This window comes from Phodopus roborovskii, unplaced genomic scaffold, assembly GCF_943737965.1.
Source record: "Phodopus roborovskii unplaced genomic scaffold, PHOROB, whole genome shotgun sequence".
Taxonomy (NCBI): domain Eukaryota; kingdom Metazoa; phylum Chordata; class Mammalia; order Rodentia; family Cricetidae; genus Phodopus; species Phodopus roborovskii.
In genome coordinates, this window is record NW_026126434.1 from 3,003,864 (window position 1) to 3,075,614 (window position 71,751).

Consider the following 71,751-nt stretch of genomic DNA (forward strand, 5'->3'; position numbering starts at 1 on the left):
AAGCTCAAGTCGCGGGGGAAGTGAAAATCAAAACCACGGGATGCTAATACACCCTGATTAGAACATCCATGTGGAAACCAGCAGCCAGTGACACTGAGGCCGGCACAGAGAAGCCACATCTCTTAAAGCCAGTGACTTGGCCTCAGTCTACACCCTTCCCTCCTACCCCACCCAGGAAAGCAGTTTTTCACATACAGCACTCGGGAAAAACAACTCTATCTCAAAAAAGAAAATGTCTCTCAGCAGTGAGTATGAGAAATCCACTTAAGAGGCATCTTAACAGAGGAAGTTTTAGACCCTCAGTCGATCTACCCTGTCGGCTGTGGGCACCTTTGTCACAGAAAGTAATGCTGTGGATGTAGCCCAACACACTTGTAGATGACATCATTGTGCAATGTCAGAAGGCTGGATGTCCTTGTGGGAGACAAAAGACAAAAAGACAAAGCAGTGTGAGGGCCTGTGAGGGCGGAAACCCTCCAAGGAGGACCCTAATGAAGGCAGACGTCTGCTGCAGCTGTCTCTGGCGTCGTGGTGTCTCGTCTGGCTTATCAGTTCAGCTACACCTGGAGTCAACTAAAACCCAAGCAGCCCTGCACACCCGTGAGGGCTTTTCTTAATTAGATTATTTGAAGTAGGAAGACCCACCCTAATCTGGCCCACTGGTGCAGCTCAGATAAAAGGACATGGAAGGAGGATTTGCTTTGTGTCTGCTTGCCCTTGCTCTCATCTGTCCTGTGCTGTGGCCAGTAATAAACCCAATTTCTTCAGGATTCCGGTACAAACCAGCAGCTCTTCAAGGTCCTTCAGGACTCCAGCTCCAGACACCCAACCCAGTCTTGGGGACTGAACAGCTACCAGGCTCTCACTACTAGGCTCTCAGACTTTCTGTCATGCCATAGCCATTGTTGGACTATCCAAACCATATCATCTGAGACAGGCTTGTAAACCCCATATGGATGCTCTTTGAGCTAGTAACCCCATCCCTATGAAGGGAGGGAGGTTTACACCTGCCTTGAAGCAGAAATAGACAAGGGTAGATGTTTGGCTAAACAGTCTTCAATATGTACAGACCAAACAGTCACACCTACCAGACAGCCCAACTATTGCACACTGAGGGGTTTGTCCCAGGGAAGTGAAGCCCATGGCCATTCAAAGACTCAGACATAGAGAGGCTTTATCCAGTATGGCACCAAACACCAACAGCCTGCGTGTCCACCTTCATTGAGTGGATAAACTACGGCCTGCTAACACAGTGGGATAATATGCAGACAAACATTGCCTGGCTGAGTATCAGAATAATCATGCCAGCCCCCTCCCCCACAAAAAAGCACTGTCCTGTATCGCTGCTTAGGTGCGGCACTCTATAGGATGGATGAATCTCCAGTATCAAAAGGCAGATCAGTGGCCTGAGGTTATGAGTCAGGGCTGAGGAGGAGGAAGGGATCACAGAGAGGTCCGTGGAGGGAGGAGTGCAGATTCTCTATCATGTGCCAGCTTCAAGTGTTCAGAGGTCAAGACTCGTCAAAGCATGCATCTTAAATACATGCTGCTTATCTTGTATCGGCCACACCTCAACAGAGTCACAAAAGGAGAAGCTAAAATGAAATTGAAGGCTCCAGTGTTCCCAGCATTGGTGTGGTGGCCCTACACACTGGTAGAGGTGGGTGGACCTGGGACCAATATGCTTCTGGTCCACAATCCCAGCCAGTTCTAGAACCCCCATCTGCACCAACTCTAGAACCCCCATCTCTGCCCAGCTCTAGAACCTCCATCTGCACCCAGCTCTAGAACCCCTATCTGTGCACCCACCCTGAGGCCTAAATGGATCCACAGCCTCCCTCCCATCCCCTCCTATAGCTTCTGCTTCTTCCTGGGGATTGCTGGCTGCACTGGGCCACAAGGGTGGAGGGAGCAGAGGCAGGGAACAGGGTTTGGGCAGCTATGGTTACAGCAGAGACAGCCCTCCAGGGAGATGGCTTTGATGAATCTACTCAGCTTTATTCCAGGGTATAGGAAATATATAGGACTAGGGAACCTGGGGACAATCCCTAATTTGCATTAAGTGGCAAGGTCCTAGTACAAGGCTTTGTATGTGACATCAGAGTCCTACCTAGCACAAGTTTGAGTTACCCGCAGCAAGGATGGCTTCCAGCAGGAATCTGTGCCAAGAGTCACCCTAGATATAAATCAGGCTCCAGGCTTAGACACAGCTTCCAGAAAAGGCCAGTCCTTAGGACCCAGGGACATTGTCCAGATAAGAGTGGGTAGAGAGCAGGAAGTTTCGGTAGGAGGGAAGGAGTCCCATGTCATCAAGCTTTGGAAAAAGCTGCCAAGCCATGATAGACTACAACCCCTGACCAACCAGTAAGGCCTCTCAACATACACCTGCTCTCTGCCCTTTGGTGTGTTGGCCTTGGCTCTTCACCCTCTGCAGAAAGCTCTGGGCTTGCCTTCCAGGCGCCTGTGAAGGGATTGTTGGGGTCATGACTGCAGAGTCTCTTAAGAAAAAACCCCAGATTCTCAGTACAAACGGCAGAGAGCATAAGGTTCAGTGGATCTGAGACACCCTGGGGACAGTTTCCTTCCCTTGTGTCTTAGGGTTTCTATTGCTGTGATAAAATACCACAACTAAAAGCAATTTGGGGAGGAGAGGGTTTATCTCAGCTCACACAAGTCACGAACCATCTCGGGGTGGGAGGGGGAGTCAGGGCAAAAACAGGGCATGAGACTGAAGGGATGGCCTTGGAGCAGGGCTGCTCACTGGCTTGCTCTTGTCACTTGCTCAGTTTGCTTTCTTATACAACTCAGGATACCTAAGCAGGGTGGCACCATCCACAGTGATCTGGGCCCTACCACATCAATCATTAATTAAGGCAGTGGTCCACAGACTAGCCTATGGGCCTGTCCCACAGACACATTACTCAAGAGTCTTAGACATCTAAGGTCTCTTAAAATTCCAAAGTCTCTGAATTTAGGCTCCTCACTATCACAAATAAGTTACCTACTTCTGACTCTGAGAGGGAAGAACCAGGACTCGGATACTTTTAGGTCAGAGCAAAACCAAAGCCCAGAGAGCTTGCCATGCCACTCACAGCAGGTCTTCAGGCTCAGGCCAACTCCACTCCACAGCTGCAGCTGGGGTCTACACAGCAGTTGGGTTGTATCTTTACCAGCAGCCACTCCCAGGGACTCTAATGCTCCCACAAGTGACAAGCCTCAGCTGCTCTTCATGACCGTTGGTGTGCTGTCACCGAGGTGACACACAAGAACAAATCCCTAAAGCATATCATGATTGCACCCCTTTCTGATCTCAACATGAGACACATAAATGGCATGTTCTTGTATGTCATCTGATCCACTGAACCTTTGCTGCATTCCTGCAGGGAGACTTTAATGACTTCTGTTTTATAAATGAGTAATAAAGAGGGTGTTGGGAGAATGGGATTCCTGATCTCACATCTCACACACACTAGGTAGGTACTCCAGCATTGTGAGAGTGGGGTTCCTGGTCTCACATCTCACACACACTAGGCAGGTGGTCCACTATCGAGCTACAGTCAGTCTTTAAAAAAAAAGAAAAAAAGGTTTGCTTGTGAAAAAAATAAACACAATGCACAACAACTCTTGATTAGAGTGGACAGTGTCATTGTGTCCACTTTATTGTGGATCCTACATGCCTATATGCAACCCTTTTTCATCTTCCAATATGGAAACTCTTCCCACTGTGTTTTCCATTCAAACTGTCTTTTATATTGCATTTATTTAACTCTGCGAAACTGTGCTACTTTGCCTGCCTAGAACATCTGATTGGTCTAATACAGAGCTGAATGGCCAATATCCAGGCAGGAAAAGGGATAGGTGGGGCTTGCAGGCAGAGAGACTAAATAAGAAGAATGAGAAGAGGGAGGATCCGGAGAGGAGGATGCCAGAGGCCAGCCATCCAACCGCACAGCCAGCTACAGAGTAAGAAGGAAAGAAAGGCTAGGCAGTGGTGGTGCAGGCCTTTAATCCCAGCAGAGGCAGAGGCAGAGGCAGAGGCAGAGGCAGAGGGAGGTGGATCTCTGTGAGTTCGAGGTCAGCCTGATCTACAGAACTAGTTCCAGGATAGTCTCCAAAGCTACACGGAGAAATCCTGTCTCGAAATACAAACAAACAAACAAAAAGGAAAGAAAGATATATAGAATAAAGAAAGCTTAAAAAGCTCAAGGCAACCCTTTACAATAGCCACAAACAACATAAAGTATCTTGGGCTAATGCTTACCAAACAAGTGAAAGACCTATATAGCAAGAACTTTGCGTCTTTAAAGAAAGAAATTAAGGAAGATACTGGAAAATGGAAAGATCTCCCATACTCTTGGATAGGTAGGATAAACATAGTAAAAATGGCAGTCTTACTAAAAGCAATCTATAGATTCAATGCAATCCCCATCAAAATCCCAGCACAATTCTTCACTGACCTTGAAAGAATAATAATCAACTTTATATAGAAAAACAAAAGATCCAGGATAGCCAAAACAACCCTGTACAATAAAGAAACTTCAGTAGGCATCACCATCCCCTACTTCAAACTCTAATACAGAGCTATAGTCCTGAAAACAGTTTGATATTGGCACAAAAATAGACAGGAATAGAATGGAATGGAATCGAAAATCCTGATATTAACCCACACACCTAAAGACACCCGATTTTTGACAAAACAGCTAAAAGTATACAATAGGAGGAGGAAAGCATCTTCAACGAATGGTGCTGGCACAACTGGATGATGGTGTGTAGAAGACTGCAGATAGATCCATGTCTGTCGCCATGCACAAAACTCAAGTAAAATGGATCAAAGACCTCAACATCAATCCAGCCACACTGAACCTCTTAGACAAGAAAGTAGGAGGTACCCTTGAACAAATTGGTACAGGAGACTGCTTCCTAAACATAACTCCAGTAGCACAGACACTGAGATCAACAATTAATAAATGAGACCTTGTTGTCTAGACAATTGGCCAGAACCTGGTTGTACTTGCCATCCTTCACGTCCTTCTGTCTGTTCAAGAACCAGTCTGGGATCTTGTACTGCCTTGGGTTCTGCATGATGGTGACCACGCGCTCCACTTCATCCTCTGTGAGCTCTCCAGCCCTCTTGGTGAGGTCAATGTCCACTTTCCTCAGCACCACATGAGCATATCTCCGCCCCACACCCTTAATGGCGGTGATGGCAAAGGCTATTTTCCGCCACCCATCGATGTTGGTGTTGAGTACTGGCAGGATGTGCTGGAACTTCTCAGGGATCACTAGAGACATGGCGGCAGCACAATCGGCAGCGTGTAGGCCTCCCGTGGAAGAGCACAAGGAGGATTCTAAGAGATTCATATAAGGTCCCTTACAGAAGGGGAAAGGGACAAGATCTCCTGAGCATATTGGGAGTGGGAGGGCAGTGAGTAGACAGGGAGCTAAGAGAGAGAGAAGGGGAGGAGAGGAAAGCATGTGGGACTAGGAAGATTGAGTCGGAAAGGAATAGATGAGAGAAAAAAAAAAGAGAGAGAGAGAGAGATATCATAAAAGAGGGAGCCATTATAGGTTTGAAGAGAAAACTGACTCTAGAGAAATGTCCAGGACCTACAAGACTGACCTCAACTGACAATTTGAGCAACAGTGGAAAAGCTATCATAAATGTCTTTCCCTGATAATGAGATTGATGACTAACTTATCCACCGTCATAGAGCCCTCATCTAGTAGCTGATGGAAACAGAAGCAGACACCCACAGCTAAACACAGCCGAACTGGAATCCAGATGCAGAGAGGGAGGACAAGACCAGGCTACAGAAACCCACAGAGACAGCTGACCTAAACAAGGGGGAGCTAATGGCCCCCAGACCAATAGCTGGAAATCCAGCATTGGACTGACTCAGACCCCCTGAACATGGGTCTCAGTTAGAAGGCCTGGGCAGTCTAAGGGACCTCTGACAGTGGAACCAGGATGTATCTATCCCTGCTGCACAAAAGGAATTTGGGAGGACATTCCCCATAGAGGGATACTCCCTTAACCTAGAGGCAGGAGGCAGGTGTAGTCCCTACTCCTAATGACTTGACAGATTTAGATGACCCCTCCTAGAAGGTATCACCCTTCCTGTGGAGTGGGGGGGGAATACAGGAGGGAGGGAAAGAGAGGGAAGGAGAGGGTACTGGGATCCATACGTAAAATAAGAAAAAATTAAATTAAATTAAAAAAAAAAAGCTCAAAGGTAAAACATAGTTAAGAGAAATGGGATAATTTAAGTGAGGAAAAACTGGCTAGAAACAAGGCAAGCTAAGGCTGTACATTCATAAGGAAGAATAAGTCTCCATGTATTTATTTGGGAACTGGGTGCAGGCACTGAAAGAGTGGAAAAAACCCAACTACATCCATTACTCTGATGTGATGGGCTGTCCATACCCAAAGATTCAGTCAGTCCTACACAGACACTCTATTTTATACCTCTTAATCTTGATATGCACTGCATGTTTACACCTAGGCCAGCTTCTTTCTTATGATTACTCCCTGGACATTAACAGAGATTTACACTTTACAGGCTTTGTATGTAGTCTAGGGGAGGTTAGCATATGCAGGGAGTGTGTAGGTAACCTCGAAAATTTATGTGAGGAACTGCGGGCTTGGTGGCAGAACCCATTCCCTGAGGATAATAAGGAATTTGCTCCCTGGCAAGGCTGAGCAGAAGTTAGGGAGCTGCAGAGGCCACCAGTCCATCATGACATCCCACAGGGGGTCAGCATGGTTGCAATTGTATTTGCAGCCCATATATGCCTGGTTTTCCACGGGAGAGAAGGATACATGCTGAGGGATACTTGTGGGAAGGAAGCAAGGGAGGAAGAGGAAGCCACAGTGAAGCAGGGAGGCTGGGTGCTTAGAAGCCTGGGGGCAACTGAGGGGCAAGGGACAAGGTCCTGCGGAAGATGTCAGAAGCTATGTGAGGTGGAGCAACAGAGCCCATGACCGAGAGGGCCTGACTGGGCTGCTAAGAGGAGGATACACATATCCTTTCCCTCTGAGGCACAGGAAGAAAAGAGCTGTCTCCAGGTGGCACCTGACCCTCTTCCAAACAGGTCCAGCAGGTGTTTCTGGAGCTGCACATACAGACTGACACATGGCCAACACCCTAACTTCCCATGAGTCTTAGCTGTGACTGGGCCCTGGCACGTGGGTTGATTTCCTCTACACAGTCGCGGTTCACACCCAAAGTCCATTCTTCAAAACACAGGCTGGACTACCATTCAGGAAGTCTGCCTTCTTCCTAAGAGCTTTAGCTGGATTCAGGAATCCAGACAGTGATGTAGAACCAGTCAGAGTAACTAAATGAAATTTCCCGAGAATGGGAGCTATCCTTCCCCTCCAATTGGCACACCTTTTGTGGGGATGCTGGCTTTCTCACTCATGTGGGGAGCCATAGTGGGGAGGTCAGATGAGCACCCGTGGGAATATACTGGAGCCCACTGCACAGGGCAGCCTGTCTAAACCCACCCAGGAAAGTATTCTGGGGATGCACTTTGGCCCTGGACCTGAGAAGACCACTCCATCCCTTCCCGCCCAGGGCCTTATCCTACAATGCAGAGTCCACACTGGCCTGTGTAGATATGACACATGGGCCAGTGACTCAGCTACCTCTGCCTGGGGGAATTCTTGGAAGAAGGTGAGGAAGTCCAGCTTGTATATCCTCTGTGAAGGTTGTGCGTGGTCCCTGTGTAGGAGGAGATTGCCGACTGACTGGACTGACTGCTGGTGCAAACTGCCCTCCCACTCCCACCCCTGGAAGTCTTAATGACAGGGGAGGTTCCTTCCAGTACCACCCCCTGAAAGTTTACTGGCAGAGGAGTTGGTGAGGACACACATTCTGGAAATGAGCTCACTGGGTCTGCAAATCTCCCTTGGCCTGTCTGACCTGCTGGGGCAGTGTCTGCAGCAGTGGCCAAGCTGATTCAAGCTCCAAAGGCTTTGTTGCTGTTTAAAGCAATCTTTTATTTGGACTGACAAGTTGGGATGCTTAAGGGGACTGAGATAGCAGGAAGCATTTCAGAGGACATTCACGTTATTCACGCCTCTCCTTCACAGGCACCTGTCTATCACCTCACCCTTAGAGATCCTCCTCCCACCTTGCCCACCCACACTCTTCCTTCTTCAGAGAAGGCAGGAACAACGATTGTAGCTTAACTCTCAGGCTACTGCTCCTAGACCAAGCTGAAGTCCAGATTCCTGACAATCTTTGCCCCATAAAACCCTCATGTCCAGAATGCAAGGAATCAGGGAGAATTTAGCCTGACAAATTATGCTCCATGTGTAAAGTACCGTTTCCCCAGAAGCCATGAGCTCTGATGCTGTAGTTCACTCATTAAAAAAACAAAAACAAAAAACAAAAAACCTGTCAGTGTTTGTGGTTCGTGCTCCAAAGCCACAGCATCATCCCCACAATTTTTAGAGGGTCATTACTGAGATTCTGGGCTATTTTTACGCTGTTATTAAAGAGAACCAAGTCTCAAGCCAGAGGCTAATTCCCAAACATGTCTTTTTGTCTCCAGCTGGTGCTTCTGACTGCTAATGTCCTCAGCCTCCAGGACCACCTTCCTCCCCAGGAGGGGGTGAGGGGTGCAGAAACCGAACACTGGACTGGATTGCAGAGCTCCTGCTCCCGATTCAGTAGGTCTGGATGTGGTCAGAGCCTGCAGCTTCAGGGCCCAGCCTCTGTGACACTCTGTGTCACTTCTTGGTCTTAATCTAGGAAACTAAGTTAGTACAGGCAGGGATGATTCTAGAGGAGGCTGACACTGATTCCCGAAGTCGCACTCAATAAACTGCTTCCAGGACAACACATGCTTAACAGCATGTAAAGTCACTCTGGGCTTAACGTGAGCCAAGCTGGCCTCACTGGGCACAGCTTCCAAGTACACTAGGGTCAGGGCTCAACAGGAAATAAGACAGATGGTTTTGTGCCTTTACCCAGCATGGCAGCTTTTGTGACTGCATGGTTTCTATGGTGTCAGCTATGGTAGTGACTAGATGGCCCCCATCCCACCCCTACACCAGACTCTTTCTTGTCTGTTTCAGTCCCCACTGTGTCTTAACACTGTGAATAGTGTCCAGCGTGTGTGATGGGGACAGGAAAGCAATCAGGCAGAGGGAGGGACAGATAAAGAAGAGATGAGTGGCACTTGGGAGACAGAGATAGGCAGATCTCTCTGAGTTCCAGGACAGCCTGTGTGATGCACAGAGAAACTCAAACCCTATCTCAAAAAATCAAAGAAGAGGAGGGGAGGAAGGAGAGGAAGGGGAGGAGGAAGAGAAAAGGAAGAGGGGGAAGAGGAGGAGGGGAGGAAGGGGAGGAGGAAGAGGAAAGGAAGAGGAAGGGGAGGAGGAGGGGAGGAAGGGGAGGAGGAAGAGAAAAGGAAGAGGGGGAAGAGGAGGAGGGGAGGAAGGGGAGGAGGAAGAGGAAAAGAAGAGGAAGGGGAGGAGGAGGGGAAGAGGAGGGAGAGAAGGGGGAAGGGGAGAAGGAGGAGGAGATGACTAGACAGACAAGAGGGATACTGGTTGACTAGAGCTGGGATGACTTGGTGGTTCCTGGGAAACCCTGCCTCCCTCCCTTGCGTTCTAAAATCCACCCCCTCAACAAGTATGGCCGGTGGGTTCCAACCTCAAGTTCAACTAGCCAGAGCAGCGTTCAGCTGTTTGCTGGGGTTACTCTAACAGCATTGCAGATATGGGTGGGGTAGGGCGGTTTACATGGCAGAAGTGAGGCTTCAAAGTCAGAGGCCTGCAGGGTTGACAAGGACAGTGAAGGAGAACCTTAGACTTGTCCCTAGCCTTCAGCACTCGGCTGCATCTCTGTTTTGGTGGCAAATATTGACTATCAACTTGGTAGAATCTTGAATCACGCAGGAGTTCCTAGACTGGCTCGGTGGCGGTGGGAGGCTGAGCCTGAATGTGGGCAGCATTCCGTGGGCAGAGGTGAAGGCGAGCCAAGCTCCTGCATTCATCTCTCTCTTTGGTCCCTGACTGCAGACACAATGCAGCAGCTGCCTCACTCACTCTCCTGCTGTCATGCATCCCCTGCCACGACCGACTGAACTCTCAAACCGTGAGTCAAACAAACCCTTCCAGACTTACAAAGTCAACTCATCAGGCTTTTTGACAGCAATGAAATATTTCATCACCTGGTCCATGGCTACATCATCCCCATCTCGTCTTCTTCACATGTGTTCTTTCTCCGTGTCCGTTCCTGAAAGGCAGCAGTCATTGGATGAGAGCCCATCACGCCACTTCATCTGACTAAATGACCTGCAGTCACCCGGATCTGAGTCAGGTCACATGTTGTCCTGGGGTCAGGACAAGACTTTTACATGTAGGAGGAAGATGTGTTGGAAGCCAGTGAGGGGAGGGCCTGGGGAGATCTCCAGAGACCATAATCCCTTGGACTGGGGAAGACAGAAGTCAGGTGTCGCTGGCAGTGAGTGGGCTTCCACACCCTGGTACCCCTGAGACCGGGAGAGGAAAGTTTAGGGCCAACAGGACTAGAGTGAAGGCTCCAGGCAGGTGCTACAGGTGACTGCATTGATGGCCCCCAAATGCTGCACCCCTGGCAAGCGCAAAGCATCCAGGGAAAGAAGTCATGCTCAAATATCAGACTTCCTTTTCTGCATCCATTGTGGGTAAGATTACAACACTCTTGCCACCTCCTTCCTGAAGCATAGGAAGAAAGAAGGTCATTCTGGGGGGGGGGTGTCTCCCTGGGCCAGGCTGGGCAATTGTCACCACTCTGGCATCAGGTGAGCTCTTTTCCTTTGTTTTCTTTCATCTTTATTTCTTTCCATTTAACAAAAGGATTTATTTATTTTTTAATATGTATGAGTGCCTTACCTAAATATGTTTACCGTGTGTCTGCAATGCCCACAGAGGCCATAAGAGGGTGTTAGATCTACTGAAACCTAAGTTACAGATGGTCATGAGCAGCTTCTGGGTCTGGGACCTGAGCCTGGGTCTTCTATAGGAGCAGCCAGTGCTCTTAACTGCTGAGTCATTTCTCTGGTTTTTAAGAATGCTTGTGGGTTTGTATTTTGGTTTTGTTTTGAAACAAGGTCTATGGAGGCTAGCTGGCCTCCAATTCACTATTTGACCTGGAATAGCTTATTCTTCACCTGTACCTCCCAAGTGCTGGGATTTCAGGCCAATGCCACCATGCCTGGTGTGTGTTGCTAGAGAGCAAACCCAGGGCTCTGTGCATGCCTGGCAAGCACTCTACCAGCTGAGCCAGTAACTCTCATTTGAAATTCTTTCTCAATACATCCTTCCTTCCCTGGGGGAGGGCTGTCTCTAACCTCCATCTAAACCTTTCAGACCCACACAGTGACCTCCAAGAAGGGATCAGAAATCTCTGTAAATAGGGGAAACACCAGAGCCTGCCACCTGCATGCCTGAGCCTGCCTCGTTTGGGGTCTGAACACAGGAGCAGGGTGCAGTGTCCACAGGGGACAAGGAAGTTCTGGTCTACCTCTCTTGCACCTGTGTGATTACACCCTTGATAGGGACTCAGAGAGCCTGGGTCAGTCCCCTGAGATCTGTGAACTGCCCTAGCCGCCCACGGAGGGAAGCCACATCTTCAGCTGGCTGTCAGACACTAGACCTGAACTTTTCACAGCATCAGAAGGATGCCTTGTACATGAGGCTTGAAGAAACCTGCCACCCCTGGGATTTTGAAAACTTTCCAACCTCTACCGAAGTTCCTGAGCCCCAAGGTCACAAGATGGGAAATGGATTTATCTCCCACCTGCTTTTTATACATACATACATACATACATACATACATATCTCATAGTCAGGTCCTCCCCACTTTCCACTCCCCACTGCAAAAACTGATTCTCAGAATCAGCATTCTCTTCCTGTGCCCCCTCAGACACTCAGCCACAGGGTCTGGGGAACTAGCTTCTCAGACCAATGAAGCCTGTTCTTGCCATTTTGAGATCAAACTGGGTCTATTCCTGCATTTTCCTCCCCTGACTTATTTCTTACAACTCCTTCAAAACTTGACCTTCAAAACCCAACTGAAGGTTCACTTCCCAGGATGCCTTCCCTGACTGCTAAGGCAGGTAGGAGTTGCTTACTGCTCCCGTAACTCTATCCAAGTACTTAAGATAGTAAGATAGGGTCTCACACTGGGTCCCAGGCTGGAATTCATGGTGATCCTCCTGCGTCAGCCTCTTGAGTGCTGAGATCTGTTAAGTCTCAGTGGAAAAATAATAGGTGTTTTGTGAGCTGATGTTAAAGCTAAAACCACAGAGGAGATGGAGTGTAACACACTGAGCAGCATGGGTTATCACTACTGCATGCATCAGTCCCAAATGAGATGATCTATGTCTTTCCTGACTCCTGAACCTGCTGGCCCCCTGTCACAGGGTCTAAAGCAGAAAAGTCCTGACCAAATGTGGCCCCTGACCTTGTACCTCCTAGTCTTCAGAACTGTGAGCCAAAGGAACTTTGTTGTTACTAATTTTGGTTTTTTGTTTTTTGAGACAGGATTTCTCTGTGTAGTTTTGTAGACCAGGCTGGCCTCAAACTCAGAGAACCGCCTGCCTCTCTCTGCCTCTGCCTCTGGAGTGCTGGGATAAAAGTGTGTGCCACCATCAACAGATTCTGTTGCTAGTGATTTAAAATGCTAGTGGCATTCTGTTACAGCCTCAGAAAGTGGACTAAGGCAAACCACTACTTGAGCATGAGATCTGGTAGACTTAATTAAATACTTGTGTGTAAATGTATGTGTGTGTGTGTGGGGGGGGGGTGAGTGCAGAGCTTATTCCACAGTGCATGTGAGGAAGTCAGAGGAGAACTAGCCTGTATGCATCTCTCTCTCTCCACCATGTGGTTCCTGGGAACTGAACTCGGGTCCTCAGGCTTGGCCACAATGCCTATTCTCACTGAACCATCTCACAGACTGGGATCTGGTACATTTGATAATTGAAGGCACCATCAAAATTTCTGCTAAAAAAAGAAACGAACTATTTCTTCACAGGATGAGTCATGTAAGGCCTGGGATGTGGCAGCCTCATTCCCTATGGTTGGGCCCATTGCTTTTTTTTTTGGGGGGGGGGGGATACCTGGCTCCTCCATCAGGGGAGAAGGCAAAGGGCCTTTCCCAACTTTGGCCTGGCTCAGGCCCCTGGTAAGAGTAGCCTGTGTGGGTTTTCTGTCAGGGTATGTGGTGTGCAGTGACACATACTCCTCAGAAAGCTGTGGCTTTGTGAGCTGGGGAGCATTGCAGAGGCTGGCTGGGCCAACTCACGGCACAGGGAAAGAACTGAGGTCATGACCGCCTGGCTTGGGAGGAGGGGCTCATGGCTCGTCCCCACTGTGACCTCCCTGAGCTGTCCACCTTCTCTAGGAGAACCTCCTTCCATCTGAAGTGGCGTGGGGTCACTGCTAGTCCTTCTCTAAGCCTGGTAAACCCCTAAGGGCATATTGAGGACGGGGGCACTATGTCTGAGGAAACTGCAGCGTGCCTGGGGGGCCTTCAAGCAAGAGAGTCCCATGGCCCTGGGCTCCAGCTTTGCCTTTATGGGCTCACCTCAAAGTCATGGTGGGTGAGTGGAAGAGGCAAGGTCTCCTCCAAGCTAATCTATCGTAGGAATCCCAAAGCCCCTTCCGGGATATCTCTGTTCACTAACAGCAGTGTTCACTGACTGCTCCACAAATGGGGTCAGCCTTCTATATTCAGACGCTGAACAGCCTCCAAGCCTCTTGAGGGCTTTTCCCTCTGCAGGGTTTCATAATCCATAATCTCTCTCCTCACATCCCTACACAAGCATGCATGCTCTCTCTCTCTCTCTCTCTCTCTCTCTCTCTCTCTCTCACTCACACACACACACACACACAGTCAGCCCACTGAAAAATCTTTGAACTATTTCTAGTCTCCTCCTCTGATGCCTGAAAGAGGCAGGCACCCCTATGTGATCACACAGAAAGTCAGTTGGGCTGACCAGGGTCACAAGGTCCTCTTCTCTACTGATGGTCTTGTCCCTGGATGTTAATCAGACCCACCCAAGGGGGCCTTTCCAAGTTACAGAATCCCAGATATCACCATCAGCCTGACATAGCCCAGGCTCCCCTCACCCCCTGCCCTGAAATCTAAGCTCGGGGTTATCACTAGAGTGGGGGTGAGCTGTTGGGGGGTGGGGTTCAAGAGGGTCTCTCTCTCTGTAGCCCTGGCTGTCCTGGAACTCACCCTGTAGACCAGGCTGGTCTCAAACTCAGAAATCTTTCCTACCTCTGCCTCCTGAGAGCTGGGATTAAAGGCATGTGCCACATTGCACTACAAAAAATAACTTTAGGTAATAATGTGCATCCGGGACCTGCCACCCATTTTTCTCTTTAACATGCAGCTCTGAGCAGGTTTAAGGTGTGCCTAGTGTTCTTGTCTACGACCCTCTCCTGGTACTCTCGGTGAGGAAGAACTGTGTGGCAGCATTGCCCGGTGCTCTTCAAACCCACTGCCCTCAGAGGCATCCCTACAACCAAGGCTGGCATCTGCCCACAGCCGGGACAGCTTCCAACTAGCCTTCCCAAACACCAAATGTTAAAGAGGGGTGAGTTTGAAAGAATGGAGGTTTGTTTTGGCTCACAGTTTTGGGCCAAGCTGAAGGAGCTGCATGTGGCAACAGCCTTCTGGCTGGCAGAGTCCCAAGGCAGACTGGGCATTACAAGGCCAAGTTGAAGGAGAACTCTCTTAGAAGTGTGTCTCAGGAGAAGATGGTGTCCACATTGGGTACCTTGGCAGGAAGCCACCCCTCCAGAGTGGCTGGCTGGCAGGGGATTCCCCGGGACCATGCTGAGGGCCAGACAGCATGGAGGACAGCCAGGGCAGGCCTGAGCTGCATTTCTGACTGACAGGGGCCCAGAATACTGTCACTGCTGAAGGAGTGAAGCACAGTCTGCTCTCAGACGTGCCAGCTTGAGATGCTGGCCATGTCAGGTTGAAGCATTTGGGCAGCTCCACTCACAGAAAGGTCTGACTGGGCTGTTCTTTCTCCATGTAGCAGGCCATGATTGTCCCTGTGGAAGCTCTCGTTGCCCAAGCCAGCAGGGGACATAGCTCCCCTCTCACCCAGGCACACCCTCCACTGAGCTCCCAGGATTCCTGCTACAAGTGCTGTCCCTAGCCTGGAGTCTGTTGTCCTGTAGTTTCTTCTTTGTTGTTGTTAAGATTTATTTTTATTTGTGAGTGTGTGTGTGTGTGTGTGTGTGTGTGTGTGTGTGTGTGTGAGAGAGAGAGAGAGAGAGAGAGAGAGAGAGAGAGAGAGAGAGAGAGAGAGAGAGAACCTATGTAGGCTGGAAGAGGATACCAGATCCCTTGGAACTAGAGTTACAGATACAGGCGGGGTTTTTTTGTTTGTTTGTTTGTTTGTTTTTGGTTTTGTTTCTTTTGTTTTGGTTTTCCTTTTTTTTTAATTTATTTTTCTTATTTTACATATTGATCCCAGTTTCTTCTCCTTCCACCTCTTCCTCCCTCCCTTTCCCCTCCCCTCCCCACTCAACCTGGAGGGTGATGCCTTCCAGGAGGTCATCTAAATCTGTTAAGTCATTTGGAGTAGGGACTAGGCCTTCCCTCCTGCCTCTAGGTTAAGGGAGTATCCCTCCATGGGGAATGTCCTCCCAAATTCCTTTTGTGCAGCAGGGATACATCCTGCCTGGTTCCACAGTCAGAAGTCCCTTAGACTGCCCAGGCCTTCTGAGACCCATGTTCAGGGGGCCTGAGTCAGTCCCATGCTGGATTCCCAGCTATCAGTCTGGGGGCCATTAGCTCCCCCTTGTTCAGGTCAGCTGTCTCTGTGGGTTTCTGTAGCCTGGTCTTGTCCTCCCTCTCTGCATCTGGATTCCAGTTTGGCTCAGTGTTTAGTTGTGGGTGTCTGCTTCTGTTTCCATCAGCTACTAGATGAGAGCTCTATGATGGTGTATAAGTTAGTCATCAATCTCATTATCAGGGAAAGACATTTATGGTAGCCTTTCCACTGTTGCTCAAATTGTCAGTTGAGGTCAGTCTTGTAGGTCCTGGACATTTCTCTAGAGTCAGTTTTCTCTTCAAACCTAAAATGGCTCCCTGTTTTATGGTATTTCTCTTTCTCTCTCTCTCTCTCTCTCTCTCTCTCTCTCTCTCTCTCTCTCTCTCTCTCTCTCTCTCTCGTCTATTCCTTCCCTGACTCAATCTTCCTAGTCCCACATGCTTTCCTCTCCTCCCCTTCTCTTTCTCCTAACTCCTGCTCCATTCACTGCCCCCCAACTCCCAATATGCTCAGGAGATCTTGTCCCTTTCCCCTTCTGTGAGGGACCTTATATGAATCTCTTAGAATCCTCCTTGTATCCTAGTTTCTCTGGCAGTGTGAATTGTAGGCTGGTGATCCTTTGCTCTATGTCTAAAAACCATATACGAGCGAGTACAGTACATACCATGTTCCTCTTTTTGTGACTGGGTTACCTCATTCAGGATGGTTTCTTCAAGTTCCAGCCATTCAAGATTCCATTGGTTTTTTTCCCCCCCACAGAGTAGTATTCCATTGTGTAAATGTGTCACATCTTCTTTATCCATTCTTCAGTTAAGGGGCATCTAGGTTGCTTCCAGGTTCTTGCTATTACAAATAATGCTGCTATGAACATAGTTGAACAGATGTCTTTGTTGCATGGATGTGGATCATTTGGGTATATGCCTAAAAGTGGGATTGCCAGGTCCTGTGGTAGACTGATTCCCATTTTCCTGAGGAACCACCATACTAATCTCCAAAATGGCTGTACAAGTTTGCACTCCCACCAGCAGTGAAGGAGTGTTCCCCTTTCTCCACATCCTCTCCAGGATGAGTTGTCATTGGTGTTTCTAATTTTAGCCATTCTGGCAGGAGTAAGATGGTATCTTAGAGTTGTTTTGATTTGCATTTCCCTGATAGCTAAAGATGTTGAGCACTTAAGTGTCTTTCAGCCTTTTTGATTTCCTCTATTGAGAATTCTCTCTTCAGTTCTGTATCCCATTTTTTTTTAAATAGGGTTATTATTTTGGAGAAGATCAGCCCTCTGTCAGATGTAGGATTGGTGAAGATCTCTTCCCAGTCTGTGAGCTGCTGTTTGGTCTTGTCAATTGTGTCCTTTGCCTTACAGAAGCTTCTCAGTTTGAGGAGGTCCCATTTATTAATTGTGGATCTCAGTTGTCTGTGCCCCTGGAGTTATTTTCAGGGGTACCTCCCACTTTCTCATCTAAGAGGTTCAGCGCTGAGTGCCAGCCCAGTGCTTCCATTTCATAGCAATCTTATCTCAACTGTTGGGTATCCTTGTTGCAGATGCTGAACTTGTACTAGCCCAGGAGTCATGTCAGCTTTTCTTCCTGCCCAGCCTTCAGGAGGAAGGTGGCCTGGCAGAAGCCCTGTATGCTTTTCTGTATGGAACTAGTTGTCAAAAACTCATTGCTAGCCATTGGAGGCTCCCAGGACAACTACTACCTGAAAAGATGTGTCAGAGAGCTATTCAGTCTTCAAAGCTTGTTCAGAGATTGTGGGTAGACTCTCTGCACTTCCCTTGTCCCTATGTATTTGTTTAATTTGGGTGCTCATCATTGAAGCCAGAGCCTCAGGCATGCTGTTGGCACTGAGCTCCATCCTTAGTCTCGTGTGTGTGTGTGTGTGTGTGTGTGTGTGTGTGTGTGTGTGTGTGTAAGGTTGAGTGCATGCCACAGTTCCTGTGTGGAGATTAGAGTATAAATCTGTGTAATTCGGTTCTCTTTCCATGGGTTCTGGGTTGGGGGATCAAACCTGGGCTGCCAGGCTTTAGAGGTAAGGCTTTATCATCTGGCAAGCACTCACAAGCTTTGTTTTTGAGTTCTACATTTATAGAAAAGTTGTGAAGAGAGTTTCTGTTTCTCTGGTTGAGTCCTGCCTGGCTTCCTGAGGGGTGGGGCCTGTACCATCCATCAGTTTCTTTTTTGCCTAGCTTCCCTTTTTCAGTGGTAAACAGTCAAGCTAGAGCCGGCTATGAGGTTACAGCTTTTGTCCAAATGACCCTGGTGCTCACCCGCACCCCCACCCCACCCCCTGCCTGGTGCCCACTCAAAGGCCCATCTGTAGCCTCTGGGAGGAGCTCACCCACTGAGCAGGGCTTCCTCGGAGCTGATGGAGCCAAACCTTGGGAACACTTGGCATTGGTGTCACCTGTGTGGTTTCTCTGCTTCGTCAAGAGGTAATATGGTCTGAAGCATGGGGGTAACCACTTCAAGCCTTGGTTTTCTTTCCTGGAAAATGGGAACAAGCAATACCTCAACCATGGCCCTGATAAGTGGTGGGGACTGTGAGTGGGCATCATGTGCTGATCTTGCTGTCCAGCTCTGCGGGTCACACCACCGTGTCACTAGTGCCAGTGGACTCAAGTTCTCTGCGCTACTCAGCCCTCTGCTGCCCAGGGCAGTTGAGAAGAAACTCCTTGTGCCACAGTCTAGAGAGGCCTGAATAGTTATGTTTGATCCCAAACAACAACAAACAAAGGTGCAAGAGCTTAAAATATTTTACATTTTATTACTTAAACTTTACTTTTATGTTTATTTGTGAGCATCTCTGTGTATGTGACTGTGTGTTTATGCCATGTGCAATGGGTGCCACAGAGTTCAGAAGTTAACAGATCCCTTGGAGCTGGAATCACAAGGGATTGTGAGCTCCTTGATGTAGGTAGGTTTTAGGAGTCAAACTTGGATTCTCATGAAGAACAGCAAACTCTCTTAACTCTTCAGCCCCTAAGAACATGTGTTTAGCCTAGTGTAGTGTTACACATCTGTAAATGCGAAGCTTGGAAGGCTGACACAGTAGGATCATAAGAAAGAAGCCAGCTTGAACTAAGTAGTGAGTTCAAGGCCAGCCTGGGCTCCATAGAAAGACAGTGAAATTTTAAATGAGCATTTGAAGATTGGCATTGAATGGTTGTGCCACAGATAGGACTCCTTCCCAGTTATTTTCTGTGCTCCATTCTGGTTTCTTTGTGCTGTGAATTTTAGAAGAGGGGGAGGGAGAGAGGAAGAGGGATGGAGACACACACACACATACACACACACACACACACACACACACACACACAGAGAGAGAGAGAGAGAGATAGAGATAGAGAGAGAGAGAGATCTTGCTACCTTTTCTCATCCTTTGTAGCACATGAAGCTTTTTTGGGGTATGCAGATCTCCAAGGGAATTCTAGATCTTTCCAGGAAAAGAGAGAAAAGGGCAAATTCTGTTTGCTTGAGGCCACTACTGAGTCCTGAGCACAGAGAAGAAAAGAACCAGGCCTTTAGGCAGGTAGAGAAGCTTCCTTGCTCTCTAGCTCCCCTCCATAGCCTCTGACCTACAAACAGCTGAGAGGTGGGGGCTGGGGAGATGGAGAGGAGAGAGGAAGTGAGAGGACGTGAAGAGAGATTTGTCCACATGACATGACACTGTGGAGTTGGTGACACCTGTTCCTCAGTGGGGAGGCAGACCCATGCCTCGCTTCACTCTTCTGGTTTTGTTGAGATGAGGATGACAGACAGTCTCAGGAGCCCACCAAGCTCAAGCCAAGCTAGATGACAAGTCAGGACAGCTGGGGATGTTTGCCCAAAGAGATGTTTGCCAGGGCAGCTAACCAGAGGAAATAAAATATGTAGGTAGGCAGGGACGGTCTCCACCCGCAAGAGCCTCCGTGCCTGAGAAACACCTGAGTGGCTGGTTTTCGTCTTGTCCAGCTGTGGAGCAGAGGTGAACTGTAGCCTGAGGTCTGTGTGGCCGGGAGGAAGAGTGCAGAACCCAGAGTCCCCACACAGCCCAGCAAGGATGGTGAGGTCTCTCAGAGGGCACATGCCTGGCCTCTTGGAACCCCTGATAGCAGGGAGATTGGTTTATTGCTGGATTTTGTTCACATTGCCTCCTCAATCCATGTAAGCCTCTTCCCCTTGGCCCTTAGCTGGTATGGTTTTCCTCCTCTCTGCCCTCAGCTGGCACGGTTTTCCACTGCCACTCATCACCTTTGTGCCACGGTAACACCTGGGACTCTTGTTTCACTCTGACCCCCATGGCTACTGTGATAAGGAGTGACACGCATCCAGTAACTGGCCTCAGGGCTGGGGAACCAGCCTGGGACTCAGCCACAGGCTGTGGTTTCAGGCTGTTTCCCTTGCCTTTGCCTTAGAAAGCATTTTGTCTAAAGGCAGCTGACATTGTGCTATGAGGCTACATGGAAGTGTCGCCCTCTTCAGGCCCAGCTGAGAGACGCCTTGCTAGTCAAGAGTACTTCCAGAGGACCCAGGTTTGGGTGACAGCACCCACATGGTGGCTCACACATTCCTGCAAACACATCAGTCATTACTACAGTCTTGGTTGCTAAAATAAGATGTTTTGGGCTAGGTGATTCATAAGTAACAGGAATTTATTCCTCAATGTTACTGAACCGAAAAATCTGTCTCCTTGACAAGGGCTCTACCCAACCTTATTAAGGGCACGGCCCTTGAGACCCAGTTCTTCTAAAGCCCAAGCCCTTGGCACCTTCACCTTGGGGCCAGGTTTCAGCGTGTGAATCTGGGGTGGAGAGATCCAATACTCAGACTGTTATAGCCCTTACCATCTGTGATTAGCTTTAATGTCCATATCCAATTGACATGTCTAATATTAAAAGTGCTGTTCTTGAACAGTATTAAGAGTTTGGTTCCTAGCACCCAACTTGAATGGCTCACAATTACCTGTAACTCCAGTTGTGGGAAATCTGACAGCCTCCTCTGATCTCCAAGGGCACCCACACACATAGGCACACAAACAATTTTAAAATACTTTTAAAGTTATATTATAGATAACAAAACATGTATGATTTATGAAAGGCTAAGTTGATCTGAGTTAAGCTCCTCAATTTGTGTTCTTGTGTGCAAGTCTGGAACTCTCCCTGTTAATACTGTGAGGCTCTAACCACGTATGGGGTTTCCAGCCCGGTTTTTCCCATCATGTTCTTCCACAGCCCGTCATTCCACCCTAGTCGGAATTCTGTCCTGTTCACAGCACCTGCAGTCACTGTCATTATCAACTTATCTCCCCAGCATACCTTTCCTCCTAAGTGCTGGGAGTAAAGGCATGTGCTACCACTGCCTAACTCTGTTTTATGTTTAAAAATGTTTTGAATTGAAATAAAATTACACTACTTTTTCCCCTTCCCTTGAATCCTGCCCATGCCCCCCCAATATAGAGTTGATAGCCCCCTTTTCTTTAATTATAGTTACTTACATATATATATATATATATATATATATATATATATATATATATGTATGATGTGGATGTCCTGTTGTATGCTGTGAATGTGCTGTTTTTATTGGTTGATACATGAAGCTGATTTGGCCAATGGCCAGGAAGAATAGAGCCAGGTGGGAAATTCAAACAAAGATGGGGAAAGGAGGATTCAAGGAAGCAAAGGAAGGAAGGATTCAGGGAAGCAAAATGTGAGGCAACAAGCCATGAATAACAGAAATGGTCTAATTTAATTGTGAAAGCTGGTCAGTAATATGCCTGGGCCATTGGTCAAGCAATCGTAATTAATATTAAGCCGTAGAGTGGTTCTTTGGGAACTTGTGGGTGGGATGAAAACCTCCACTTACATGTATTTATGTACATGCATAAATTCATATAAATACCATCTGCTGAGTCTCTTTCTGTTGTTTGTGCGTGGGTATGTGGTTGTAAGGATGACCCCTCTGCACTGGACAACCAATAAGGGGCTCATCCCTGGGAGAAGCTACCTCTCCTCCTGGCAGGCATTAATTGCCTATAGTTTTTGGTCTAGAGGTGGTGCCCACAGAAACATCCTCTCTCCCATGTGAACATGTCCATTAATATTGCCATTGGATTTTCCTCTTTACAGGCCATTTCTAGGAGAGATGGATTCACTGGGGACATCTTGGTATTCTGACTCCTACGATCTTTCTGCTCCGTCTTCTCCAATGTCCCCCAGCCACAGGTGAAGGAGCTGTGGTGTACCCACTGGGCTGGCCTTCCTATGATCTGTTCACCTGTCTTTGCATCCAGTTGGGTTTTCTGTGACAGCTTCCATTTGCTGTAGAGAGGCCCTCTTGATGGGGCATGTACCCTATTAGCCAGGGAAGGTGGACTGTGCACCATCTTTTTCTTTCTGAGACAGTGTAGCATGACATTGTCCAGGCTAGCCTTGAACCTGGAATCCTCAACCTCTCACTCCACCACTCTCCGCTCAGCCATCTTTTTTTTTTTTTTTTTCTGTAATTGTTTACCTTCTGATTGTTAAAAAGAAACTTCCCCTTATTTTTCGCTGTAGAAATCTTTACTAATAACTTTAAAGCATTTCTACAGTCCTAGATTTCAAATCGCACCAACTAATGTCCAAGACAAGATCCACTCACAAAATGTCTGACCTGACACCCTGCAATGCTTGGAGCCTGCTGGAGGCTCCGTGCTGCTCCTTGTCATGTGGTGGCGTACTGCTCTCTAGTGGGCCTCTGTGTCAGTGCACCAGGTCTCCTCAAGGAGACCCTACTGTCTTAGGTTCTGGGGACCCTTCAGTGAACTGAGCCAACAGATGCTAATTTTGGTTAAGATGAGGATGACAAGACAATCTGGACCTGACACAGCAGAGCCCAGAGCCCTGCAGGAACAGCACAAGATCCCTCACCTGAAAAGGCACTGACTCGACTGTTAATGGGAACTGACAGCAACAGCAGATTGTGCAAGAAAAAGTGTGAGCCCAAGCACTGCAGGGGCTGGAGGCTGCCCAGAGCAGGGGTAGGCTCATCTCTCTGCAGCAGGGGCTGGAGGCTGCCCAGGGCAGGGGTAGGCTCATCTCCCTCAGGTAGGCATATCTTTCTGCGGCAGGTCTTTCTTTGGACGGCCAGCTTCCGAATAATGACATGGAGAGTTTTAATTAATGAAAATTTGGCCTTAGCTTAGGCTTGTTCCAGTTAGCTCTTAAAACCTAAATTACCCCCTTTATATTGATCTACATTCTACCACTTGGCTTGTTAACCAATCCTCAGTTTTTTACATCTAATTTCCTGTCTGGCTGTCAAGTCTCTGCCTCTCTGATTCTTCCCTGAGTTTCTTTCTTTCCTCGAAGTCCTGCCTATCCTTTCCTGCCTAGCTACTGGCCATTCTGCTCTTTATTAAACCAATCAAAAGGTGCCTTAGGCAGGTGAGGTAAAACAGAGACATCTTCACAGTGTGATCAAATATCTGGAAACATCAAATATCTGTCCTCTGTTGATCCACCCCTCCCCCATGCTGGGGAGTGAACTCAGGGTCTTGTGCTTGCTAGATAAACCCTCCTGCAGTGATTGGGGGGGGGTTCCCACCCAACACCCTCCCACAGTGATGGGAGTGGCTAGGATTTGTCATGCTAAACCTACACTACCCTTTTTATTATTGTTCTCACACACTTGCCTAGACCCTTTCTCCATACTCCTAGGATGGTTCCCCCAAGGTAAGCAGGCTCAGACTCAGAGCTGGTGGTGTTTGGTGGTTGAATACTTCAGGGATCACTGCAAATCTTTACATTAATCTTCATAAGAAGACTTCCTGGGTCTTCATTGATTTTTTTTTTTAATCCTCTTCTATTCCAGGACTTATACTGGCTACAGGTGGTTTGGGGTTCATCTGGGAAACAATTGCAAATATCAGGTTAGAATAGATTTACATGCACAGTGGTCTCTGAACATCTTGGATGAGGCCCCTCAGAACAGAGATGACAAAGCTGGAATTCAATCTTGTAGGACAAGTTGTGCCCTCTGGATAAACATAATGGAGGGGTATCCTGTTTCCTTGATAAAATGGCCTGGCAAAAACAACTTAGGGGAAGACCAGTTTATTTGGCTCACAGTTTAAGTTCACCAAGCTGGAAAAGCAGGAACCGGAGGCTGCTGGTCACATCTGCAGTCAGGAGTCACATTTAAATGAATGTGTATGTTTAGCTCACTTTCTCTTTCCTAACATAGTCTGGATTGTGCTGGTTTGAATGACAATCCCCCCCCCCCCCCCCACCGTGGGCTCACAGATTCGAAGTTTGGTCCCTACTTGGTAGGACTGTTTTGGGAAGGATTAAGAGAGGATGGGCTTTGTCCGGTCTGGTCTCCCTCTCTCCCCACCTGTTCTTTGCCCGTTGTCAGCTCAACATGTTAGCTCTGGGCTACTGCTCCAGTGCCAGCCAGCCCTGCCTGCCTGCCTGCCTGCCTGCCACCATGATGATAATGGACTCACCCTCTGAAACTGTGAGCAGGCCCCCACCCTAAGTGCTTTCTTGTATAAGTTGTCTTGGTCATGGTGAATCTTCACAGCAGTATAAAAGTAACTAAGCAAGGACCCAAGCCTAAGGAATGTTGCTGCCCACTTTCAGAGTGTGTCTTCTCTATTCAGTTAATTTAACGTAATCAAGGTAAATCCTCATAGCCATGCTGAGAGGCTAACCTAATCTAAATCATCTCCTGTCCATGTGCCCAAAGGCTTGCCTCCTTGGTGATCCTACATCTTATCATGTTAGCAATCAGCCATGGGAACCATGGTGGGGCAAGGCATGGAGGCAGGAATACCAGTGGAATTTCTGACACATGGAATAGCAGATGCTGAGGAGCTGAGAGAGTGTGCTGGGCTTGGAGCAAAGAGTAAGAGCACAAACACCAGTGAACATGAACATAGGAACACACACCATGTAAATGATCTCAGCCATCTGCAGCTCCTTACATAACTTCTGAAGATGTACTCCTTTGAGGCAAGACAACGTCCTTAAACGTTAATTTAAAAGTTCTCCTGGCTGACAATCCCAATTAGCTGATCTAAATTCAGTGCAAGAAATAAATTCTTTATTTTTAACATAAGGAGGCTTTCTAATTCTTACTATCAGGACGTTGGGTTCTTTTCAATCACTCCATGAACAGATATTTTAAGAACAATGACCTATTTGTGGGACAGGTTATTAGCTTTCTGGTAACTCACATTAACCTCTAGGTAAAAATGCGGCTTCTTCATTGGCTGGGTGAGCTGGAGCCAGTAAGCTGCATCTAGTACCCCACACAGACTATTTGAGAACACTTTTTTCCAATTTTTTTTTTTTTTTTGGCAGATGTCTTAGCAGGAAACTCTGTCTCTATGTGGTGACCAGTGTGTTCTGGACGCTTGCATACCCCACCCCCTAAGTTTTGATACTCTTATTTGTTGAATGTTCAGAGATACAGTCTATGTGCCCAGAACTCACAAGTCAACTCTAGGTTATTATTATGAACAGCCATTAATTTTTTTCTTAATTTATAAAAAAAGTGTCTCTCTCCCCGCTCTCTCTCGGGGATGGGGAGTAAGAAGGGTCCCTCTACACGGCCTAGCTGTCCTAGAACTTACTCTGTGGACCAGGCTGGCCTCGAACTCACAGAGATCCTTCCTTGCTGGAACGGGGGGGTGCGTGTGGGGGGTGTGGTTCTTGCTCTCCAGTTCTGTGTGGAGGAATACACAGCTCTTCGCGTCCCTCCCGGCCACCGAGCCCTCAATACCCTCCGCCTCAGTCAGGTTCACAGGCTGAGTATGTGCAGAGCAGGCCGGAAGCGGTGAGAGGTCAAAGGGGAAAGGTCGAAAGGCGAGCGTCGGCCCGAGAGCAGCCGGGACCCCCGTTACCTCGGCGACCCGGGCGGAGGGACGGCTCCCCCGAGGCCCAAAAGGCTTTGCGATCTCAGGTTCCGGGCTTTTCTGCGCGTCGGCGCCTGCTCCAGAAAATAACCGGCCGCCCACAGCCCCGCCGACGCGGTTGCCTAGCGACACGTGCTTTCCCAAGATGCTTAGCGGTGTTGTGTCTTCCCAACCAATCAGAGCTGAGAAACCCCTTCGCTGTCGACCAATAGGTGGCGAGATCGCGGCCCGCGACGGTTGACCAGGCGGCCGGTAGAGCTCGGGCTCGCAGGCGGTCGGGACGCGGGCCTGGCGCGGCTGTCCGGGCGGCGGACTGCAGCGGGCCGAGCCTGGGCCCCGGACGGCGCGGTGAGCCCTGTGCGCGGCGGGGGTTGGGGTGCTGCGGTCATCTAACCGGTGTGTGCCACCCGCCATGCCGTCCCGGGTGGAAGACTACGAGGTGCTGCACAGCATCGGCACCGGCTCGTACGGCCGCTGCCAGAAGATTCGGAGGAAGAGCGACGGTAAGGTGAGTGGACCTGCCTGCTTCGGGAGGAGCAAGCCGAGCCTGCACTTGGGAGTGGCGGGCCAGCTCACGCGGAGGACCTGGCCGGAGCCACTTAGGAAGGGGTGGGTGGGATCGAGGGTGCGAGCCACCGCGGCTGGGAACGCATGGTGGCAGGGACTCGAGGTCACCGGTCACTCGGCATCCGCAGGGAGCGGAGAGATGAGTGCGCGAGCGCAGCCGGTCTGCGGCTTCTTGGTGCCACCCACATTTAGGGTGGGTCTTCCCACTTGAATCAACCCGGTCTAGACTCCCTTGCTTAGGGTCTTCCCACTTGAATCAACCTGGTCTAGACTCCCTTGCTGACATACCCAGAGCTTTGTCTACTAGGTAATTTTAGAACCTGCCAAACTGACAGTATTAACCACCCTAATGACAGAGAGTTATGTATATTGAAAAGTGAGGTAGTGGGTTTGGCTTTACCCCTCCCCCTCCTTTAAGTTTGGAAATTTCGTTCTTGTCTCCAAGGATAATACATCCTCATACCTTGCAAACCCCCTGTTTCAGATACTGGTGTGGAAAGAACTTGACTATGGCTCCATGACGGAAGTGGAAAAGCAGATGCTTGTGTCTGAAGTGAACTTGCTTCGGGAGCTGAAACACCCAAACATTGTCCGCTACTATGATCGTATTATCGACAGAACCAACACAACCCTGTACATCGTGATGGAGTACTGTGAAGGCGGGGACCTGGCCAGTGTCATTACAAAGGGGACCAAGGACAGGTAAGTGGTGACTTTTTGGTTGTAAGCTAAAAGGATCTAGTTTTCTTGTTGCTAAGCACGTTCTTTTGGGAACAGGGACAGAGCCCATAATAGTATGGCAGAGCGTTGATGTATTTGTTTGGTACATTGGGGAATCAATACCCGTATTTCATGTCTAACAATGATTTACTTCCATGCTTGTACACTTTGAAAGCTTAAGTAGCTTGTCCTGAGTTTGCAATGTCTGTATTCAGGGTAATGAAGTGGTGTGATTGCTTTTGGTGCAGACAATACTTAGAGGAAGAATTTGTGCTGCGGGTGATGACTCAGTTGGCCCTGGCCCTGAAAGAGTGCCACAGAAGGAGTGACGGTGGCCACACTGTCCTTCATCGGGATCTGAAGCCAGCCAATGTCTTCCTGGACAGCAAGCACAACGTCAAACTCGGGGACTTTGGACTAGCTAGAATATTAAACCACGACACGAGTTTTGCAAAGACGTTTGTTGGCACACCTTATTACATGTCTCCTGTGAGTATTTTCAGGATTCAGAGACTTTTTAATACCTTATATGAAGCATTCAGATACAAGGAAACTGAGGCTTGGGTTGCTAAAAAACCCAGTAGCCCAGAATTCACAATATAGCTTAAATTTTTATTTTTCCCTTAGTACTAGGGATTGAACCGAGGCCCTCGGACATTTGAGGCAAGTCTTCTACCACTGAGCTACAACCCAATCAAGTTCTTTTATATATAACATATATTTTAAAAATTTCATTGTTTATATTATGCTTACGTGTGTGTGTGTGTGTGTGTGTGTGTCTTGTGAATGTATGCCATGTGTGATGGAAGACGGAATGGAGTCACCCACCCCACACTCAAACTAGAGTTCCAGGCAGTTGTGAGCTACCTGACATGAATGCTGGGAATTGAACTCGGTCTTCTGTAAAAGCATCGTGTTTAACCACTGGTTCCTGCAAGAGCGGCCAGTCCTAGCTGTTGAGGCATCTCTCCAGCCCCATCATTGAATTACAGATCCTCTTGTCTCTGCCTCCCAATGCTGAGATTAAGGTGGGAGCCACACGCCTCTTTTTTTTTTTCTGCTTGGGACCCAACCCAGGTGTTGTACACACTCAGCAAGCTCTCTGCTAAGCAAATTGACTTCCCAGCCCTCAAGTTGAAATTTTTAAACTTTGAAACAAAACAAGCTCTCAACTCCTCAGCACTTCCTTACCTTGTCCTCTAGGAGCAAATGAGCCGCTTGTCCTATAATGAGAAGTCGGACATCTGGTCGCTGGGTTGCCTGCTGTATGAACTGTGTGCATTAATGTGAGTAAGGAAGACTGAACCTAGGCTGACACTGTTGGTTACCTGTCCCTGTGCCCTGTTAAAATTGACTTAGAAGACGAGTTAAAACAACAACACTTTGAGGGTGGGAGGGAGAACTGTGGTTGGAATGTAAAATGAAATTAAAAAATAACAAAATGGCAAAAAAAAAAAAAAAAAAAAAAAAAATTAACAATACACCCTGATTTCTACAAGTTAAGAATGGAATCCATGGGTCTGGGTTCTGCTTTGTTCAAGGATCTGTGTTTCCCAGTGAAACTGACATGTAGCTCAGGGTAGAGTTCTAGGTCAGGCAGACAAAGGAAGAATGCAGCAGGGGTCCCAGGGAAAGGTCTGCCCAGAGAGCAGAAAATAGCTCTGAGTCTTGACAGTTTCCTCCTTCACTTCTAAGTTATTCCACAGAACCACAGTTCTCCAGGGTTGGAGGAGAGAAGTTTGCTCCCCACTGACACTGAGACAGTTTGGGTTATGCTCCTGGATACAGTGGGTAGAAGGTGCTAGGGACTGACCCCAAGTCAAAGCTGTTCAACCGGAAATGTAGGCAGCACCAAGAAACTGCTAAGCATAGCCATAGGAGCGTCCCAGGTGGGAAATAGAAGGCAAGGCTTATTTTCTTCCTCTTATTTGCATTCATTTAACACATTTTCAACTCCCTTTTGTTTCCTTGCCTCCCCTTCTCTCCTTCTCCTCTTTTCCTTTTTATTTATCTGTGTTTTAAATCCCAGGCCTCCATTTACAGCTTTCAACCAGAAAGAGTTAGCTGGGAAAATCAGAGAAGGGAGATTCAGGCGGATCCCCTATCGCTACTCTGACGGGTTAAATGACATCATCACTCAGATGCTGAATTTAAAGGTAATAGTTGCAAGGGTGTGTGCACTGTCTGTTTTTAATCACTTGGGGAAACTTGGATACATTGTTGCTGGAGACTGATGAGGACTAGCATCGGCCTCCCTGGCTAAATTCTGTCAGCACAGGTGAACCTCACATTGGTGGAGACACCCTGAGCAGCCTTTGTCTCTCACTTGCTGTGTTCCCTGCTACCTTCCCATATAGTGCTAAGGGAAGGGGCCATACGTGGGGCCTTATAAGCTTTCCCTCTCTTGAAGGGATCAGAGACCAGAATATAGGAGAAGGGGGAACAGAGCAGAAGAAAAACAATCTGACAAAAGGTTTTCTGGGCCATGGGATGTGAGGCAGACGCTCTGTTGTGACCTGAGGAAAAAGTGAAAGGGAGATGTGTGTGTGTGTGCATGTGCGTGTGCAGATTGAAGGCTAGTAAGGGTATGTGTGATAGGATTGAAAGCTGGTGGTGTGTGTGCGTGTGTGTGTGCGCGCGTGTGTGCGTGTGTGTGTGTGTGTGTGTGTGCGGATTGAAGGCTAGTGAGGGTGTGTGTGATAGGATTGAAAGCTGGTTGTGTGTGTGCATGTGTGTGCGCATGTGTGTGCGTGTGCGGATTGAAGGCTAGTGAGGGTGTGTGCGCACGTGTGCGTGTGCGGATTGAAGGCTAGTGAGGGTGTGTGTGATAGGATTGAAAGCTGGTAGTGTGTGTGTGTGTGTGTGTGTGTGTGTGAGAGAGAGAGAGAGAGATGGGGTTGAAGGCTGATGAGGATGTGTGTAGGGAAACACAGGTCCACTCCCCTGAGCAGACCCTGGTGGACGTGCAATGTGTGCTGTCCTCCAGGGCCTGAGCCTCCTTGAATTCAGGGTGAGGTGAGAAAGAGGAACAGGTGAGTTAAAACCTGCATCAGTGCAGACCCAGAACCTCGTGGCCAGTGCACTTGATTTTTCAGATGTTCTGGATATAGCAACTGCCTTTTGCCTTGTTTATCTTCCTAACGTAACTGCTTCTCTCTCTCTCTCTCTCTCTCTCTCTCTCTCAAATTTCAAGACAGGGTTTCTCTGTATTGTTTTAGAGCCTGTCCTGGCTCTAAAAATAGACAAGGCTGGACTGGAATTCACAGAGATCCACCTATCTCTGCCTCCCCAAGTGCTGGGATTAAAGGTGTGCGCCACAAATGCCCATCATAACTGCTTTTCTTAAGATGACAGTTCTGTGATCTGCCTGCCACACTGTTTCTCCAGGATTACCACCGACCTTCAGTGGAGGAAATCCTGGAAAGCCCTTTGATAGCAGACTTGGTTGCAGAAGAGCAAAGGAGACATCTGGAGAGGAGAGGCCAGCGCTTAGGGGAGCCTTCCAAGCTGCAGGCCTCCAGCCCAGTGCTGAGTGAGCTCAAGTTGAAGGAAAAGCAACTGCAGGACCGTGAGCGTGCGCTCAGAGCTCGAGAGGACAGTCTGGAGCGTGAGTCATGCCCAAGTCCAAGGGATCTAGCCAGCTGTGCCATGGGGAAGGTGGGGCTGGGGTCTGAACAGAAGAGTTTGTATGTATAGGCCTCTTAGAGCCCTTTGTTTCTTTCCAGTGGTGGGGTACTAAGGACTGAATTCAGAACTCTGTGAATGTCAGTGAGCTACATCCCAGCCCTTTTCTTTTGAGTAATGGTTCTCAACTCATGGGTCATGACTCTTTTTGAAGTGGGTGTCAAATGACCATTTCACAGGAGTCATCCAAGACCATCAGACACTTGTTTCCGATGGTCTTAGGAATGTCCTCTATCCGTCCATCTCAGGCAGGTCTGCTTGCATGCAAATACAGTCACAAGTACCTGGGATGATGACATTGTGCCAACCCCATCACGTGCACCTGGAACAAATGCAAGTGTGTGACAGGGTTGATGCCGTGATGTATTTTTGCAGACCAGTCACACATATAAAAGAGAGCAACTGTGTTGAAAATGTCAGTATTGGAGATAAAAATGACACTTTATGAATTATAATTATTGGGTAAAAGTAAAATCATCAACTACTGGGGGGGGGGAACTGTACCATGGGTACTTAATGTGGATGGAGTCTACATTCAGATGTGGTTGATATGATACTGCCCCCTTGTGATAGTAACAGGTATGTAAACTTTAATGAACTGTATGACTGAACTATGCCATGCGTCATTTTCTGTATTAGTAAAGCGTTTGTTGTATATTATTTTCATTAGAAAACCATCCCATGGCAATGGGCTGTGTAGAGAGGAACATTAAGAAAAGAAAGTATATTGAGGATTTTTTTACAGTGAGGTTTTTACCTCAGTAATTAAGCAGGAATTGAGAAACCATACCATGTTATTTGTTGTGAAGTTCTATCAGCTGAATTTATGAAGCCAAACAAACTAAAACAGCATTTTGATAACAGCACCAGGGCTTTGCCAACAAGGATACTATGTTAGAAGGAAAGCTGATAGACTCAAGAAAGTCAGGTCCAGATTTGACACTGGTGGCAAGTGCCACAAACAGATGTTGCAGCCATGGAGGCATGCAAAATTGCCAGGGCTGTGAAACATCACACCATTGCTGAGGATTTGCTGTTGCCAGGCACCAAAGACATTGTTCAAGTTATTATCAGAATGAACTTGTTATAACTTGAGCGCAATTTCCTTATCTAATGACACTGTCTGCAGAAGAATATATGACATGTCTGCTGGTACTGGCATGTAATCTAGAAAATTAAATCTGCTCCACTTCCAATATTCAGTATTCAATTTTGACGAATCTATAGACATTGCAAACTGTTCACAGTTACTGGTTTGTGGGATGTTGACTTTGAAGATGAGTTTCTTTTATATAAGCTTCTTGATACAACAACCTCTGCAGGTGGTATATTTGACACAGTTGGTTTAGTTCTAAAAGAGCACAGGATCTGTTAGAGAAAGGTTTGTGGTGTTTGCACAGATGGTACTCCAGTTCTGCTAGGATGTTGGTCTGGATTTCACCAAAAGCCATTGGAACTCACTGCATGATTCATTGGCAAATATTAGCAGTGAAGACATTGCCACAAGACTTAAAAGAAGTCATGAAAAGCGTGAATTCTGTCAGTTTTGAAAAGGCAAGCACTTTATAAACTGTCAACTGTTTTCTCAACTGTGCTACAAGTTGGGCACATGAACAAAGCTCTGCTATTTCACAGTGAAGAGAGATGGTTGTCAAGAGTAAAAGTTTAGGTTTTGTTTTGTGTTTTGAGACAGGGTTTCTCTGTGTAGTTCTGGCTGTCCTGGCTCTCACTCAGTAGACCAGGCTGGCCTTGAATTCACAGAGCTCAGCCTGCCTTCTCTCCTCTCCTCCCCACCCCCCAGTGCTGGGATTAGAGGGAAAATTTTAGAATGATTTTGAGCTTTGCGATGGACTGAAAACATTTCTAATGAGAAAGGAAGACCGCAGTTCAGAGCACTTTCCAGTGATGAAAGTGAAAGCTCACTTGGTGGACATCTTTTCATCTCGAATGGGTTAAATTTATGTCTGTGAGAACAAAAATGTAACTTAAAGGTCAGATTATTTCAAATAAAACTTCAGCTTTGGCAAAAACAAAAACAACTGGATGCTAGTAGAATTCACAGGTTGCCCAGCTTATCTGCTTTCTCTTAAGAAACATGACATTGAACCAGATAGGATTACAATAATTTCTTCGAGAGAACACTTGCACATGCTCGCCAGTGACAATCCATTGTATTTTCCAAATCTACCTGACACCCATTTGCACTTGCCAGAAGCCCATTTATAATCAAAGTTGAAGATGTCCCTGAGACAGCACAGGAGGAGATGGCACAGGAGGAGTTCATTGAACTTCTTAACGGTGATGCAGTGAGAACTGACAATTCTGGATCAAGTGTTTGATTCATATCCTGTTCTGTTTGAGACTGTTGCTTAATATATCTGTTTGAAATATGGTTTTCCAGATTGTGGGCTATCAATTGTAAGGACAGAAGTAGACTTGTGGAGATAACTTCCTTATGCTCTTGCAAAGACTGCCCTGAGAATATATTATCTGGTGAGAAAGAAGCAATCTCAGGCTTTTACTGATGCTGGCTTTTTACCCACACTGTTGCAAAATGTAGCAGTCTAATTGACTGTTATTATATTAAGACTATTATGCTACAAGACAAAATTTATTTCTTTAAAATTAGAAATATTCACAATGTATAATTACATATTGCATATCAGATATTTACATTATGATTCATAACAGTAGCAAGATTATAGATATGAAGTAGCAATGAAATAATTTTGTGGTTGGGGGTCACCAACACATGAGGGAAGGCTGAGAACCCTGCAGTAAAGGAGCCTTCTTCCCTGGTGCCCAGCAAGTGGAAGAGATGAGTTGAAGTTCTGAGGTGGCCAGGTAGAAGTAAGCAGTTTGATGGCCACAGCCCCTCATTCGTTTCTCTTTTCCGTCCCTTTTTTTTTTTTTTTTAAAGAGAAGGAACGTGAACTTTGTATTCGAGAGAGACTAGCAGAGGACAAACTGGCCAGAGCCGAAAGTCTGGTGAAGAACTACAGCTTGTTGAAGGAGCAGAGGTTCCTGTGTCTGGCTAGTGACCCAGGTATGTCTGTGCCCCATGTGGACATGCACAGCCGGTGAGGCCATCAGCGGGGTTCGTAGTCTCAGCTAACTTCTCAGAGTATGTGCACTTGGGTAGAAAGGAGATTCTACTGGTGTCATGACTGATTCCTCAAAAGTGTACATTGAAGGTATACATTTCAAGTTTTTTCCTGGATATTATTTTCTTTGTGGTTATGCCATCAAAACTATATTTCTCTTAATTTTTAACCAAAAACTCTGGTATTTTAAAACTGCCACACTTCAGTCATCATAGAAAGTATAGTTTAATAGACATACATGGTGGTGTAAATCTGTAATCCTAGCACTTGGAAGATGGAATTGCTGGGAGTTTGAGACTATCCTATTCTACATAATGAGTTTAATCTAATCTTAAGGAAAACGGGGATGGGGAGTAGAGAGATGGCTCCTAGGTAAGAGTGAGTGCTGCCCATCTTAGTCATTGTTTTTCTGCTGTGAAGAAACACAGGACCAAGACAACTTAGAGAAGAAAGCACTTAATTGTGATTGGGTCATAGCTTCAGAGGTTTAGTCCATTATCGTCATAGCTGGGAGCTTATATCTTCATCCCATGGGTCTGGCATGGGCTTTTGAAACCCTAAAGCCCACCCTCAGTGACAGTTGGATTTCCTCCAGCAAGACCACACTTCCTAAGTCTTTGTCAAGTACTCCTACTCCCGCAGGGTGATGGTGGCATGCCACCTTTAATCCTAGCATTCCAGAGGCAAAGGCAAGTGGATCTCTGTGATTTCGAGGCCAGCCTAGTCTATAAGAGCTAGTTCCAGGACAGATCCCAAAGCCACAGAGAAACCCTGTCTCAAAAAAGCAAAACAACAAAAAACAATAACAAAAAATGCCAACTCAGAGTGAACCTTTGCTTTGGATAACTGTTAAAACCTTTGAATTAGTTTTGTTTTTGTTTTTGGAGGCACAGGGTCTCACTATATGGACCTGGCTAATAGACCTAGAATAGGACATGTAAACCAGGTTGGCCTCTAACATGCAGATATCCATTAGTCTGTGTGTACATACCACACCCACTTTAATTCCAGCAGTTTTTAGATTCCACAATGCTATCTATAAAGAACAAGTTGATGTATTTGCTTTATTTTCACACTCAGACAACTATTGAAGTCCTGTTTGACAGTTGCTCTTCAGTTGAGGGTGTGTTAACATCTCACCCTGGTGTCTTTGAGCAGAGGTGTTGCTGGGTGAGGTGCTATGTTTCACTTTATGGGGTGCGTAGATGGGTGTGGAATGGCACCACTGTGTCATGGTATTTAAAGCAAGCTACAGAGCCTCCTGCAGCTCAGAGACTTGGGTGTTACACACCTGAGTGTGTCAGAGTCACAAGAAGCAGCAGAGTGGATCAGGTAGAGGCCAGCTCAGGCCCAGGACACTGGAGAGATGAGATGTCCTGCACAGTGGAACTGAAGTTATGCTAAGCTTAGCCAAATGCTAAGCTTAGCCAAGTGGGCAGCCACATCTCAAAAGCCCCTCTGTCTATTTAAAGAAACTTTCCTGCTATTGGATGCAATATGCAACACTCTCTTTTCTTTCTTTGTTTCTTTCTCCCTTTCTTTTTTTCTTTCTTGATGGGAGATGTCATTTTATAAATATGTTTCTCTTATTGGTTAATGAATAAAGTACTGTTGGCCAATAGGAAAGCAAGATAGGTTGGACTAGAAGACATACTCATTACACTCAATTTCCTCCTCCTTCTTCTTTTTTTTTTTTTTTTTTGTTTTGTTGTTGTTTTTTGAGACAAGGTTTCCCTGTATTGCTTTGGAGCTTGTCCTAGAACTCCCTCTGTAAACCAGGCTGGTCTCAAACTCACAGAGATCTGCCTGCCTCTGCCTCCTGAGTTCTGGGATTAAAGGCGATGATCTTTTTCTAAACACTTTCTCAGGACCACCCATTAAGAAGATGCCATGGTGTGAAAGTGCAGTGTTGGTAGTGGCAGGAGGTAGCTGCATCTCCACAGTGGTGTTGAGTTCTTCAGGCAACAGCTTGTACTTTGAAGAGTGATGAAGGAACTTAGGGACTCTGGGAGCCAGGCTCCTGCCTCTCTTCTAGCTGTCTCCCTTCACCTTCCTTGGGACATAGCTCACACTTGATCTCTGAGGCACCCTATTCTCCCTATGAGCACCACACAGCTGGCTGGCTGCACCTCTGTGCCATCTCCCTGCACACATCACTCAGATCTCCATCTGTACCTGTTTATGGCCTGTCATCCCCTTCCAGAAAAGGGTCTTTGTTTGCTCACAGTGGCCCATAGTGTAAACTCGGTAAGTAGTTAAGCATATTTCCTTTAAATGCACAAAATGGGGAAATTACAGAGGTCCTGGACTTCCCAGTTAGGGTGTCACTTTATGTAAGCAAGGTTGTCAGTGCAGCTAGGCTGGCCTTGCTCACCCCATGATTGCTTGGAAACACATTTCTGGTACATGAATTGTATGAAACACTTGGATGTGCTCTGTAAGAAAGTATCTGGCTAGTGTCCTGTTGTAGGTTCTCAGGAACAAAGTAAATTTCCCTCAACCCCAGTGCATTGAACTGTAAGAGAAAAGTTGATTAGTAAGAAGTCAAAGCATTTGTCCTTGATTATTTGGTGTCAACTCATACCTGTGTAACCTGTAAACTCAGCTATGAAGAAGGCTGAGGCAGGAACATCCTGAGGCTAAGGACAGCCTGAGCTACAAACAAAAGGAAAAGTGAGGCTGGAGAGATGACTCAGGGACTAAGAGCTTAGGTTGCTGCAGCAGATCGCCTGAGTTCAGTTCCCAGTATCCACAGGTGATGGCTCTCAGCCGCCTACAACTCCAGCTTCAGGGGTTGAGGGCACCTGCATTCATGAGCATATGTCCACACACACAATTTAAAAATAGTAAAGCTAAATGTTCTAAAACAAAAATCAGTTTGATCTCTATCATCCCAGAGAACATCCCACAGGTGATAGTGGTAGGGCAGTAATCTTTGGTTTGTATGACAGAGTTGGTCTCAGGTAACACAGCCCTTTCTTTTTCTTTCTGAAGAACTTGATCATCCATCCTCAGTACTGAGGAAGAAGGTTCATTTTCGTGGGGAAAGCAAAGAGAACACAAGGAGTGAGAATTCCGAGAGCCAGCTTGCCAAGTCCAAGTGCAAGGACCTGAAGAAAAGGCTTCACGCTGCCCAGCTGCGGGCTCAGGCCCTGTCGGATATTGAAAAAAACTACCAACTCAAGAGCAGGCAGATCCTGGGCATGCGCTAGGCCAGCAAGGCATGGAGCTGGGTCAGTATTGGATACTGGCAACCTCACCTGCTGTAGTTTGTGTCTGATTCTGAGCTTTGCCTTTGGTGTGCAGTGAGCATGAAGTTGGGGTTATTTGTGCTCCTTTTCCGCAACAGGTCTCCTTTTTCCTCCTAGTAGCCCTGTATAGAAAGCATGGTGCTTTTGCTGGTTGGTTGGGCTCTTGATCCTGTGTGCGATTACTACTTGGAATTTGAGATGGGACACCATAGATTTTAGGAGAAAATAATGTTAGGAAAAGAATATTTAACCTGGAGACTCCCTGAGAAGTTTCCGCGATTGAGTGGTATCCTGAATCTGGCATGTTTAGTTGTACACAGTAAATCTGTGCAGCAGGAACTGTGTCCAGCATCCATTGTCCATGACCATGGTGATATCTGTGGTCTAGCCTCTTAGTGCCCATCAGCCTTTTGGTGGTGGTTGGCTGTGGTGTATCCCATCTCACTGCAGTTTGCAGATGAGCTTCAGCTGGGGTGTGACCTCACTGTTGAAAGGGCAGGAGTCTTTACTCTCCCACAGGTTGCATTACAGGGTCAGGCAGAGCTTTTAGTGTATGATATTACAGGGAGAGACCCAGCCATTGATCGACAGCCCAGCATTCCAATTCCAAGCTGTTCACCATGCTAGTTAAACACCAGTGACTTAGATTCTGGAAGAGTGAAAACTTCTACCTAAAAACACTGGAAACTTCTGCCAGAACAGCTTCCAGCGAGTGCAGAAGAGACCTCTAGAGTCATAGAGAAATCCAAGGAGGAGGCTGACACTGAGGGGCATGCTGCTGTCCTGTGGCACAGGCAGGCACCTGGGGACAGGATGCTGCTAGTGAGCCCAGGAGAGCTGCTCGGTGTCATTCTCCACCTGAGATGCCTTTGTATCCCAGGATACTCACTCTCCTGGTTCTTGTACAGACTTGAATAAATGGTTATCGTACTGAAGCTCTCCGCACTATATCCTCTCTGTGTATTTGATGAGATTATTTTTAAGTGCCCTAAAGTATGAACTGAATGGTCTAAAATGCCACCAGGTCTTTGTGTTTTAAATCACACATATGGTTCCCTAATGTTTAATGTTAGAGAACTGTCTTCAGAAAGTTTGTCTGTTTAAGGCTCCTGGGGAAAAAAGCAGGCCACCTTTGTTACTGTCCACAGTCCCACAAGACAGCTTCAGAAGAGAACAGTGCGCAGTGTGTGTCATTGAGGGTGATGCTGTCTTCTCCTGTGTCAGGGCCAGATGTTTGCTGTTTGTCTACAGTTTTCTTAAGACCTCATCAGAAAGAAGTTCATTTGTCTTAATAAGGGCTGTTAGCTGAGAGGGAGGGTCAATAGCATTTTAACGCAATTTGCCTCATGCAGACTTATTGCATTTTAGAATTCCATGTCCTTTCTGAATCTATAATAACTTGCTTGGGTGTGTAACTTGCCGAGGTTGATCTTTCTAATGCTCTGTGTAAATTCTTTACTGTTTGGCATTTGTAGCTGCAGAAACAATGCCAGGGATCTCTTGCAGCTGTGTCTTTGGTGGCAGCTTAGAATGTTAAAATATGATAAGCATCCTGTCTGTCTGTCCTGTGACAATCTGCCAGATGGGAAATCCTGTTGAAAACTAGAAACTCGGTATTTTTTCCTACTTTTTCTTTTTTCTCCTTTAGTCTATAATGACATTGGTGTAAAAGTACAGAATAAAATCTTGTGTATATAAAAATTCTAAGTATGAGGTTTTAAATGTTCTTGTACTTTAGAAAACTTAATTGGATATAATTGTTTTATTTATACAATTTTCAATACAGTAAAATCTATTTTGTGGAAATTCATCGTTGTGATGGTTGTGTTTGTGTGTGTGTCTGTCTGTGTGTAGGCACAAAGTTGGTGTTGGCTATCTTACTCAGTCTCCATTTTATTCAAGCTGAGTCCTTGGTGAACCCAGAGCTCACTAGTTTCAGCTTGCTGATTTGATGAGTCAGCTTGCTACAGTGATCCCATCTGTCTCCTAAGCTACCACACCTGCCCAGCTTTTACATGGGTTCTGAAATCTGGTACACCTAGTCCAAAATTTCTTCTCTGAGCATGAAGCAGTTGACTTTGCTGTACCCTTGCTGGGCGATGGTGGCACAGGCCTTTAATCCCAGCACTCAGGAGGCAGATGCAGGCAGATCTCTGTGAGTTTGAGGCCAGCCTGGTCTACAGCACTAGTTCAAGGACAGGCCCCAAAGCTACAGAGAAACCCTGTCTCAAAAAACAAATACAACCCCCCCCAAAAAAAAAACCAAAACAACAACAACAAAAAAAAACTACTCTACCATTCATATTTTCCTTGGTGTTGCTAACTGTATGATTTTAATATAGACCAAGTTGTGGATGGTTCAGAACTCCTTCAGGTATACAGACTTAGCACATGGATGGTGATGCATTTCTCACACAGCAAACGACTGTGTTAGCCAAACACAGAGATTAATTCCAGTGGGCCCTTCTGATAAAGTGTTGATGGCAGTCCTGGCCAGCAGTGTCATCTGGTCAAGTGAGTTTTTCTCTACGGTCCCCCTAATTAATGTGGTACTTGATACTTACTGAATGTTCTAAGAAACCCTGGGAAATTACTAACATGAGTTTTATGGTTTGGCTCCGTTCTGTGCAATGCCAGTTTTAAGTTGAAATGCTGGAGCGTCTAGTCTGTGTGTGGACAGCACAGCTCACTCCTGTGGTTCATCATCCCTGGCAAGCGTCAACCAAGCACAAGAGACTACACTTCAGCCTTTAACAGGTGCTGAGCACCCATGACCTGTTCCTGTGCTCCCCCTCACCAGCCTTGTGCTTCACAATGCCAGGTCTCAAGCCTAGTCAGGCACCTTGTTCTCACATAAGTCAACCAAGGCAGATACACCTCTCCCATGAGGGTGTGTGTATGTGTGTGTGTGTGTGTGTGTGTGTGCGCACACACACACACACACACACACTTAGAAAAGGGGACCATTAGGAGTTAAACAGGAAGCAGCAGTGAGGGGATCAAGTAGGGACTGTAGGGGAAGGGCGGGGAGGGAGGCTCGCAGAGATACAGGACTTGAAGGCCTAGAAACACACAGTCGGTTTCCTGCCAGTCGGCAAAGCAGGTATTTGGACCATCTTGTCTGTAGACCAGGAAGTTCTTTGCCGGGATGCTCCAAGCACTTCTGTGACCTTAGAGTTTAAACAGGCTCACCCAAGCACCACAGCGGCCTCACGGCAATGGCAGAGACAAGCCGCATGGTGGTGCCAGTGCGCCGCGAGCGAGCCCAGCTGGGGCAGGCGGTCCAGTCCGGTCTAGTCCCCTTCTCCCTGTCCCTGTCCCTCCTCCACCCTGGCCTCACAGGTGTCAAGAGGGCAGCATTTTATACAGTGCTAGCAACTGAGGCACTCAGGTCCCAGGTGAGCCGCACAGCTCTGGCTCGCCCGCCTCCCAGGACAACCACATGTGCGCTTGTTTCCCACAGTGGGTGCTGATGCTAAAACAACTCTCGCTTCAGAGGGGACAAGAGAGGTTTATTCTGGAGCCAAATGTGAATGACCGTGGCCCAGAAACACAGATTTGGATTACCCCAAACACCGTGTTCCAGCGTGGTTACAACTTCATGGTGTTTTTATAGTAACAGAAAAAAGACATAATTGTACACTTCTTTCTAATAGATGGGAACAGCGGCTTGGGGGAGCTTGGCAAGGGAACCTCAGGTGCATTCTGTTGAGGGTCTCAACCTTGGGGGTGGAAGTAGCTAGAGATCTGTTCACAACAATGGGTCCCACACACAGAAGTGGGCAACCTGTGGCTGTGTACTGGGCTAAAGGCTCTGGACCTGCAATATTCCAACTCTCCACAATCCCTGAAGTGTGACTTTCTATAACCTAGGGTAGGTTAAGGTGAGTGCCCAACCATAAGCGATGGCCCACACCTGTAGTCCCAGCACTATGGAGGCTGTAACAGGATAATAATAGTTTAAAGTTCTGTGCAACTACATAGCTAATTTGAAGACCCTATCTCAAAACAGAACTTTAAAAATAAGCAACAACCCCTACCCAAGACAATGGTGGTTAAGGAAAGTGGGTCAGAGCCATGTCATAGGGCCTGGTGGCCTTTAGACCTGCTGCTAAAAGAGGTGGTTGGGCAGGTTGGCATGGGGTAGAGGCTAGGTGCTGGCTTTAAAGCAAGACCCTGGGAGGAATGGTTTTTTCCTCTCCTCACATTCCTCGCTATGTGGGGTTTCACTCCCTCAAAGCCCAGACTAAATGCCCAAGACTCAGGCTTCCCAGTGGCTTTCAGGGCCACCTGACTCTGGCCTCCTCCCCATGAAGTATGCAGATAGTTCTCATGGGACCAGAGGCAAGCTCCAAACTGGAATGGGAGCCAACAAGGCCGCAGCTTTTAAACGAATGAAGAGAATGTTCATGGACCTGGAACGCTCGGCATGACCTGCATCGATGGGTAGATTTCCCAGAAAGATGCTGAAACCAGCCCTCACCCTGGGAGGTTTTCGCCAATTGCTGGCTGATGATCTGATGATCCTCAGACCATTCTTTACCCTTCCCCCACCCTCACCTCCTCCTCTTTCCCTTTCCCATATGGTCAGGGCTCCACTGCTCTACAGAACACAATGACAGAGCCACAGGCATCTGCGGAAAATCTCAAGCCAGGTACAAATCTGACCCTCTGCTGCCTCCCAGCAGCAATGGTCCCCTGCCTAAAGACCATGTCCAGACAGCTATGGGACTGACTCAGGTAGCCAGTCAGTCATCAGCTGCCCCAGCTACATCATTCGTTAACCCCTGGGCTTCAGTTCCTCCCTGTAAAACACAACACTAGTACTGTAAAGGCTAAGCCAATGAACCGTGTTCAAGTACCTGGACCAGTCCCTCACAAAAATGTGTTTTACCTGGCCCTGGGAAGGATCCAGAGGGCTTGGGTTATAATAAAATGCAAATACTTAAATTAAGGTAGGGGAAAGAGGCAGAAGTGAAACCAGGAGTGAGTCCAACATGATAATTGCAGTAATTACACTAGGAGCCAACCCCCCCCACACACACATACCACCACCACAAGGGGGCAGACCACTTTGATGAGGTTAGGTGGGTTTGAGGTGTGGCAGAAGCCATTGCTGCATCTCAGGCTTGAGTGGGCCTGGAGGTATCAGCTGGCCATCTTATTAAAATGCAAACTCAATTCATCTTGTCCAGGTGGGTCAGATAACCTGTTCTAACTAGCTCACTGGCTGGAATATATCCTGACAGTGAAGCATTAGCGAAGAGTCCCTCAGGCTCAGTGAGCCCTGGAATACAGATGGGTTGAGCTGGGAATGAAGTGGCACCCCTTGTGAATGCTGTTGTCCCTGCCTGAGGCTGAAGTCCCAGAGCTGGGGACAAGCTGGGAAGAAAGGTGGCTTTGGAAGGTCTTTCAGGCCTTGACCTCACTTAGCACTATATGGTGTAGGAGCAGGAGAGAGCTTGACTTGACACCCTCAAAACCCTTGGCACCATGTGATACAGAGAATGAGAGGAAGCCTCCCATCCTGCTCTCTGCAGCTGCCTGGTAGGGGTTTCTAGGGCAAATCTGCCTGCATAGGAGAGGGCTGTACATGACCAGGGGCCAAACCAGCCCAACCATGTTTTTAGGATCAGTGAAGTGCCAATGGATTGTCTAAACCAAGGTTACACTCACCCTGGATATTCCCAGATGTTCAGCAGATGTTCCCAGGGTGTGCAGGGTGTCTTGTCTAGCCCAGCTCATGGGCAGAGCAGACCCAGGGCACGGAATTGTACCTGAACCAGCCAGGGGCCATAGTCCCACTATGGCAACTCTCCTAAGGAGACCTACTGGGGGATCTGGGAGGGGAAATGGCTCATCATTAAAGCTCAACTTTGGAGCCCACTCAATGTTTATCTTATCTGGTTAATTAATTGGTATTAACTTTTCCCTCACAGAATGACAGAAGGCATCATTGCTGCCCCCCATCCCCGTGGGGTGCATACATTTCAGCAGGGGACAACCAATCAATCTACATAGGCTGTGGATTGATAAAGATAAAACAGGGCTGGACCCAACTTGGGGAGCACTGGGGTTCCCTTGGGAACACCCTCTAAAGGTGCAAATTGAGCAGTATCCGGGAGGGGCAGAAAGCCATTCCAGCAGGCAGAGGAGAGGGGACAATGAGACAGCTTAAGGAAACACACACCACACACACACCTCACACACACACACCACACACACACACCTCACATACCTCACACACACCTCACACACACCTCACACACACACACACACACCACATACACACACCTCACACACATACACACCTCACACACCACATACACACACCTCACACACCTCACACACACCTCACACACACACACACCACATACACACACCTCACACACAAACATACATCACACACACACCACACACACACACCTCACATACCTCACACACCATACACACACACCTCACACACACACATACCACATACACACACCTCACACACATACACACATCACACACCTCACACACCACATACACACACCTCACACACATACACACATCACACACCTCACACACCACATATACACACCTCACACCTCACACACCTCACACACACACACATACACACCTCACACACACACACCACACCTCACATACCTCACACATACACACACATACACACATACACACCTCACACACACACACCTCACATACCTCACACACCTCACACACCACACACACACATACACACACATACACACCTCACATACCTCACACACACACCTCACACCACACCACACATACACACCTCACACACACACCACACACACCTCACACACCACACACACACATCTTACACACACCTCACACACCACACACACACACATATACACACATCACACACCTCACACACACACACCTCACACACCACACACATACACACACCTCACACACCACACACACACACATCTCACACACTATACACACACATACACACACATACACACCTCACACACCACATACACACACCTCACACACCTCACACCATACCATACACATACACACCTCACACACCACACACAAACACACACCACACACCTCACACACCTCACACACCACACACACACACCTCACACACCACATACACACACATACACACACACCTCACATACCACACACACATACACACACACCTTGCACACTCACACACACACACAGAGGGTTCAGGGACATGTCCCCAATGACCTAACTTCCACTTCTTTTTTGGTTTTTGTTTGTTACTCTTTTGTGTTTTTGTTGTTTTGGGGTTTTTATTTTGTTGCTTTGTTTTTGTTTTTTGGTAGGACTTCTCTGTGAGCCCTGGCTGTCCTGGAACTTGTTCTGTAGTCCAGGCTGGCACACTGTGCGTGAGGACAGGAGGTATCAGGTGCTGGAAAAGGCACGACTTGGAAGGCTCTGTTGTGGAAGGTTTTGTAAAGGGTATAACTTAGCTATGACAACCTTGAGGTGGCCGGCAGAGGATCTGCTGCTGTGGCCTGTGGGTCTTACCGTTCAACAGGGCCTTAGGGGTGAGCGAGGACCACAGTCACACAGAGCCAAGGATCCCTGGCACCTAAAGCCAGTCTTGCTGAGGCTCCTGGCTGTCCTCCACCACTTAGGGCAGGATTAATTATTAATTTTTATGGCTCCACAGAAGCTGGTATCTGTAAACCACAAGCCCCTACACTTCTTTTCCAACCTCCGATCACTTAATCATGGTTTTGGCTGGGTCAGCATATGCACCCGTAACCTCAGAAATGGAGTAGCGCAAAGGGCTTTATCTCTTGATCCTGGGGACGAAGGCCAAGTTCACTGGGTGCAGCTGATAATGCTCTCGAAGAAACCCAGGTGTCTTCGCCGCCACCTTTCAGGGTTGCAGCTCCTCATGTGCCTGTCCTGGTGTGGGTCTTCCTTCCCTTTGTATTGTTTGGCTGTAGTTCACAGTGCCTTCTCATAAACGTGGTCTCAGTAGCTCCCTAACAAAGCCAGAACTGGCCTAGATGGATACTGTCTTCATACAGAAAAGAAAGATTTATAGAGGGAGACATAGAAGCCAAGAACCCTAACCCCATCCCTCGTCACTGCTGTAGACATCCCCACTTGGGCACCATGTTAAAGCAGGGTGGCTGCTTTACAGATGTTGGTGTTTGCAGCTGTCCATGACTTCTCTGGAAGGGTCAATGAGCAGCCATTTTTCTGGTAGTCTACTGAGTTTATCGTACTCTTCTGACCTGGGTCTGGAAAAACAATTGCATTTATATCAGTGCAAAGGCCAGTCATTCCTACTGACTCTCAGCTTCTCACAGTGACCGGCAGGGTCATGGCCGAGGGCGTGGCCAGCCTGGGGACTTTGTTGCCTTTGACCATGGAAGATTCTAGGCAGCAAGCATCAAGCCAAGGGACCTGAAGCTGAACCCATGCTGCCTTTGGGAAGCACAGGTGGCTTCCATTGCTGGGGTATATATGACAGCATCACTGAGTAGACTCTCACAGGGACTGGGAGAACTCAATAGGCAGTCAGACCCACTTTCACAGCATACCTACATCGTGCTGACCAATCAGAAAGTGTGTCCCCAAAAGACTCCCCATACAATGACAGTGCTGAGGAGTGAAAGGACAGGGAGTGGGAAGCACACACTCTATATTCAACATACCCTGGCGTTTTAACACCAGAAAATCCCACCGACTCTCTCTCTCTCTCTCTCTCTCTCTCTCTCTCTCTCTCTCTCTCTCTCTCTCTCTCTGTGTGTGTGTGTGTGACTAGGTTAGGAGAATGTAGCTCAGTGGTAGAGTGCTCTCCCAGGGTGCATACAGCCTTGGGTTCAGTCCCAAAAACAGAAACAAAAAAATAACTACTGACAGCCTTACAAAAATGGAGTTAGTTCTGTTTAGGACAGATAATAACTAAACTTGTAGCTATGAGAAAAATCCAAATGAGCTGTGGGAGAAACACAAATCCTATAGTGTCTGTTCAGAGTGGGAAACCCAGGCAGTGTGGACTAGAGCTGGTGGTTGCTTTGCACGAACACATCCCTCCACAGGCTCTGCCTGAGGATGATCTGGAGAAGGGTGGGGATGGCTTGTTGCAATCCAGCACACTAAAGTGACAGCATTACCACTTCAGGGCCCAAGGAAGCAAGCCATGAGAGTCCAAAGTCTCAGGTGTCACAAGTCCTGATGTCAGAGTCCCTCAGGTGGAGTCTGTCTTCCCAGAAGCCTCCCAAACAAGCGGTGATAAGCAAATTAGCTATGAGAAGTTGGCTGGTAGCCAGCTTGGGGCTGGATGCCAGGCCTGGGTGGGATGGGCCCAGGAGACATCTTCCCTTGGGGCCTGTGAGAGTAGCTCTTTTCCTCAATAGATGCTACACAAAGTGTGAACACAGGTAGCAGGAATACTTGGAGGCTGGCCAAAGCTGTTCAGCAGTGAGCTGGGCTGAACCAGCAATACCTGGCTGTCAAGCCTGGGGCAGGTCCCTAGCACCTGGGTCACTGAGGACATCTAGTACCATTTAGGCTGGAGAGTCCACACAAGATACCTCATGTGGGCACGTGGGGCAGACACTGACCTTTCTACATCTTGACCCTGCTTTCACTGTGGGCTGTGGCCTCCACTGTGGTTTATGAGGGAGCATGTGGGGACAGCCTCCCAGGTGGAAAGAGACAGAGAAGGAAGCCACAGGGCAGCCCGTGTACTTTGAGCTGCAGACTGCCTTAGGTATAGACAGGTGTCTAGTCTCTCATCTTACCCCCCACTACCACTTTGTAGCTGAGGACACAGGCTTGGAACCAACCAGTTAAGACCTGGTTGGGATCCGGGCAGTGGTGGCACACACCTTTAATTCTAGCACTTGGGAGGAGAGGTAGGATCTTTGAGTTCAAGGTCAGCCTGGTCTACAGAGTGAGTTCTGGAACAGTCAAGGATACACAGAGAAACCCCATCTTGAAAAAAACAAGACCTGGTTGGGCGATGTCGAGCTGGGGTCAGAGCCACATCTGTAAGTCCCCTGAGATAGACAACTTGCCAGCCCTGTCATTGTGGGATAGCTGCTAATGAAACCCCAGGCCCTTCTTGGGCTCAGTGGCCTCGTCACCCCAGGGCCTCTCTGTATTCTCTGGAGCCAGTCTTCTTTGGCATAGCCTTCTTTGGTCTTAGCCCTCTTCAAACAGGACTTGGGCAGGGGTAGCATGTGACTTGTCCCTTCTGCCTTCAACACAGGCTCATGGAGCTCACTGCTCCCTTCCCAGGGCTGGTTTTCCTTTGTGAAATGTGAAGGAGTCGTGAAAACAGCAAGCAACTTCAATGCTTCTAGACTGGAACTACGTTATTTCTCATGCCCAATCCCAGGCCAGTGATCCCTGACTCTCTCGGACAGCAACTTGAAATCCAGGTGGACTTGGAAGCCTGTGTTTAAGAGCAGAGCTTATGGGGCCAGGGCTCAGTTGGTAGAGTGCTTGCCTAACATACACAAAGCTCTGGGTTTGACTCCCAGCACAAAGTAAGTCAGGTGTCCATACACGACACATGTCTATAATGACCACACCCAGAAGGCTGAGGCAGGAGGACTGGAAGCCTGTGTTGTTCTTCGGGCACCACTTATGGTGGGAAAGAAGGCAGGCTTGACCTTTCTCAGGTGGGCTGTTCATCTCTCTGTGATTTTCTGAACCAGCCACCCAGGCCACTCTCACCACAAAGACCCAAACTGGGGGGTTTTCTCTCTGGCTTGCAGAAAATGGAAACTAGCATTGGGATTTTTAGATTTCAACAAGTCACAGGAAAATGCTTTGTCATGGACTTGGTCACCAGGAGGTGGTGTGTGAAAGCTGCAGGGGTGTGCAGGCTGAGCTCCATCCGACTTCTGTCCCTAGCTCCATCCAACCTCTGTCCCCCCCCAGCTCCAACCTCTGCCCCCCAGCTCCAACCTCTGCCCCCCAGCTCCAGACTCTGCCCTCCAGCTCCAGCCTCTGCCCCCACCCCAGCTCCAGCCTCTGCCCTCCAGCTCTAACCTCTGCCCCATCAAGTGAAGCCCCCCCCCCAGCTTCAATTGTCAGGGCCTCCAGGCCTCTTCCTCCCAAGCAATTCACTGCATGCAACAGGTCTTTCAGAGAGGGGAAGCTCACCTGATTAGCTCCATCTCATAGAGCCCATGCCAGTGGGAACATGTCCCTGTCCTAACCCCCCACAGCCCCAGAGTTGGAAGCTGCCCCAGGAAGAGCCTGCAGGCTAGTCAGAAAACACAGGGGCCTGGGATCTACAGGTTTTGTTCTCTAAGTGGAGTCAGCTTTGAAGCATTCTGCGTGGTTACTTTTCTATTACTATAATAAAACACCATGACCAAGCACCTTGGGGAAGCAAGGGTGTGCTTTTGCTTACAACTCTCAGGTCACACTCTATCACTGAAGGAAGTCAGGGCAGGAACTCAAGGCAAACGCTGAAGCAGAAACCATGGAGGGATGTCACCTGCTGGCTTGTCCCCCATGGTTACTCAACCTGCTTTATTATACACCCTGGCCCAGCAGCCACCATGAGCTGGCCTTCCTGTATCAATTACACTAAGAAAATGTCCCACAGGCCGATTTTGTGGGGATGTTTTCTCAATTGAGTTTCCCTCTTCCCAAATGACTAGCTTTATGTCAGCTTGGGGAGAGTGGAAGTAAAAAGAGAAGAAAAGAAAAATAAATCAACAACAACAACAAAACCAAAACCCATCAGCATACAGCCCATTTTCCTCCACTTAGCAAGAACAGTACTGAGACAATTCTCTTATGTCCCAACTTTAGAGAACCCTCCCCATCATGTGACCCAGCAGGGCAGTGATTCAGCTATAGGAAGGGGCAGAAAGAAATGTCCTCTTCAGGGTAGCAGAGGAAGCTGGCTCATCCTTTCAGAGCATGTAGGGCTCTTGCAGAGTTCCTGGGTTCATTCCTAGCACTGGGTGGCTCACAGCTGCCTGCAATTCCAGGGGAATCCAACACACTCTTCAGGCCTTTAAGGGCACCATACATGTGTGGCATTCATTTACACAGACACAAGCATACACACAAACGAAAATGTATTTTTTTAATTAAAAAAAGGAAGTCCATGTGAGGTTACTAGAACTAAAGAAAACCACAGTCAACCTTCAGATCCTTCATTCTTTGAGACCTGACTGCTCACTGAATAATACAGCAATATTCTCTGGGTAGAGATCTGCCATGGAACAGGTGTGGCCAGGGTGGTGGGGTGGCAAGATGTGACCCTGAGGCAGTCAACTGAGAAGACACACAAACATGAACCTATACATGGGAGGGGCTTGACACATTTATACTGAGCAGATCGCAAAAGTAGGCGTTGATGAGTTTACAACTGCAATATGCAAGGTGGCCCCCAGAGGAGGGCCTGGGTCTGACCCAGCCCAACCCTCCCTGGGGAGGCGAGGCAAGAAAGATTTATCACAGGGAACGTGAAGGCAGGCAGGAGGGAGAATGGAAAACCCACAAGAGGAGAGAGCAGGGGATAGAGGGGACATAAGGAGGTATAAGTATGTAAATACCACCTATCAAAGGCTCCAGGTTGTAAAAAATTCACACACACACACACACACACACACACACACACACACACACACACACTCAGAACACAAATGGATGTTATGCTAGGTGAAATAAGCCAGGCACAGAGACAAACTCTAGCTGGTCCTGTTACATGTGGACTCCACCCATGGAAGTTACAGAAATGGACACATAGTGCCCACCAGTCAAATGGTACAATGCCTAAGTTACTGAAGGATAATGGGTTTTAGAGATCTGCCACACATAAACACTTATATGTCAGCACACGTGCATACTCAGACCAGGAAGCAAACAGTAGTCCTGACAAGTGGAGATGTTTATAGTGCTACTGTGGCAATCATTTAATACAGCAGAATGGAAAGTTTGTTCACTGAGGCCCTTCATGTTTTTATCATGCCTGAGGGATTCCTTTCTGGGACGCACAGACCCATGGAGTCAACAATTCCTATCTAACCAACAGGTCAGGGTTGTCTCCAAAAGACATTGTAGGGGCTGGAGAGGTGGTTTAGTAGTTAAGCTGTTCTTCCAGAGGACCCAGGTTCAATTTCCAGCATGAACATGGCAGCTTACAACTGTACATAGTTCCAGTTCTAGAGGATCTGATACCTTCCCATCAATGCACATAAAATAAAGTTAAATAAATAGACACTGTAAAACATCCTGCTTTCAAGAAGTAGCTGGGTGCTGGTGGCACACACCTTTAATTCCAGCACTCAGGAAGCAGAGGCAGGCAGATCTCTGTGAATTCGAGGCCAGCCTGGTCTACAGAATGAGTTCCAGGACAGGCTCCAAAGCAATACAGAGAAATCCTGCCTTGAAAAAAAAAAGACCCCAATAATCAGGCCTCTTATTTTGTGTTCTGGGTCCTTTGTCAACCATACAAGGCAGAAATCAGGGGGCCTGAGATAAGCATTTAAACTAGTTGTCATGGAACATTACACTTTAATCCCAGCACTTGAGGGGCAGAGGCAGATGGATCTCTTGTGAGTTTGAGGACAGCCTAGTCTATACAGTGAGTTTCAGGACAGCTAGAGCTACATAGTGAGACTGTCTCAGAAAACAAAGAAATAATAAATGTCTCCTTTGTTCCCTAAACATGTCATCTCTACTTCTGTGTTATACATACATACATGCACACATACATAGACACATAATTTCTGCATCTGTTGAAAATCTAGACACCTCATAGGGAAGGAAACATGAACTTGGCCTTTCTGAGACTGATTTAATTCATTTAATGATGGTCTCCAGTTGCATCCATTTTCCTGCAAATGACATAACCTCATTCTTCTTCAGGGCTGAAAAAAATCCCGTTGTGTGTGTACCTCGGTTCACTTATGAACACACCTCACTGTTGCTGGACACCCAGGTGGGAGCCATAACTCAACTCTTGTGAACGTTGCTGCCCTAAACACTATGTGCACGTGTCTCTGTGATGGGTTGACTGACTGTCTTTGGTCATACCCAGGAGTGACAGATATGGCTGGGTCACGTGGGAGACCTAATTTTAGTCTTTCAAGGAGCCTCATTTCCACTGTGGCTAGGTCATTAATGGGAGAGTGAGAAAGAAGAAGGTACAGGGTAAAGAGGGGACTATGCTTAATGTACAATACAGACTTAAAGGAAAATGACCCATGTAACAGTAACATGTGCAATGAATATATGCAATGGAATTGAATGACCTTTTAAAAAACCCTACCTGTGGCACTCAAATTTTAGTAGTTGGTTTAAAAGATAATTAGATTCTTGTTAAATTTCGCAAAACAAAACAAAAAACCTATTTTGAATGAAATACTAAAAGCCTAATAGAGGAATTAAGTCTCCTAGGTCAGCCAGTGTGCCTCTAGGAAAGGTTGGGGTCTATGCAATGAGCTGGGAATTCAGTCACTGGGAAAAATAGGTGTTGTTTTTAATACTGCCCAGACCCACTTGCCCAGGAATGGCACTGCCCATAGCAATCAAGAAAACACCCTAGAGGCTACTTAGGGGCAAGCTGATGGAGGCATTTTCTCAATTGAGGTTCCTCTTCCTAGATAACTTTAGCTTGGGTCAGTCATGGTGACAAAAAAACCAACGGGGACACTGGCTTCCACACAACATCTTTTGTTTTTGTTTTTTCCAACTGCCATTTGGAGGTTGGTTCTGCTTCTGCCTTGGAGAAGACAAAAGGCAGATACCAGCCTCTGGCACACTGGTTCCCACTGAAGACAGATATTCCCACAGGCTTCTGGGGAGGTCACCCACTCAAGTCCCCTGGAGTGCCTGTGTCATGTGTCTATCTCTGAGAGGTGCAGTCTACCATCTGAACTGACTGTAAGTAGGGGCATACAGTGCTAGCTGTGCGCTGTGTCAGCTAGAGAAGGCAGCTATCACGATAGAGGCCCCACAGTGGTGCTCAGTAAACTTTCCCGTAAAGGACCAGTGAGTAAATAGTGTAAGTCTTTCATGTCATGTGGTCTCTGCTCCACTGATCAGTCCCAGAGAAAGTGGTTGCACCAGGCAGGCTTTTGTTGCTGTAACGAACACCTCAGATAAATCAACTTGAATGGAAGAATGGCTTGTTTTGGTTCATGGTTTCAGAGGTTCTGATCAATGGTTGCTGGGCAGTCTATCATGACAGGAGAGCATGGGGAGCAAAGCTACTCACCCCATGATGGTTGGGAAGCAGAGGGCCATGGGAAAGGGCTGTGATTCCAATGTTCCCTTTGCAGGCACACCCCTGACGACCTAACTTCCTTCTAGTAGATCCTTTTTGTTTTTGGTTTTTGGACAGGGTCTGGCTGTCCTTAGATTCTATATGTAGATCAGGCTGACCTTGAACTCACAGAGATTGATCCAGCAGCCTCTGCCTCTCGAGCCAACTGGAGGATGAGGTTTTTATTGCTCATGCGTCAATGGTGAACTGAGCAACTCTGTGAAGTGTTAGGGACCCAGGTTACTTCAACTGTGCTGTCCTGCCTTCCCTAAGAATTGTGTGTGTATGTGTGTGTGGGTGTGTGAGTGTGTGGGTGTGTGTATCACTCACCACCAGATGAGAAGGATGATTTGGGGAGCAGGATAGAGATGTGGGGGATGGGCAGCCAGGCCTCCCCTTAAGGCTTTGGCCTGCAGGAGAGGGGACCAGGAAATGTCTAGTCCTGTGTCCAAGGAAGAAGAGGGGATGGATGATGAAGACAGCCAACATTCTGCCTCTCTCCCTGCTGTATCCTCCCCCTTCTCACTGTCTCCATCCTGCCCTTCCACACAATGCTTCTCCCTCACACAACAGTGGCAAACTTGATGTGCTTGAAGATAACTCCAAGCCTGTGCCATAGTGGTTGGGTCTGCCGAGGCTTGAGGCAGTCAGAGAACCATTTTCCTGGCCACAGGTATGATTTTAGAATGAGTGCATGTGGCCCCAGGGAGAGAGTGGATTTGGTTCCTTGGTTCCAGCTTTTGGTAAAGAAGCATTCTTTAGTTTTGTTTTCCTCTGCACCTCCATCATCTGCCTCTCCACTGGGATGGAGGCCTGCACTAACATCTCCTGTCTGGGAAGTGGCTGTCTTCATTCTTTCTTGTGAAGGAGCATTTTCTTTGATAGGAGCCCTAGAGCCATTAAAAATGGGCATAGCCAGGCAGTGGTGGCACATGCCTTTAATCTTAGAGGCAGACCTCTGTGAGTTTGAGACCAGCCTGGCCTACATAGTGAACACCAAGACAGGCCCCAAAGATACACAGAGAAACCCTGTCTTGAAAAACAAAACAAACAAACAAAAAAACTGGACATATACATATATACATACACACACCTATCATATACACACATACATCATGTACATATATATACACATACACTTATATACCTGTGCATACACATGCATACCTATACATATATACACATACATCATGTACACACACATACATACCTATACATACACACATATACATAAAATTTCCATTTTTTTCTTTGAGTCATGGTCTCACTATGTAGCCCTGGCTGTCCTGGAACTACCTTTGTAGACCAGACAGGCCTCCAACTCACAGAAATTCACCTGCCTCTGCCTCCTGAGTGCTGGGATTAAAGGTTTGCACCATTACACCCAGCTTATCTTTTTCCTTTTGCACATGTGTGCGTGTGCATGCGTGCGTGCATATGGTGTGTGTGTGTGTGTGTGTGTTTGTGTGTGATTGAGATAGTGTCTCACACAGCCCAGGCTAGACTCCAACTTGAAAGTTTCCACTACATCCTAACAGTGCTACAACCTGGGGCCATTCTTCACCAGCACTGCATCTGCAGTCATAAAAGAAATAGACTAGTGATCTGGATATGTAGTTTGGGATGAATTTGAACCTATGACCCTCCTGCCTCCATTGGTGGGTCTGACCAACCCAGTTTTGCTTTGACCAAGTTCAGTGACATGAAGCCATTCAGGATGTTACCCAGCCACAGACCTTATTCACTTTCCCAAACTGTGTTGAGTCCTGACAAAAATACACACATAAAAGAACAAAGCCAGGAGGCAGGAAGAAGCCACCCTCTTGTACGAACCCTTGATAAGATGAACTATGGCTGAAGATGGTCTGTAAATGGAGTTCTTAATCAGTCTAAATAATAAAAACCTGGAGTCAGGCCAGGTGTTGGCGGCACCTGCCTTTAATTCCAGCACTTGGGAGGCAGAGGCAGGAGGATCTCTGTAAGTGTGAGTCCAGCCTGATCTACAGAGCAAGTTCCAGGACAGGCTCCAAAGCTACACAGAGAAACCCTGTTTTGAAAAACAAAACAAAAACCAACAAAACAAAAAAACAAGAGTCAGATACAGAGGAAAATGCTGTGAGATCAGGAAGAAGAAGGAGTAAGCCACGGCCACCTTTACCTCATTAGCTTCCCAGAGGAAAAGAAATCGAGTTCCTGTTTCTCCTGCTTATATCCTCTCTCGGCTCAGTCATCTCACTTCCTGTCTCTGCATTGGCATCTCACTTCCTGTCTGTCTGCCAGACCTCAAGACCTCTATGGTTAGCTAGTGGCAAGCTCTATCCTCTGACCTTCTAACAGGCTTTATTTGTATAAGCAAGATCTCACCATCATGGTCAGTGGTGCAAGGTGATGGAGACCACTATTGTAAGGACATCTGTTCAACCATGGTCCATGGTGGCCTGGTGACCCATTTTCATGGGTCCTTGAGCACCTTGTCATTCCTCTTTGAGGCTAAGGATTATTGTCTCAAAATAACTTCCATAGCTTCAGTTTGCCCTCACCTTTAACTCTGTCCCTTCTGAAGACACCCATGGGTTCTATGTGCAAGTTCCACATGGCCATGTTCTCTGTTTATTCACAAGTGAACATCATTATTCTCTCTCTTTGTTTTTCAAAGATTGATTCTGGCAGGACCAGGGGGTATAGGAAGGCAGAGGCAGGAGGATTTGGATGTCAGGTAGGCCTAGGCTACACAGTGAGGTTTTGTCTCAGAAAATAAAACAAGAACTGGCTGTGGTGGCACATAGTTGTAATCCTACTCCAGAGATAGAAGCAGGAGAATCAAGCTATCAGGGCTATCCTTGGCTACATAGTGAATATGAGGCCAGCTTGAGGTATATGAAACTGTCTCTGAATAAAAACTAACATATATAAAAACTAACATATATATATATATATATATGGTTTTATACATATATATATACACACACACATACACACACACGTGTGTGTAATACATTCATACATACACACACACACACACACACACACACACACACACACTAGTTGGGGATACGGTTCAGTGCCTAGCATGCACAGGACTTCAGTTTTGTTCCTCACTGATGGATAGATGAGCTGCTGCAACCCTTTGGTTTTTCACTGTGACCTTTTCCTTTTGCTCCTGAGGCTCCTGAGAAGGAAGTCAGGATGTTCAGGGAAACAGCTGAATGGATGACAACTGAGGCTGGTTTGCTGGCAGATCTAAGAAACAGAAATAGGGACTCTTCACTGTTAAACAGTTTCGTGCTCTGTGTGACTATGAGCCAGCTATCCATGCGTTTGCTAGGAAGATGTTTAGTTGTGAAACTTTCGGGAAAACAAAAACTGGGCAGAGCCAGATGAGAAGAAGAGGAAGAGGAAGAGGAAGAAGAAAGGAAGGATTTTGCTAATGTGAATGCTGCATTGGCTCAGTGGTTAAGAGCATTGGTGGCTCTTTCAGAGGACCTGGGTTCAGTTCTCGGCATTCACAACTATCTGTAATTTGAGTTCCAGGGGATCTGATGCCTTCTTCTGGCTTCTTCAGGCACCAGGCATGCACATGAGGCATAGACACACATGCAGGCAAAACACTCACACGCATAAAATAAAATCTATCTTGAAAATCAAACAATCAAATTATGAGTCTGCCCTGGGCATTCACCTGTTCTTATCCATTTCAGCTGATGGATGGCCTGAAGTGATGGGACTTGGAGGTCCCTCCACTCCCACCCCATCCATCCTGTCTCTTTTTCCCTAGTACCATGTCACTCTATAGTAGAAAACACCCTAACCCATGGCTAGGAGGACAACTCAATCTGCAGAGTGCTTGTTCTGCAAACACATAAGACCTGAGTTTAACCTCTGTAAATAGCATGGGGTCCATGCTTGTAATTCAAGGGGGTGGGGGGGGGGAGAGACAGGTAGACCCCTGGGGTTCCATGGTCAGTGAGAAACGCTGTCTCAAAAGACAAGGTGGGTGGCTCCAGAGGAATGGCACCAGAGGCTGACCTCTGTACACACATGTGCACGCACGCACATGTGAGTGCAGAAAAAGGAAAAAAAGAAAGGAGGAGGAAACCAGAGACAAAGAAAGAAAAAGAGAAAAAGTCACAAAGCCCTGGGATAGATATTTTCCAGTTGAGTCGCCCTGGGAAAATCTATTGGTCTCTAGCCTTCTGTCTCCTCATCTGTGGAATGAATTGCAGTGAATATTGTCAGAATGGAATCATTGTGTCAACCCTAACCAAAACCAAAGGAAAGAAAGTGGGGTCTTGAGGTCATGAGGGAAGAGTGCTTCAGGGTGGTTGCTTCTGTCACAGAAGCCTCAGGCCTACTGTGACCTTGCACCGAGGCTACTGGCAGTGTTCCTACAACGGTGTCCTACTGAGCAAGTCTGTTCATCCTCTGGCTGCCATCACTCCTGGAACTGACCACTGTGGCCAACAACTATTGCTTCAAAATATCTGATGTGACCTTCCTCAATTGTATCTTTAAAAACTCTCCCACGGGCGTGGAGATGGCTCTGGGAATGAAGTTGCTTGACATCCACCTCTGAAATCCACATGATGGAGGATAGGAACAAGACAATATTAAGTTAATATTTGGTGGCTGCCTACTGCATGGGAGACACTGTGATCTGCTTTTGGGTGAGTCAGTGTTATCACCATCCAGACGGCTGGCCAGGACCTGGTGGAGGCCAGGCTGCTTGCCAAACGTCACACCAGGAAGTGGCTGAGCTGAGACTTGAGTTCCTCCGACTGGCTGAACTCTGTACCCAGCTCTGCTTTTCCCTTTCCCCACCAGAGGTGAGACGACAGCTTGGGGGTGCTTGGCTTGGCTTAGCAAGCATGCTGCTCTTGCCATACAGACAGCAGGAGGCTGTCAATGTATGAGGGGGAAACAGGGAGTTACTGGGGTCGAGGCAGCTGCAGGCCTGCAGAACCAGGCTAGCTTCAGTCAGGGGTCCTGGAACCTAATGCTATGGAGCCACCAATTCCTGACCGTCTTCCTCAGGGACCAGGACATGTGGATCCTTCTAGCTGGGCTGGAGAGAGGAATTCTGGAGACCCTAACAGGAGATAAAAAAGTCCTATAACACAGAGTGTGGCCAAGGGGTCTAACCTGGGATAACAAGACTCACACCATTGGTGTGCTAATGCCCATGTTGGTACAAGGCACTTGGCCATTAGCTCTTGTCCCTGCAGGAGGTGTGTAGCCTTGTTGGAGAGTTCTGGAATTGCTGAGGGAGGGAAGGTTGTCAGCTCAGGCTATAGCCTGCTTCTCCTGCTGTCCTTGATGGCAGGCTCTACTGTCCACAGCCTTCCAAGGCTAGTCTCTCAGTAGAGGAGCCTCCAGACAAGCTTCTGTGTCCTCTCTTGTCCTGGCCCCAGGAAGGAAGAGGTAAAGGTGAAGTGGTCAAAGCTACTGAAATCATTCTCATTCCAATGGGGAAACTGAGGTGAGGCAGGGGAATGTCTTGCACTAGGTGTGGTGGGAAGATTCTTTCCTATGCTCCCTAGGGACTGCCTCTTACCAGATACACTGGTCAGCTTTACAGGATTAGAAGGCAGGAAGTCTGCAGCCAGCTGCAGAAAGGTGCCAAGATTCCTTCTCTGGCTAGTGGTATCTGCTCCATTCCACCTAGGGGGGTGCAGCATCTAAGTGCTTGAAGCAACCAGGGCCTGGCTGCAGAGATCCCAAGTGAAGTCCCGCTGTGCCCCCAAGGGTGGACTCAAATGGTTGCTCTAGGCCTCTGCCCATATGGCATGGCATCTACCGCTCTGAGCCTCACTACAGTGGTTCTCATGGAAGGACTTCCAGGATTGCTGAAGGTTCTGAGGGAACGCTAGGAGGAGGGCCATGGGGCTGGGGGGGGGGGTGGTGTGCACCGAATTCAAGCTGCCATCGATAATGTTGTCACCTCCGGACACGGGCTTTGTCATCCTCAACCCTCTCCTGATCCTGATGACAGTTTAGCTTCCTGAGAAACATGGTGGGCAGGTTCACTGACCTTTTTGGGGCTCCGTGGCCTGAGCCTTTCAGACCTCTGCCCAGGAGGAAGAACAGTCACCCATGTGTCTGCACAGGTCCGAGCCACTCCTTGGCCACCTCTGCTTCTCTTCTGGGCTCCCAGTCAGGAGTCAGGCTGGGAACAGGACTGTGGAGGGTGAGATGAGGGTCAAGGCTCAGCAGCAAGTGGTCCTTGCCCTGTCTTGACTCTGCAGACCCTATCTGAGAGCAGCATGCTCTCAACCCAAGCAGGACCAGGGGGGGCATGGAGGGCTCACCTATAGTCCTCTCCCTTCACAGGGAAATCCTGGATCTCAGGGCTCTTGGGAACAGGATACACCTACCCACAGGAGAGTCGCTACTCTTGCTGACAAAATCTCCTTGGTTGGGGCAAGGAAAGCAGCACGGGAGAGGGGCCTGTCTGGGTCCTGGAATACCATCTGGGAATGTGGCAAGGCTGTCTGAAGGACGCGTGCTTCTTTCTCTCTTCCCATCCTCTCAGCATCTCTGCTCGAGTGGCAACATGTATCTAGGAATTATTATTATTATTATTATCTCCACTAATTATAGCAGCTCCAGCAGCTAGGAGGCCTCGAGGCCTTGGCACTGCAGGGGGAATTAGGCATGTAATTATATCATGGAGTCATCTTATCCCACCTCCCTTAGACCTCCTCCTCTCTCCCTCCAGCCCAGCCAGCCAGACTAGCCACCCCCGCAGTCCTTTATGAGGGGCCTGGCACTTGGCCAGCAAGATCATTTCTGTCCTCTCCCAACTCCCCTCCACTTAGCTTCCTTCACTGGGGCCAATACCAGCAACCCTTGCAATTGGAAAATTGCTCCCTCACACCTCAGCTGAGGGGTCTGTTTTAGAAGGACCTTCCTCTGACTCCTCAGCCCAAGAAGCCAACAGGAATCTGCTGCTGGACAGCCCGCACACACAACCTGGGTGTGCAGCAGGCTTAGCGGGCAATTCCTTGCCTGGGCCTTACTTCTAGTGACTTCCAGCTCTAGAGCCCTCCTGCAGTATGAGGAGGGGCAATCTCAACCACACTGGGAAAGAGGGCCTTGTCTGGCTGGAATTTATCCCAGCAGAAACTGGCCAAGGGAAGGTGATTTGGTTACAAGTTGACTTCTGGGCCTTTGTTGATGATGTGATGAGCAACCAGGGCTGTGGAGATAAGACAGCAGCCTCCCCATCCAGGGGCCCCACAGAGCTGATACGGGTGGCCTTGCTCTTCTTCTGAGTGATGACTCATGTGAGTGGTGGGGTGGGGAGGGTGCCTGCAGCCCTGCCTATCTGTCAGAACACATCTGAGGAAGGCCGCCTACAGCCTGGAAGGGCCCGTGTGCAGGACCTGATGAGGTCAGCCACGGGAGAGCCACATGCCTCCCACCAAGACTGACGGTGTAAAGATGGACAGCCTGTCATCCTAGCTTTCAGCTGCTTGTCTGCTCAAGTTCCCTCACAACAAAATCTTTAGAGGCATGTGTCCTTGTCCTTGTGCTGGTCCGTATATGCCAAAGACAACTTTGGGAGAATAAACCTCAATTGAGAAAAGGCCCCACAAGATTGGTCTGTGGGCAAGCCTGTGGGCATGTTCTGGATTAGTGTGGGAGGGCCCAGCTCTCCTTGGGCAGTGCCAGCTCTGTGGTGTTTGGCCCTAGGTGCTATGAGAAAGCCAGTAAGCGGTGCCCCTCCACGGCTCATGTCAGTTACTGCCTTCAGGTTCCTGCTCTGACTTCCCTCAGTATGGAATGTGTGGCCTGAGAGTTGTACGTTGAAATAAAGCCTGCCCCAGCCACATTGCTTTTGGTCAGTGTTTTGTCACAAAAATAGAAACCCTACCTACAGCCATCCCTCCTTTGAGAGTGTTTGACTTTCAGGACCTGAGTACCTGAAGGTGCAGAGCTGTCAGAGTCCCATGAGGGACCCTGGAGGGAGATGACCAGCCTTAACCCATGACCCAGTGCTGAGCAGGTCCCAGGCTCACAGTGACATCTGTCTGGGCAGAGAGGGTCTCAGAGGAAGTTTGTGGAAAGGCTTTCCCATCTGTGCTGCTGTAGCATAATGCCAGAGGCAGTCACTTACAGAGAACAGACACTGAAGGATGGAGTTAGAACCATCAGTGGAACACTTGCCTAATATGCACAAGCCCCAGGCTCCATTCCCAGAACCACCTAGAATGCGCATGATGGTATACTGTAATTCCAGCACTCTCAGGAGGAAGAGACAGGGAGGTCATATGTTTAAGGTCATATATAACTACAGAATGTGTTTCAGGCCAGTCTGGGCTATGTGGGGAAGGAGGGAGGGAGGGAGGGAGGGAGGGAGAGAGATAGATAGATAGAGAGAGAGAGAGAGAGAGAGAGTCTGGAGAGGGGGGGTCTGGGAGGGAGGAAGAAAGGGATGCAGGCAGAAAGGAAAGGGACATTCATTTGGCTCACATCTGGAACCTGGGAAGTCTGTCCTTGCAGGGTTAACTCATAGCAGAGGCAAACTTAACCTCATGATAATTCTGGCCCTCCAACTCTAATCCCCATTTCTGACTCTTTAACCCTAACTGAATCTTCAACCTAACCCCAACCTTAACCCCAATCCTAACCCTCTAATTCTCTAACCATTAGTCTCTAAACCCAAACCTAATCTTAACCCGGACAACACAAAACAAGACCCGAGAAACAGAGAGTAGCGAGAGAGGTTGTAACTTTGTAACAAACCCACACTCTTATCCATTACTTCCCATGGCAGCAGCAGTGACTTATTCATTAGGGCAGAGCCTTCAAGGCCTGCTTGTCTCTTAAAGGTTCCACCCTTTAACACCTGGCCTGGGGGGGGCACATGGAAATCATAGCAGTGACATTTGGATTTGTCTTGAAGGACAAGAACTCTTCCCAGGGGATGAGCGGGAGAACACATTGCCTGCCCAGGTGAAAGGCCAGAAAATGAAACAAAAAAAACAAAAAAGTAGAACACCCAGTTAAATCCAAACCTTAGTGAGTCAAGAGTTTCAGTGCATGTCAGTGTTAAGAGACCTGCACCCAAACGTGCTCGTTATCCTCCAACATTGAAGGTTAACCTCCCTCTCTCTCTCTCTCTCTCTCTCTCTCTCTCTCTCTCTCTCTCTCTGTCTCGATTTGCCACATCTGGCAATTCCAGGAATGACTAGGAGCAAAGAGCAACATGTGGCTGAGTGCAAAGGCACAAGGAGACTTGCAGACAACTGGGTGCTGTGGCCACCAGCAGCCACACTGGCTTTCACTAGCAGGTCCTGGCAAGGCTGGGGATCATAGCTCACCTGCCAGCCACCAAGGCTCTTGGCTATGGTGACTTCTAGTCTTCCAGGCTCACTCTGTTGCTACCTGGAAAAACCCAGCCAAGTATGTGGGTTCGCTTTTTCTTCCCAGGTTCCTGCACCCTGCCCCACTCGGGATATGTAGCATGGTTTTTGTTTGTTTGTTTTCTGACTGGCTCTTATGAACAAGACACTGTGGTGGCACAGGGAATGTGGCAACCAATGGAATAAATACAGTCTTTGATTGTTGTGGAACTTATAGCTGCACCTTTCAAAATATCTTTTGAAGGGGCTCGAGCGATGGTTCAGCGGTTAAGGGCACTGGTTGCTCTTGCAGACAACCCGGGTTCAGTTCCCAACACCTCTGTGACAGTTAACAGCTATAATTCCAGTTCTAGGGGATCTGACATCCTCTTCTGACCTCCTTGGGCATGTCATGCTCATAGCACATGGATATCCATGCTGGCAAAACATCCATATACACAAAATAAAAGTAAATACATCTTTAAACAAAAAACTTTGACAGAATACATGTTTTATGTGGGAGCAGGAACATAATGTGTTCATACAGACAAATACAATTTCTTCTACCTTTACTTTTAAATAAAAAGATACACCAAGTGTGGTGGTGCATGCCTTTAATCCCAGCACTAGGGAGACAGAGGCAGGAGGATCTCTGAGTTGAAGGCTATTTCAGGAGCTTAAAGACCCAAGTTCAGTCCCTACAACCATACTGGACCACTTGTAACTGCCTATAACTTTAGCTCCAGGGGAATTGATGCCTCCTTCTGGCTTCTAAGATGGAAGAGTACAACTAAACACTACACATGTGTACACACGTGCACACAAACACCTACACTCACATGCACACACACACAATTTAAATTTAAATTTAAAAAAGCACACTGTTTCAGAGAAAGTAAATTCTGGGCCAGAGCCCTCTGAGGGGGTCTCTATGGATAAAATCCATGGAGAGGGAATGTGACAGGATGATAATCCCTGCCTCAAATGTTCTTCTGGTAGAGCAAACAGAACACACTACAAATACAATACAACACCACCTCCAACGCAAACGGTATTTCTGTTCAAGCTGTGAACAGGGTGTTAGACAAGCACTGTGTCCTTCCTGGGCACATCATTTGATCCTCCTGTTTAGCAAATGCCCCCGAGCAGTTCCATGAGGTCAGTGTGCCACTGTCCCCCTTGACAGGTGGAGAGATGATGGCTCAGTAGTGTGGAGTGATGTGTCCTGCAGCATCTAAGCAGTAGCTGGCTGGTGGGAAGGCCTCACTCACATATGATGACCTGCCCATGATGCTGACGACTTAGGGATGGTGTCGGTGTTAGAGGGTAAAGGAAGATGTGTGTCCATTCTCAATTGTGTCTTAGTTCTCCAAGGTGCTGGTCTTGTCCACCTCTTTCCCATGTAAAAGCAGTCATACAGGCAGTGGGGGGGGGCTTGAATCCACAGAGATCTTCTGTTATCATGACCTGAGTACTGAGATTAAAGGCATGTACCACCACACACAATTACCTTGTTTTTTTCTTGACTCTTATTGGGACCTGGCACTCACTGGCTCAACCAGTCTTATCCTCTCTCTACCACCACCAACCCACCACACACCACACATGCTTACACACACACACACACACACACACACCACTATATTATAAGCTTGTGCCACCTGTGGTGGTTTGAATAAGAATGGCCCCTATAGGTCATATATTTGAATGCATGGTCACCAGAAGTGGCACTGTGAAAGGATTAGAAGACCCTGTTAGAGTAGGTGAGGCCTTGGAGGAAGTGTGTCATTAGGGGTGAAAAGTCCATGCCAGGCCCAATCTCTCTCTCTCTCTCTCTCTCTCTCTCTCTCTCTCTCTCTCTCTCTCACCTTCGTTCTCTCCCTGCCGGCAGCTCAGGGTGTAAAGGTGACTCAAAGGGGACTTATTTTTAAGCACACATGTAGTATATCTGTATGGAGGGACATCAGCTAGACAGCACAGAAGGTTGGGAAAAGGAAACTTCCCCCAGCAGTCTGTCCCCTCACCAGAGGGAACCATCTCCAGTGCAGGCTTTGGTCTACTTCCATGATACAAGTGGTAAGATTAAAGCAACAAGTGCTGGTCTGTCACCCTCGGTGACCACAGATGCCTGGCTGGGGCGGCGGCGGTGTGTGTGTGTGTGTGTAGATTAGAAAGGTCCCTCACCTTTAGATCATGAAAGCAACCAATGGGAGTGCTGAAGAGTACCATCAAATTAACCAGCTTTCCCATTGGTTGCTTTCATGATCTAAATTATACCAATAGCTGGTCTACTGTCCATTCGAACAGGTGCTGTTCTAAGCACCTTGGTCGAATTAAAGGCTGAATCTCCACTGTGGTCCATTGAAGTAGCTGTTTATGTTCCCACTTTATAGACAGGGAAGCTGAGGCACAGGGAGGTTGGAAAACTTGCCCAAGCTCATAAAAGGTTAAGACAGGATCCAAACCTAGACGGTGTGGCTCCAGATTCCACTCCTTGGAGGAAGGTTGCCCAAAGTTGCTTACTAAGTGTTGGAGGTAGGGGACAGTTACAGGCAAATGATGGTAGTGACATAAATAGACCAGCAAGTTGTAGCCAACCCACTTTTATTGCCCTTAGAAAGAACACATTATGGGAAAAAAGCAATGTCTAGATAAGACTGCTTCTGCCTATCACAGAGCTGGAGGTTCTTCATGGCATCCAGGGGGCCGGACAGGCTGCAGGGCCACCCACCACTGGGAATGCGACTGAAGTTGCTAATGGTTCCATTCCAAGTATATCTGTCTGTGACAGTAATTAAACGTGTGCCTGTGAGGGGGCTCCTGCCTCCCAATTCCATCTTGTGAGGGACCTGGTGTGCCTTTTAAAACTGGAAATTTTGAGTTTTTTTTTTTTTTTTTTTTTTTTTTTTCAGATTTTGAAAACTCTCTTTTGTATTTAGGAAGGGACTTACTCTATTACAGTCATGGCTGGCCTGAAACTCTGTAGACCAGGTTGGCCTTAACCTCACAGAGCTCCGCCTGCCTCTGCTTCCCGAGTACCGGAATTAAATGCGTGCATCACCACACCAAGCCCCGTGTTACTTCTTTAGTGACTTTTCTGCCTTTATTTTCCCAGATGGGTATTGGGCTTTGGATTCATCTTTACTGGCTTCTACTCTGGAAATGGACTGGCTTTCCCTTGTAACCCTATGACACATGCTGTTTTCATAGTGGTAGCTTTGGGTCCCTAGAGCCATCTTCAGCCGCTCCTTTCTCCACCCATGCTGGTTCTGGCCACCAGGTACAATCACTGACCTTATAGTCTCAGGCTAAACCGACCCTATAGGCTCTGAATTGCCCCATTTCCCTTGGTCAGTTGTTCTGGCTTTTTATCTGATTTGTCTATTTGGTTGGTTCTTAGAAGGCTGCTCACAGTTTGTCTTCATTTGTCAATTGTGGCCCCTGGTCAATCTCACCCACAGGCAACAGCAGAGAGAAGGAGGGTGTACGTGGCATTCAGTCAGCCCAGGGCCCTAAGTCAGGGAATGGTGCCGCCCACTTCAGGGGTTATTCCCACATCAATTAAAGCAACCAAGACTCCCTACAGCATGCCTGTGGGGACCCTGATATACAGTCCCTCCTTCAGGTTCTCTTCACAGATGATCCAGGTTGTATCACGTTGACAATTAAAACTAACCATGACACCTTCTCTCTATGCAATAGCTACAACTGTCACCTTAAAAAAAAACATTTATTGTGTATGTATGTGCTTATATACATGCATGCTCCCAATCTGTGGAGGTCACAGAAAGAATTACATCTTTACACACAGAGCCGTTGTGCCAACCCTCCCACTGTCACTGTCCTTTGAACTTCTTGAGCATCAGACTTTCTCATTTCACACAGCTTGCTAACCCACAGTTCCGTCTCCATCAAGGCGTTTTCACAGAGGGAGTATCCTGCACTTTCCAGCAGTTCCCTGACACCTCCATATTTGTGTCTCTCTCCAGGGTTGGGGTCCTCCTCCCCAGAGAACAAGAGCTAAGGGTTCAGAATTCATGCCAGGATCATCTCTTCACTGTGGAAGCCTTATTTACCTACTAGATGTGAACTGGGCTCTGGAAACTGAGAAGCTGCTTAGATGTGGTGATTACCTTCTGGTCTCCAGCATGGCCACTGTAAAGAAATATCTGGTATTTTTTTCCAGGAGTAAGCAGAGTAATCACACTTCCTTCCCTGGCCAAACCTTGACCGTCCATTGAATTTCGTCCCCATGCTCTAGGGCCAGTCTTTGGTTAGATTACTGCCTGCTAAGAGTCTCAGTGACAACATGCTGGGTGAATGGATGTATGAATGGATGTGAGAGCAGGCTTCTTGGCAATGTCTGGGTGAGCACGGTAGAGCCATGCCCAGCTTTATCACCCATAGGAGGTCAGTTGCCTGCCACCATCCTGGGAAAAGTCTCTTCTATCCCCACTTTTCATTTTGTTATTTCTGTTCCCCATAGTCAACTGAAGTCCAAAATTATTAGTTGGGAAAGTTTACAAATAACTCCAAAGTTTTAAGCAACTTTTACTTTGTTAGAATGTTTGTGTTATCATATGTGTGTTATTATTAATGTTTTGTCATTCCTAATTAAAACTTTAACATAGGTATGTGTGTTTAGGAAAGGGTCTGTTGATAGGGCCCATACTCTGGAGGGCATTTGGCCACATCCTTGTAGATTAGAGGGCTACCATGTCACAGAATTGCAGAGAATTGAGACCAAGGAAAAGCAGTGTTGTGGAATATTACTTTAATTACATGAAGATATGTTACATTTGTTTATGTTGTGGAATATTATTTTAACTGTGGAGAGGTGTGTTACATTTGCTTATGTTGTGGAATATTAGTTTAACTATGTAAAGATGTGTTGCATCTGTTTAATTATAGAAAGCTGTTTTACCTTGCCTGCCTAAGGTACCTGGTTGTTCTAATAAAGGATTGAACAGTTCATAGCTGGGTAGAGAAAGGATAGGTAGGACTGGTAGGCAGAGAGAAACCATAGAAGGAATTGAGAGAGGAGGAGGAGAAAAGAAGGAGAAAGAGAAAGACCCCAGGGGCAGCCACCCAACCAGCCACAGAATAAGGAAAGCAAGATACACAGAATAAAGAAAGGTAAAAATCCCACAGGTAAAATGTAGAAGAGAAACAGGATAATTTAAGTTAGAAAAGCTGGCTAGAAATAAGCTAAATTAAGGTTGGGCATTTGGAACTAAGAATAAATCTCAGTATATTTGGGAGCTTTGTGGAGTACACACACACACACACACACACACACACACACACACACACAAAGAGAAAGCCAACTATACCACAGTCCTCTGTATCATTCCCTGCTTCTCAGAAGTCCCACCCTAGAGGGTGGGGACCCTGGGCCAGAAGACTTTGCTGGGAGGGCCTGGTTCATTGACTTCTAGATTAAAGAGAGCCCGCCCAAGTAGTCTCATTACTGGCTGAGTAGGATGGGGGAGGCTCTGGGGTAGGAGACATGCTGCTAATGCACTTCAGGACCAGAGAACCAAAATATTTCTAAACTGTGGGGCCTGGGTTCAGATGCCAGTTCTAAAGCTGGGGGTGGGATAAGTACAGAGCTGTGAGCATGGGAGAGTTAAAATGATCTGTAAAGCTATGGGCCTTGGAAAGCCCAGTTTTCCTGGACTGGGAAGCTAGGTCCTGGTATGGGTTCCCTGAACAGTGGATGAGAAAGGGTCTGGCTGGAGATGCAATCTGGCTTCCCCATCCTTGGTCTCTGTGCAGTGGGATCTGGCTGCTGGTATAGACTTGGGATTCAGTCAAGTGTTCATAACAGGAGCCAGGGCTGGCACATTCTCTGAGCAGGATTCATGAAGCTCCAGGAGCTCCAGGTACACAGGCAGAATGTGAGAGCCAGGAACCCTGCTGGGCAGAGACCACCCTCCCCTTCCCACACCCACCCCTAGCCACACCCCCATCCACCTCCCCCCCCCCACTGGTGGCTCCTGGCAAGCCCAATCAGCTGGAGCAATGGGAGGGTTGAAAGAATGTCAGAACCCAGATGGCAGGGTGTCCAAGGCTAGGACTCTGGGTTTGCAGCATCCAGGAGGAGCTTAAGAAACCGGTCCCATTTGTAGAGCCACCGCTGCTGGGACTGAGTGCATTATGGTCTGGCCCAGGGGGGAGGCCTGGTCATGGGGGTAAGTTGAGTCCTGAGGAAGTAGTTTGGGGAGGAGAATCTGGAGAGTGGATGCCAGGACCTGGGTGGTTAGGCAGGTAGGGAGGGGGTGAGGAGATTGGGGGAAAGCCCATGGGGAACTTTGTTTGGACACTCCTGCACCTACTCTGTAGGCATTGCCTACCTCTCCCACACTCTTGAAAATAGCAAAGGGACAAAGTCCTGCCTGCACCCTGGCCCTGACTTAGCCCCCATGCTGACTTTGTGTGACACTGTGGGTGAATGAATGCATAGTTATTTGAGAGAGGGCTGTATAGGTATATAGTGAGCATTTATGCATTCATGTATGAATTGTGAAAGAGTATGTGTGAACTTGGTATGTGAATATGTGTCACTGTGCAACCGTGCATGGCTATGCAAATAAGTGTGGGGTGTGGGTGTGTAAAGGGTTTATAGTGGTCTATAAGCGTGTGTAAGAGGATCACCAGGTTCTGGGGTCTTCCATTTGAAGGTTCACATGACTCATCCCTGGGGCAATGGTAGGGGATATAGAGATCATGTTTTCACAAGGTCTAGCCTTGAGGTTCAAGAACATGGCCCTCAGGTCTTTACAAAGTGAGTTCTTTCTGTCTAAGAGGACTGATGGCGTCTAGGCTCTGCCTTCCCTGTGAAACCATCCCTCGAACATGCATGTACCCATTCACTGCCTGTGGGTCTCTTAGGCACTGCACAGGGCTGACCTAGTCCCCAGCATTCAGTCTGGACAGAGCACACACCTCATCTTTTAAAATATATACCTAGGAGGTTTACTCATTGTAGTAATTATCACATTTGCTTAACACATACACTTTTATGCATTTTAATGAAAAAATGTAATTAACCAAAACTGTGCATATCTGTAGGGAGTGGAGGAAACCCTGAATGAGTGTGGTCCTGAGTGAATGTGTGTTGCTGACATGGGTGTGGCTATGTAAAGGACTCCAGAGCCTCAGACCAGAGGGAAACGGCAACCTCCCCCCCACTCACCAACAAGGTGAGGCTCAGAGGGGTGGCAAAGCCTTTATTGGGGGACCAACTATGGGTGCTGACAGTGTGCAGAAGATGTCCACCATGGCCTTCACCTATATTTACAGCCTGGAGGATGCTCTCCTACAGATACTGGTGTGTTGAGAATACTTAGACCCATCTGTCTTCAGCTGTGTATAATAGCCCCACCTCCTAGCCCTTCTATAATAATCTCACCTTTTTGTTCATCTGTACGTAATAACCCCATGTCTTAAGTTACTTTTCTATTGCTGTGATGTGACCAAGGAAACTTATAAAAGAAAACATTTAATTTGACCTATGGTTGAGCAAAGACAGTGTCAGGAGAGCTTACGTCTTGATCTCCAGCCATAAGGCAGAGACAGATGGCACTGGAAATTCCATGAGTCTTTTGAAACCTTAAAGCCCACCCTCAGTGACACACCTCCTCCAACAGGGTCACCCCCTACTAATACTTTTCACAGAGTCCCCCTGAGGACCAAGGATTCACATACATGTGCTACTGTGGGTCACCCTCATGAAGACCACCACAGCCCATGTCTCCCTTCAATCCTATGTAGTGAACACCTCAGCTTCTGTGTGTCCTTGGGTCCCTGTGCTTGTCTTTCTCCATGCCCTCACCTCCTCAGTCAGGTCCAAGGACAAGGCATATTACCTTATGTGTGCATGATACTTGATGTGCAATTTTGTGGGATGAGTAAATAAAGTTAATTAGCATATCCATCATCTTATATATTTTTATATTTTTATTTTTTAAGAGTACATTTTTGAATAAAATTAAGAATGTATTTTGAAATTTGAAAATGATATTTATATCATCCCCACCTCTCCCCCATCTGACTCCTCCTGTGTCCTCCCCCCAACTCCCTCTCAAATTCATGACCTCTTCTTTGGTATTTATCCTTTTAAGGCACTGTTTAAGATCACTCTTAGTACTTTTACTTGCTAATTTTCAAGACAATGTTTCTCTGTGTAGCCCTGGTTGTCTTGAAACTTCCTCTGTAGACCAGGCTGGCTTTGAACTCTGAGATCCACCTGCCTCTGCCTCGCAAGTGCTGGGATTAAAGGCTTGAACCATCACCACTTGGTTCACTTGTAGTATTTTCAAATATATAATTCATACTGTTTAATAGATCTCTGAGGCTTGCTACTACTGTCTACTAAAGATCGTATCTTTCAAAAACAAACAAACAAACAAACAAACAAACAAACAAACCCACCTCTCTATCCTGCCCTCAGTGCCTCAGGCCCTGGTAACCACCTTTCACTGAGGTCCCAGGGTAGTGTCTTTCTGCACACTGTCACTGTGTAGGCAGCTCTACCTCTGGGGATGAAGACATTTCTATCCACCAGGAAGATGCCGAAGTACCCTTTGGACTTGTCTGGACTAGAACAGCCCACCAGGACACCCATATGCTGACAGGGGCTTGTCAGGAAGCAGCGGACGGACATGGAGGCACAGCCCCAGCAGCCATGTGCACTTCCTGACTGAGCGTCTGCTTTTCTGAGCTCCCTGCGGGGCTCACAGAGCTGGGGTGAGGCAGGCCACTGGCAACACATCCTCATGTCTCTTCCTTCACTTTCCTGCAGGGATTCCTAAGCACCACTTTCTTTTACATTATTATTATTACACTTAAAAATTATATGCATAACATTTTGGGTTTGTGTGGTTGATAAACCCAGTGACATTCCATTGGAGAAAACCAACTTTCCCTCTCCTAGCAATTAAAAATAGCTTCTGGGTTAGAGGTGGGACTTTGTGTCCACTTCCCCTCATCTGTGCTGGGATTTTGTCGGGTTTGAACCCGTGCAGGTCTTGGACATGCTGTCACAGTCTCTCAGAGTTCGTATGTACATCAGCCCTATCATGTGTGTCTGGAGACGGTTTCCTTGCAGTCATCCACCAACTCTTGAAGACAGAGGTTTCTGTCCCCGCCAGGTCCCGCCGCCCTTTACCCCAAATAAACACACGGACACTATATTAATTATAAAACTTAATCTTTTCACCTCCTTTTCTGCATAGACCCCCTGAACCCTGACGAGGGGTTTGATAATGACATTCCATTCAGGGCGGAGTGCTCCACAGTCCCTCCTCCCTGCACACTGCCCAATTGTGGGTCTCTGTGTTATTTATCATGACAGCCAGAAACAGCCCCATGAATGCTGAGCAATGCATCCCTGCCAGGTTCTTAATGGGCCTAGATGGGTGGAGCTGGGCCTTGGAAGGAGCACCAAACCCCTGTGGGCTTCAGGCAGGTGTAAGGATCTGAAGTGAGGGGACCTCTGTCTTGTTTCTAAAAGAGACTTGGAACTAAGAGGGTCCCTGGGGACTCAGACACCCACTCACTCCCTCATAGACCACAAACTACAGAAGTGACAGGCTCAGTCCTTGGAACCACACAAAGCTGAATTTAGTTGCTTGTCCTCCACTAACTATACAGTGCAACCTTGGAACCTCAGTTTCTTCATATGTACTCCTGGTGCAACACTGGTTACCTCATGTGACCTTCAGGAGAATCCAAGTCAGGGTGTGGAGGACACTAGTGACAGACCTGGAGCACCAGGAGCATGCAGTGCTCAGGACTGGGAGGAGCCTGGTGGGCACACACTCATGCCTCTTCCTAGCCAGTGCTCAGGCCTGGGAGGAGTCTGGATGAGCACACACTCATGCCTCTTGCTAGCCAGGCTTCTGCCACAGCATTGGATGATAAAGACCTAGGATATTTTCATCATTCCATAAAGTTCTGTGGGTGAGTACAGCCTTGGAAGTTTGTCATGAAGACAGAATGGGATGGTGCTAATCAAGAGTTTAGCTTTGTTCAGTTCTGAGCAAATACTACCATTACTTCCTTGGACCTCTTCCCTGCCGAGGTTAGGGACCAGGACATCCCTTGGGAATGAGGTA

General features: G+C 47.6%; 2 protein-coding genes across 2 annotated transcripts in view; one reads left to right on the forward strand and one right to left on the reverse strand.

The window, feature by feature from the left end:
• LOC127223884 (40S ribosomal protein S18-like) overlaps positions 1-5,329 on the reverse strand; it is a 10,788-nt gene extending 5,459 nt beyond the window's left edge. Inside the window, exon 1 of the mRNA XM_051186575.1 lies at positions 4,975-5,329. Within this exon, the coding sequence (XP_051042532.1) occupies positions 4,975-5,292 (318 nt within the window). The 5' untranslated portion in view covers positions 5,293-5,329. The remainder of the gene's footprint in view (positions 1-4,974) is intronic.
• Positions 5,330-26,057: 20,728 nt separating this feature from the next.
• On the forward strand, positions 26,058-37,024 carry Nek2 (NIMA related kinase 2). Its single transcript, XM_051186653.1, has 8 exons — positions 26,058-26,191; positions 26,735-26,952; positions 27,219-27,459; positions 28,174-28,256; positions 29,000-29,126; positions 30,358-30,577; positions 33,575-33,700; positions 36,753-37,024. Exons 1-8 carry the CDS (start codon positions 26,096-26,098, stop codon positions 36,968-36,970), a joined length of 1,329 nt encoding a protein of 442 aa, XP_051042610.1. The 5' UTR covers positions 26,058-26,095; the 3' UTR covers positions 36,971-37,024.
• Positions 37,025-71,751: the final 34,727 nt, after the last annotated feature.

Excerpts from the sequence above, each read along its gene's own strand:
- Nek2 (XM_051186653.1), top strand. The coding sequence starts at position 26,096 with ATGCCGTCCCGGGTGGAAGACTACGAGGTGCTGCACAGCATCGGCACC. Across the intron at positions 30,578-33,574 it reads TCGAGAGGACAGTCTGGAGC|AGAAGGAACGTGAACTTTGT; the intron begins GTGAGTCATGCC and ends TTTTTTTTAAAG. Across the intron at positions 33,701-36,752 it reads GTGTCTGGCTAGTGACCCAG|AACTTGATCATCCATCCTCA; the intron begins GTATGTCTGTGC and ends TTCTTTCTGAAG.